At 46.8% G+C, this 72,089-nt stretch overlaps 2 protein-coding genes across 2 annotated transcripts; both read right to left on the reverse strand.

The window, feature by feature from the left end:
* Window positions 1-25,095: 25,095 nt before the first annotated feature.
* Window positions 25,096-41,394, reverse strand: LOC119389831 (EMI domain-containing protein 1). The gene is made up of 11 exons (XM_037657228.2): window positions 41,308-41,394; window positions 38,490-38,649; window positions 37,667-37,783; window positions 35,094-35,194; window positions 34,789-34,853; window positions 32,615-32,697; window positions 31,698-31,798; window positions 30,294-30,398; window positions 28,526-28,569; window positions 27,215-27,308; window positions 25,096-26,839 (listed from the first exon to the last, which is right to left on the reverse strand). Exons 2-11 carry the CDS (start codon window positions 38,591-38,593, stop codon window positions 26,583-26,585), a joined length of 1,071 nt encoding a protein of 356 aa, XP_037513156.1. The 5' UTR covers window positions 38,594-38,649; window positions 41,308-41,394; the 3' UTR covers window positions 25,096-26,582.
* A 14,924-nt stretch (window positions 41,395-56,318) lies between these two features.
* LOC119389832 (transmembrane emp24 domain-containing protein 2) lies at window positions 56,319-67,620 on the reverse strand. The gene is made up of 4 exons (XM_037657229.2): window positions 67,304-67,620; window positions 65,855-66,047; window positions 61,672-61,779; window positions 56,319-56,766 (listed from the first exon to the last, which is right to left on the reverse strand). The coding sequence occupies exons 1-4, from the start codon at window positions 67,487-67,489 to the stop codon at window positions 56,642-56,644; spliced, it is 612 nt and encodes a 203-aa protein (XP_037513157.1). The 5' UTR covers window positions 67,490-67,620; the 3' UTR covers window positions 56,319-56,641.
* Between the last annotated feature and the right edge of the window lie 4,469 nt (window positions 67,621-72,089).

Here is a 72,089-nt window from a genome sequence, read left to right on the forward strand (position 1 = left end):
ATCGGATCTTGTTAACTACTTCCACATCCTGTACAATGCCCGGGTGGCCGCACCTTATGAAGTCTATTTCATTTTTAGTTTCGCCATTAGGACTCCTCCACGTCCACTTACGAGCAGCCCGTTTTCTGTAGAAGGTATTCAAGATCCGTAAATTATTGCGTTCTGCAAACTCTACTAGTAACTCCACTCTGGCGTTTCTAGAGCCGATGCCATATTCCCCAACTGCATGATCTCCAGCCTGCTTCTTGCCTACCTTTGCATTAAAGTCGCCCATCAGTACAGTATACTGTGTCTTTACCTTACTCATTGCTGATTCTACGTCTTCGTAGAAGGGTTCAACCAGTTGATCATCATGACTGGATGTAGGAGCGTAGGCCTGTACCACCTTCAAACAATACTATTCCTTTATGCCCCGGAAGCCAAATTAACTGCAGGATTCGCAAATGATGTGGACCAAGTAGGCGCAATAATCTCAGAGTGCGATTCAGCGGGGGTTGTTGAAGCAGAACACAATGATAATACCCACTGAAGTTACGGAGAAGCGAAGTTTACGCGGGGCCAAAATGACAGCTAAGAGTTCAGCAAAAAATGTTGGTGTATAATAAGGGCGTCTTACAGAAAAGGACCAGTGTAGTTCTTTGGAAAAAATTCCAGCACCGGCCTTTTCCTCACACTGCGAAGCATCAGTTGCTATCCCAACCGTCGTGCTAAGCTGATTTAAGTGATCTTGAAAAAGTCCCTTCAGTACATTCCAAGGAAGCAACTTCGTGTTGTTAGGGAATATATCATCATATGATATCGTCAATGTACGCACCCTATGATTCATTCAATCCCATTACATCATTAAGGTTTATCTTTAATGGGTCCAATAGCCGCTGTGTAAAAACCACCTGTGGGGTGTGGAACCGAGGACACGAGACATTAGAAAACAGTTCTGGTTGGCTTATAAATACATATTGGTATCGTCTTATCGCCGATTCATAGAGCCTTAAGAATCTTTGAATTGTTAATATTTTTTGGAATCTTGTGTTCAAAGATGGGATTCGGAATTCCTTATATAGAACTGCATTTGCTACAAATTTTGATAACCCAACGCACCAGAGAAGTGCTTGGCGTTCAAGCAAAACTTGCGGATTTAACTGCCACGCTGGGCTTTTTGGGTACGTAGCTACATCGGAGTGGCGTCTCTCTTTCAGGAGCATCATACCGATCTGCCTAGAGCGGATACGACAAGTGGCGAGTAGTGAGACTTTCCCAATTTCTGTGACACACATACCCCTTTGTGATGACGACAGTTTTTCGGTTCGTCGGACAAGGAACTATTTGCTAGACAACTTCGCTATTAAAATCCGCCATCTACAGCTGCAACTCGGGTCTTTTAAGTGGCATGCGGGCATTCTACTTCTGCATAGCTTTGGTAGAGCCGCGTGCTGGCCTTAAACGACGACACATTGCAGGCTACCGAACGCAGTGCCATAAGCGGCTTGACCCTGTTTTGGCTTCACTTTTCGAAGATTGTTCCGAGCACTCTCCTGTTCTAGTACACTCTAGTTATGTGCTCAAATTTCGGTGTTGCTTCGCACCACGGACTTTATTCAATTGCTATTTTTTTATTAATTCATGTTTTTTTGCTTTTAAATGCGAAGCATTTCTAAGCAAACACCAGGGACTTTGAGCTTTTCTATCTACGTATCTGTCTATCTAGCCGCCTATGTCTGGGTGCTCTAGTGATCGCCTCCTTAGCTTGGGGTAGACCGAAATTGGCAGGGGGGGGAGGTAAGAGGATCTGACGAATTTGAATGTCTGGTCATGACATGAAGAACGTGTACGTCGTCAAACCCTTTCATCCAGACACGTGTGGCACATACCCGTTTACCATGGGCCACTGTAAGCGTGTATGCGCCGCAGGTAATGATTGACAGTTTGTATCTTCCCAGGAACGGCGCGAACAGACATTGGCAATTTAAATGCGAGATGATGATGATGATGAAATAAACTTTTAATTTGCCAAAACAGTGTCCCCGAGCTCTTAAGCTTGGGGTCACTCTAGGTGGGAGGGCCCCTTAGTCCAGGAATCCTCTGTCCGCGATCGCCTCCCGGGCCCTGGCGACGAGTCTACGTTGGTCGTCTAGGTCCCGTGCGGAGATCTTGGCCTCCCACGTCTCGGCGAGGAGATTGTTGCGTGCGGTCGTTGCGGGCTTCTTATCGGCATCTTGGGGGCGCCAGCGCAAAGAAAAACTGACATCGACAGCGTTGACCCGATGAATGCAAAGAATCCCCCTTTGTGGGTAAGCGCCACTAATAAGAGATCATCATCATCATCATCATCATCATCATCACCAATAAAAAAATCACAGCATATCCGCGGGGTGAATGATGATGAGTGGGGCGAAGCTACGGAGGGAATCATCTGTAAACCATGAAACTCTTCCGTGAAATGCGCCCAGTACATAATATAAAGAGCGTGAAACATCGTGTATATATTAAACATCAAACTTTTATTGTACTGCTGGTTTACGTGGTCCCTTCATTATCACTTGTGATCGGTGAAATGCAAGGAAGAAGTCCGCTCCCGAGCGAAAGAGCGCCAAGAGCGACCGCATTCCCCGCTCGCCCTGTGCGAATTAAAGGCAAGGCTAGAGGGAAGACAGGACGCGCGTTCCACGACGCGAGGTCGGTAGCATGCCCAACGAAAGCCAACGGAACGCGATCGTGCAAGTGCTCCGGCTTCGCATCGCCTCATGGTTCCATTTAGCGTCCCAAAACCAAACATATTGCTCAAGGTGTGCCTTGCGTTTTTCGTAGAAATAATTTCTTTATCATGTACATTAAGACGAAAAGTTGAAAGCTCACTAGAGTGTATCGCCCGCAAAGTATGTCTTTTAGTGTGATTTAACTCTCGTACGGCAGGGTCCTCGCGCCGTTGCCGGTCCACCTCGCCCGTTGACGATCGGGCGAGGTGGCTAAATACAACTACTACTACTACACTTTAAGAAAAACATCTGGCGTTCTTTCGTTCTGCTTTTACAAAACATCTGGCGTCTTTCGTTGGTTTATTTCATCAATCAACGGCGTTTTGAACAAAATTTTTATTGTTTAATCACGCACAGGAGAAATCTCACCAGGCACTACCTTGGAGGTAAACAATGGCTGCTAATGGCAATGAGAGACAGAAGAAGTCGGCTTTTAGCTAACACTTACACTTCTACTTCTTCTAACGTTACCTACTGGAACATGCCAATGGCTGCTAATGGGGAATGAGAGACAGAAGAATTCGGCTTTTAGTTAACGCGCACGCTGCGAATTTTTTATTGTTCAACAACGCACAGGAGAAATCTCCCACCGGCACCACCTTGGAGGTCAAAGCGTAAGACTTGTTACTCACAACTACGACCACGACGACTACGAGGGACGAACGGGTGCCGCCTTAAGGAGCTTCGCCCCTAAAATGAGGATCCCAGGAGGAATCGGATCCAAGCATTCTGCGTGGCAGTCAGAGCAACAGCATACCTTGAAACTGCCTTGGAAGAAGACCTTATGCAAGCGTAATGTCGGTGCAACGTCGGTTGTGGTTATAGTGCTGGCTATCTAATTTTATAACAAAGCAATAAGGATTACATATGTTGTCCTATGATACAGGCGCCATGCCGAGTTAAGGTCAATTATGCTTCCAGTGTTGGCTCCGCTTTTATAGAAGTCTGTAAAAAATTACATTTGTACTTCTATGATTCAGCAAGCTATAAAGTGTTGCCCGACCCCGAAGGACTACGCTAATGAAAGTTACGTATAATATTCGCATCATCGCACCATAAAGTGCACTTCGTTTCGATAATGCTGACGTCTGTGCTCTTAAGTGAATGCTGACGTTACGTCAGACCATCAGTTACCCTTTAAACGCCGTGTAGCCGACGTGCCTGGTAAAGCCACGATGTGCACACTACAACTACGCTTACAAAAACACGTCAATCCAACTCGCAACGCTCGGCTCAAAGCCAAAAAATGCAGCATAGATAACTAACCACTCATTGCTTCGCATGAAAGCGATTCCCACTTAGCGTGGGATCTGCCGAATTTTTTTCGTTTGCTTTTAGCGGACCATTGGCGAGCAGTGGGGTCTGCCCCATTTCAGTGGCACGTACGGTTTCCTGTCGAGTACATAAATGCTAACTACGTAACTGTTGGCTCACTTACGATATGTTCAAATTTCTTGTTATTCTCAAGGTCGCAGTCACGTCAACCAAATTGCCAAGTTCGCCAGCTTCCGTTTGAGTTCAGTCTGGGTTTCCACGGTCACCTTTTTTTAATTCGAAGGTTCTTTGTTGAGTAGGTAATTGTTTCCTATTTACGAATGGCCTATTTATGTAGAGCCTCGCTGTGAAGAACAACCTCGGCTTAAACTGCAAAAGCCCACAGCAAAAGCTTAGTCTCAGGCACGAGGAGCGAAACACTCGCACACTTTATTCTCTTCGGTGTACCGCTTCTTGGTGCAGCCGCCTCATTTCCCGTAAGCAACGAGCTTGCTGTATATGTATTTCAGCACCTTCTTCAAGAATCCAGCGACGGCCGAAGCCGCTTTGAGGAACATCTTGAAGGCCTTGGTCTTCCCGTCCTCAGCCACACCGTCTTCCTCCAGTTCAACCTCGAACGTGGTTGTCTCTTGTTTCCTCTGAAACATGAAGGAAACATTCCTGCTCAAATACTCGCGCATATTTTCAGAAAGGAACAAAAAAATTCGGCAGATCCCACGCATTGTGAAAATCGGTTTCATGCGAAGCAGTGAGCCAGTACTTCTATGCTGTATTTTATGGCTTTGAGCCAAGCGTTACGAGGCAGATCGACGTGTTTTTGTAGTTTAGTAGCTGTGTGCAGATTTCGGGCTTACCAGGCGCTTATGGTGCGACGTAACGTCAGCCCTCACGTTATAGAGTACATACGTCAGTATTATCGAAACTAAGTGCACTTTATGGTGTCATCATGTGAATATCATACGTAAGTTTCGTTTAATGTATTCCTCCGGGGTCGAGCGATGCTGCAATATAGTTTGCTGAATCATAGGAATACAAATGTAACGTCTATTAGACTGCTACAAAAACGGAGCCAACACTGGAACAACAGACGTTAATGTGATATGACGCCTGTATCGTAGGAGTACATATGTAGTGTTTATTGCTTTCTTGTAAAATTAGATGGCCAGCACCACAACCACAATTCACGTTGCACCGACATTACGCCTGCACAGGCTGTTTTTCCAAACGAGTTTACAGACCTGACATGCCTCTGCGGTATAGAATACCTGATTGCCACGCAGAATGCTTGGGTTCGATTCCTGCTGGGATCCTAATTTTTTTATTTCCATTCGTCGGGTAAACGCTGCCGATGTCGGTTTTTCTTAGCGCTCTCGCATTTAAATTACCAATGTCTGTTCTCGCCGTTCCTGGGTAGACATAAACTTCATGTCATGACCCGACGGTCATATTCATCAGATCCTCTTACCCTCCCATGCCAATTTTGGTCTACTTACCAAATTTAGGAGGCGATTATGAGAGCTCCCAGACGTAGGCGGCTAGATAGATAGGTAGAAACGCTCAATGTGCCAAAGGTTCTCTAAGAAATGCTTCGCAATTAAAATAAATTGAGCTCTTATGCAGACTTTCTCTCTTTCGATTTAAAAAAAAATGTCATTCCACAGTTACTATTAGTTCGACAAGGATTAGTTCCATTAGTTCTTGAAGAAAAGAAAAGTCCACAATTCCCTTCAGTATATGTTTAAGGAAATAATTGGGATATGCAGGCAAATTCTGAAGTCTTTTGGCAATGTGCCAGTGAAATTAATGTTGCTAAACTACCATATTCCGGCCGTTTGGTGGTGCGAAACCCTTACAAGATTTCCCGACTTCATCGTGGATAAGAAAACTGGCAGGTATCGCCACGAATAGAAGCCCTATGATGGGCGATGTGTTCGGAAAACTCAAAATCTTGCCGATCAACAGAGCAATTCGAATTTCGTTAGGTCATTGCTGGCGCGAAGAATGACACAGAGATAGTCGGAGATGGAGAAGTTCTTTCTATAGCTTAATGCTGGCAACCATACTTCCTGTTTGAAGCGGCGACAAATTTCTCTGCGCAGACGCGAAGAAATTTAGGCGCACGTGCCACACCTCTGCTACGCTGCTGCCACAAGACGACGGCACGAAACCAAATGTGGCCTTGGAGCAGCTTACACCATCCTTTGTGCGATGTAATGCACAGATGTGTGCAGTACATATACCTGAGGGCAATACTGAGCTCGCTAGCTCGTTCTTTACAGTGAGCCTTTCTAGTCTACTGTACTTCCACATGACCTGCTGGTGCATCTCAAGGCATCGTACGGCCACCTGAATTAGCTGCTTCGAAAAAAAAAAAAGAATAGGCGAGCACGGCTGCTCAGCGAAAGCAGGGGAGTTTTTTCGAGTTGCTCGTTTCTTCTTGAGACACAAGTAAACGAGTCCAACAGAAAGTTAGGTAAAGGAAAGCATAGGAGATATCAATTGTGAAACGCCAACAAAATTAAAGACGGCAATTATTGTATCATATGCTTTCCTTGGCCTAACTGCCTGTTGGACACAAGTGCACATAATTCAACTATTTGGCTACGCAGGTGTATACAGAGGACAAGAGGTGCACTGTCGTGAGCAACATAAACGAGAGCACATGCGCCCGTGGCAGTAAACCTCGCCCTCGAGGAGAAGCGATTCCTGCTGATTCCTCCTTGGCCGCTGTCTTAAAGAAAGTGGGAAGGGTGTCGTGGTTATGCAAGTGTTGGCACTTTCGCCTCGTTTTGGCAGCTCACTTGTGTGTCACCGGCTACTCGGGACGATGATGTGGGTGTGCCACGCAAAGCGCGGCTGTGTTCTGTATCGCGAAATAAGGATATAAAACAATGGATTAAAGAAAAAACACTAGTGCTCTTAGCTGCACGTGAGCGCCAGAATAGGCGTTACAATATCAAGTCGTTACCTGTGTCATACTGTCCGCCTCTCCACGCGTGGTGGGAGCGGCAACATTTCGCGTAAAAGCTTTTTCCTTTACCGCGATTTCTGTCCGCGCCTGACGAGTTTTAATGTGACTTGAGTTTGAAGCCATTTGCCCCGTTCTCGGCTCCTACTGCTCACTACAGTGCTGGAAACCCTGTTAATACGCACATGCCATGAGAGTGGCGCAGTAACGCACTTAACGGTGGCACCCAGTAACAGACAAATATTAATGTTCAGCTCCTGATGCGCGCTATAGTGCTGCCAACAAAGAAATAAATGCAATTCCACAGTAAATGCTGCCTGAACTGCGCGCTATACATGGCCTTTTCAAATACAGAAAGTAATCCGACTCTTTCACTGGGATTGTGTGATGGTACACTGTGTAATACAAGGAAGCCTTCCGAAACTATGGCAAAGACCCCACACACATCAGCCGATATGGCAGTAGGTCAGCCGGACGGCTCCGCCGGCCTTCCCTCCACATGTGTACAGTTAAATGTTAGAGGGGCCGAAGTCTTACAGCATTACCTACCCCTTCCCCCCCCCCCTCTCCTCCCACCACGTTGGTGGAGTTCTACAGTGACCAAGCTTCGCAGTGGATGCAAAAATGCAAATGAAACGACGACGTGCTTCTCACAACGGCCTGCCTTCGGTCCCGGCTTTCGAGGGGAGAGGTGTAAATATTCAGCTTTTGAAATGCAACATCAGTGGTTCCCGGCCGCCATTATCGTCAAAAACCTGCATGGCCTCATCCTGACACAATTAACGATGACGGGACAGCTCCGCCCGAGTATAAGCTTGGGACGAACTTGGCATAGCCCCCCACCTTTTCAGGTGACAGCGCCCCCCCTCCCTCCTGCCTCCCTCGTGTCCCTTTTTGTAGCCCTTCATGCACACATGCACACTGTCATAACAATGAGGGAGATATATTACCTTCGCCGTCGCTCTCTTCGTCGCCACTGGCGTCAGCGTCCTTCTCGACATATTTTGTTGCCTTCTTTGTATCCATCTCGACTTTGACCTTTCCCTCGGCTTCAAATTGAAATTTCAGCTGTAAAATGAGTGCCCGTTTAAGCAATCACGCTCTTTTATAATGCACTGCACTCGGGTAATGTCCAGTCTTGGTATACGTTTAATACAAGTGGCCATATTACGTAACATAATAATAACGAAGCGAGAAAGAACTTGGGACTGTTTCGCTTCCTGCACTAAACTCAACCCCTGAAGCGGCGAATGGCAGGAGTAATGAAAGTAACAAACAGCTCACGGTAAAAGGGGCCCCGAAGCACTTTTTTTCAAAGTAGTTGTCGGATAACCTCGATATCAGAGTCTATTGCCTCGAGAATCGATTGCCGCAGAAACCTTTCTAATCGTTCACGTATGAGCGGAACTACAGGGATTTCTCACACGCTTTGTGCGATTTCTTTCTCCTCATTTCGTCTCGACCAGCGTTCTCCTGTAAGCGTCGCAGGGAGCCACGATACGGGCAGAGAAGCTACGACACCGCGCGTTATGAAGCGCGTTCGCCCACTTCCGGTGCGATTCCAGGACATGCTAAGGTAGCTACCACTGGCGTAGTCAGGGTGAACGCACGCGCGGGCGTACACAAAGTACTATAGAAAACCCCTCACCCCCCCACCCCCCTCACGCAAAAAATTTCTGGCTACGCTACTGCTAACTATATTGCGAAGCGCCTGCCCGTTGCATGGTGCCTATCACGTAGACATAGAAAAAAACCGCTACGTCTGCGCGGAACACGCGGCACAGTCACGGCGAAAGCTGGAAGAGCAGCCTTTCCATAAAACCCGCTGAAACTCCCTTGGGACAACTACTACAAGCGCACTTGCAAGGAACCCACTACGCCATAAATCATCTTAGTTTTTGAGAAGTAGGGAAGCACCCACCGTGCCATTATTCCTCATCCTGCGGAGAAGCGAGGTAGCCGTTACACATTTCTATAAGGCATTATGTGCGCTTTGTTGATGCGGTGGCTGATGACGATGAAGAATAATGGCTGAGCCCTTTTGTGATGTGTAGGAAGCCTTAAACGACCCACTCAATACGCAGTTCGCATTGTGCGACGCCTGGTGGTTATTTTACTCTACAGAGAGGAAGAAAAACTACGTCTGGCGCACCACGCCAAGCTTCGCTTTCCTTTTTTTACTTATCTCTTTTTTTTTTCTATTGCGCCCCCATAAAAATGTTGCGGCTGTCGCGGGACCATTGTCCTCGACCTTAGTAGTGCAGCACAGTCGCCGCTGCTATCATCGAAGGGAAGCCGGCCAACATGACCTGCTCTTCTCGCATTTATTAAACACGTGGACGCGGCGAACCGACCACCGGCTGCAGCAACTAATCGCCACGGTGTATATTGTGGACGGCTGCGATATAGAAATAGCATTTTCGCAGCCGACCTTCTCAGTTAAGTTACCGTGGAATCCCGAGGATACTATTCTCCACAATCCGTTTTTCAAGATAATGCATTGCCTTTTTTTTTTTATTTCCCGGACAGCAACTTATAGATGGAATGTGTTTTTGCACAGTCAATGGGATTACCTTTTCGCCTGAAATTGGAGAATATAGGCATTGCCTTTTTTTTTTTTATTTCCCGGACAGCAACTTATAGATGGAATGTGTTTTTGCACAGTCAATGGGATTACCTTTTCGCCTGAAATTGGAGAATATAGCTGACAAAGATGGCTTTTAGCGGTATTTATAAAGGCTACATCTTTATATTCGAGTTTACTAAAGTAAACAACGATCCGACAGCCCATGCATAACACGTTAAACGTCCGCAGCCTTTCTGCGGAGGTGTCCAACATGTCCTCAAACACTATATGCATATGCCTGCTGTCTGGGTTCTGGGAAAAGAATAAGGGTAAGGTGAGATTGAGCACAAAGGATCGAATGTACTTACCCCGGTGGTGCCAGTTTCCTCATTGAGGCTGTCCGTAAACCCCTTCGAGAAGTTCAGCTTTTTCTGAATGCGCCTCGAGACGCGGACTTTGCGAACCATCTGGAAAAGACACCAAGCGTTTCCATCTCACGAAAGCGACATCACGCGAGCAGGTGAGCAAAGAGTGCTTACAACTTGTCCATTCACACTGCATACCACTGACCATTATCCCTAAAGCCGCTTAGCGCAAATTTAACATCGAGTGCTCAGCTTGTCCATTCCGCATTTCTTAAACCAATGGTCGAACTAACTCGCCATACTGTTCATGGTCCATACCAGAGAACCTACGTACAGTAGCCCGTTTATCTTGACAAAACCGTCATAGCAGACTACGAAGGACATGGTGCTCAAAAACAGTGATGGCATTGACCGAAGCTGATTCGGCGCTGTTTCTGAAAGAGCATAGGCAGGCTTCCGACTGGTGTTGCGAAAGTCTGCTGCCAGGCAAGGGGGTCAATGTTGTCAGACTAGTGAAAAATCTGGTGGCTAAACCTACCCCCGCAGTTTCGCTTTCCCTCACGGTTGCTGTGCAATCCGCGCGCTTTCGCAAGTGCCTGTACGGTCCGTTGACATCGGCCGCTTTCATTACCGGCACTAACGGGTGTTGAAGAATTCGGGGGCCCTTTTCCGCTGTATTCACCGTTCTACAGTTAACAGATCGGACACGATCGTGTTTTAGAGGCAAGGAGTCTCACCGTGCAGGTGGGCGCGCCCTGTCGACTACGCGCACCGAATGGGAAAACTGAATGGCTTCGCAGAAGTCGGGGCGCTTCACTTTGCTGTATGCGCCGTTCTACAGTAGCAGTGTAGCACCCGTGTCACATGGGTAACTGAAAGTCTTTTGAGCAAGACTTCCGAAAGAGTTGTGCCCGCAAACACACGACCCAGAGTGCCTCTTCAGAAGCGGTCTCTTGTGGAAACGGAGTTTAGTCGATCACTTTCACGGCCGTCAGAGAGTAGCCTGGAAACCAGCGAGCGCCAGCAATTATGTATTGATGAAAAAGAAATGAGCAAATGTTTATTCTTCTCTCACATAGGCTCATCATAAAAACAAGTTTCATATCTCGTAGAAGGTGTAACAAACCCTTTAAAGCTTATTTCATTGTCTACTTCCGTGATCAGGTCGAACAGGTCGGCAATATCACATGGGCACGCTCAGCGCGTCGCACGCGCGGATGCAAGAAGCGCGCGCTGCGTCGTAACATCTATGGCCAATTCCGGTGGCCAAACATCCCTAGGTGCACGCAAAAAGCAATGGCTATAATGGTAGAAGAGGGACACTTACTTTATATATCGAGATACATCGTTTCATTTTGACCGGTTCTACTTTGAAAGCTAGCGCCACGCTTTCGGGGTGTTCGGAATAGAACACTAAAGACAGATCCTCAGTGCCGTGTGTGTGCGAGGCAACGCCTCTTCATGAAAAAATATTTCACCTTTGTGAAGGACCCTTTACGTAAGACTTTTCTGCGTGCTCGTGTGACAGGGGTATTACGTATCTGCTATGGAGGCTTCGTTGAATTTCATGGGAGTGCAATGAACGCCCTCTGCAGGACAAGGTGCAAAGCCGACAGCTAGGGTGGACTATGTCCATCAGGAAAATTCAAGATTTTTCACAACTTCGATGCCAAACACGCGTTTCGGCGGTCGTGCGACGCGCGTGCCGCGGCGCCGCAACCGTTCTAGGCACTCACGAACGCTACGAAGAACGCGAACAACGCCATATCGATGCCGGCTGAAAAGAGCGTTCTATGGAAGGCTGACACCACAGTGAGAACGCTCAACCTAGAATAAAGCTACGCTAACTCCTAGAAGAGATTCAGCGTGGAATTCTTTGGGAAAACACTCTCATTGAGTAAAATATAGTAGAATAACCTAAACTTGCAATGCGGGATTGTTGGTAAGGTATTTCTGATTAATATTGTAGTCCAAATAGGGGGGACACAAACAAGGCACACGCGCAGTACGAATGTGTGCTCGTGCGCCTTTCCTGCGTCTCCGTTTACTGACGCTACATTATTCATTACAACGTAGAATCGATCCCACTCGCTCGAATAGAATGCGTTGAGCGGGCTTTGGAAGGTATCGGTACTGTGACACCATGCGTTGATACTCGACGGTGTCAGAGAACGTAAGTGCAAGCGCTACTTATCAGCCGTACCTTGTCAGTCTTGGTGGTAAGGACACCACGCACCCGGGACCTAGAAGCAGACACTGGCGACCTAGGGCCAGGCACCGGTGAGCTCGAACGTTCTATCGAAGGCTTCCAGCGGCTTGATCAATCAGCGCGTTCGGGTGTAGTGCTCGTGCCGCCTCGCACTGCGCGCGAACCGAGAACGAGCGGCGTACGCTACTTGATGACGATGATGATGACCGCTTCCTGGTGGCGCTCACTCACAAAAGGGGATGGACCAAGAAGCGGGCGAGGCTTAAAAATTAACTTTTGAACCACTCCACCAATCTTGAAGAAATATTCAGGGATGGGCTATCTTGTTATTATCCGAACATATTCTGAATTTCAGCACCCTAGCACGAACAGAAACTTGTAGCTGTTACAGCGATTAATTAGGTATGTCAACTTAGGAAAACTATCATTTCAAATACAATAAAAATATATCAATTGTTTATAATTAGATCGCTTCTAGATGTATAACTTAGAAGGGTAGCGGCTTGGGCTAGTTGGTATGTCATGACGAATTGTATAGCGCGAACGGGGTACTTGGACAGACAGAAAAATGATGGTTTGTCGTGGAGTATAAGCCAGTCACGTATTTTTATGACGTTTCTGTAAATATGGCGTCACTCTAAAAGCGAAGATAATTTTAACACGAAAGTGTTTTATGCCGGGGTCCACCAAGTACATCCGTCACGGATATGACGTTGATAAAATGGACACCAACGGGTGAGAAAGAAAAAGCCAAGAAAAAGATACCCCGCTGGGAATCGAACCCACGACGTTGCGGCCGCGACGGCAAGCGCCCGACGCGCTACCCACTAAGCCATCTCGGGAGATGCTAGGCACGGCGCGAACGCGCCTTATATCTTTCACACATTCTCTTTCGCGGCGGGCGGAGCGGGGCGGTGCCGCCATCTGTGAGAGGTGAAAAGAAGTAATACTTCACGATCGACACTCACTACCGCTTACTCCGAGATTGCACGCGATATCTGAGGTCATGGTTAAAGCGTCTCGATACCAGAGAGGTAGAGTGGCTGCGCTGGCGTCGCCGAGGCACCCTTGACGGAGTTACGTTCTTTGCCTTTGGCTTCGTGTTAACGTGCGTCGGCTCATCGGAGTAGTGCATCTTCCACGTGCACCAACGGGATTTCTCCGCCGCCGACTGCTTCAATTGCGAGAGCACCGACTAACAAAACTGCTGCAATATGCGTTGCAGAAAGGACGCGATTTCGACGGGCGAATGTCGTGCTTTGGTGGAGCGAGAGCAGTGCCTGCGAGACAGAGGCCAGCGGGACGCACGCGTTTGCGGCTCAGGCTACGAACCTCTACCTCCCGTGTTGCTGAAGCGCAGTGCGTGTTATGTATGCATGAGCACAGGCGTCGGCTACCCATTACTAGAAAGCGCACACCGTGCCGTTTCGCTCCTTAATTGACGACGCTTTGAAGAAGTGCATACTGGGTAACAGTGTTGATTATGAGCTTGTTGATATCATCCTTACGCGGGATTCACGATTCGCTGTGTCCAAATATATGTTCACACCGTCAGCTACCACAACAGTTTAATCATGATCATGGGCGTTAGTCGTCGCGATAGAGACATGCTGTCAACATGGGTGCATACACGTCAAACGGTGCTATAGCTGCCAAACACGAATAGACATTGTACAAGCTCTCATATATCACTACACAATAAGCACTACTTCTGTGAAGACACGTTTCACTTTCGTGTTATACCGATTCCTATGACGGAGGGATCAACCATGTTTTTTTTTCTTTGTCACTGCATGTCAGACATGTGAAATTTTTTTTGTGTGTTAGAAAAGACTTAGGGATCAGAATAGTACCTTATCTTGTGCCTGACAAAATTTCAGTCTAAAAACAACCTTGTAAGCAGCTATTGGCGAAGCAGTTTGGAAGTTATAGTTTTCCTAACGCTCTCGTTCTCGCCTAAAGTGCAAACTGAGAAAAAAACATGGTTGTTCCCTCCGTCTAAGGAATCGGTATAACACGAAAGTAAAACGTTTCCTTACAGAAGTAGTTGAATTTTTGCTGTACATTGATATAAGAGAACTTGCACAATCTATTTTAGTGCTTGGCAGCTATCCGCCTCGTGCGCTGCTGCTTTGAGTTGTACTGGTGGCGCCACCAACGGCGAACGGTGGCGAAAGGTGGATACGCGCGGCTCATAGAAGCCGTGGGCAAAGCGCCCGTTACTCGCCGTTTTTCTATTCATTTTTCATTCTGGTTTGATATTTGTACTGCCGACGCTGCTCCACTAGACAACCATGCCGTCTGTTACGTCGATTGTTCTATATTATTTGTTTTAAAATGACAGGCCCGTTTTTTTATGCGTGCGCGCGATGCACTGCGTACGTTTCTTACGTGCATGTGTCCAGGTTGTTTGCGTGATCTGTTAACACAGATGAAATAAAAGCTGTTGCAGTACGAAACAGCATTCTTGTTTTATTGAACACCCCAAACAGTACAACAACAATGACTATTACGGCTGTATGCCTGCTTAAGAAACGCACAAAAGACACGCGATTTTATCTTCGCCCAACACTCGTAGCACTCAACTAGGCCGAAAAACCGAAATCTAACTCGCTGAACGTTTTAACAGCCGTCACACAGCTGCATAATAATGCGTAAAAGTACTTTAGCAGATGACCAACAAACATTCACGCAGCGTTTTTTTTTTTTGTTCACAGACCGTGTTGGCATATGAGAAAGTTCAAACTGCATTGCAATCACATATTTCGGAATATCTAATCACTTTCACCATTGAAGCCACAATCCTCTAACACATGCGCTTTTAATTGAGCATGGCATTACTCAGACTTGTATAGGAAATGCGCACGCGTGGCATTACTCAGATTTATATAGGAAATGCGCACGCGTGTAATGTATCTCGTATGCTAGATTCTCCTTTGGTACGCGCAGCTCAACCTAAAATGCGATTCTAGAAGTAATGTTCGTGGAGTAGCGAGCATATAGAAGGGCAACTACTCACAGCTTCACTTACCTTTGCAAAAACGGTATTCCAATTGCAATTCAATATTAACCGACGCAACAACGATAACAACACACTTGTTGCACACAGGCGTACCAGGTTGACGCGCGAGGCCAAGTGCGGTATTTTAAGTGGAGCACAATCGTGCGCGTACAGTACGCCAGAATATTCTGGCACAATGTCGTCAAGCTTGCAGTCACTTCAGCGGTTCCCACGATGTAGCACCAGTTGACGTCCTCGCGTCATGAAACTGCTACGACGCCGAGAACTACACACACAGCTGACTTGGAAAAACGCGGTCTTGCAGGAGGCCATCTTGTCCCGCAACCAACGGACAAAAGTACACAACTGAGGCGTCTGAAACATTGCCGTTGATGAGATGGCAGCTGAACGAAATCAGGACTCATCGTCCGACGTGTGGCCACCGCCTTAACACAATATTAACGTTCAAGGAAGACGCGACGAAAGCGACGAGCCCAGCCGGTCTTGTCGGGTGCGCTACTGCACAGTGCAGACAGAGGTGCAGAGCGCGCGCTCTCACGGCCACCGAAAGAAATAGAAGAAAGTGGAAAGGAGGTTACCTTGGAGCATGGCATATCCGTGGAAGCAAGATGAAGTGTTGCGTCGTCGGTGTGGCGTATTGTCGAGAGATGGCGCTAGTTTGTTTTTGAGCAACGAAATCGCAAACTTCATTCAAAATGCATGGGATGCTATGGGGGGTTGGGAGAGGGTGCAACCGCCTGAGCCGAGTGGTGGCGCCACCATACCGATGCACGAGGCGGATAGCATCGTTTAACGTGTATGCAACCACGTTGACGCTTGGTGGCACATCTCCATCCCGACGACTACCGTCCATGATCAATGATTAAACAAACCTTTGTGGTAGCTGTAGTAGTTGACGGTGAGAGCGTAATCAGAGAAAGCAGTGCGACAGCCAGAAGAGCGTCGCTGATTGGATGCAGAACTTTAGGGTGCCTTGATGCGCGTTTTGTGCGCACACATCGAGGCACACTACAGAACTTGGGCTAAGGTCGCCATCCCGCGGCATGTTAAAGAGTAAACAGAACACCACGGCTGGACTATTGACGGAAACGCAACGCGCGTCGTGTCTTTCCTCTAGCCCGGCCGCGATTTTTCTCGGGGCAAGCGTAAGCGGGGAACGCGGTGTTACGGCCGGGCGAGGCAGGCGAGCGTCGCAGAGCTATTTTTAATATGGATGGATGCTACGAGTGAGGCCGAGGGTTGGGCTAAGGTCGCCACTTCGCGGTGTGTTAAGGCTTTGAAAAAATGGCACTTCGCTTATTGGAAACGCGCGGAATGGGACGGGCGCGTAGCAATGAGGCGTTGCAGGAGCTGATCACGGAGGCCACGGTCCTGGTGCATTACTTCACTTTACCGCTCCCACACGGCGACACCACCCGCCGATCAAGAGCACTGTGAGAGGAAAGTCTGAGATATAAAAGGCGCGTTTGTAAAGCCCTCACAGTATGTGACGGTGGCGCAGTCGATAACGTGCCTGGCATCTGTTATCGCGGACCGAGAGGTCATGGGCTGGACTCCGGTTGACGAAAATTTTGTTATTCAAGTTTGTTTGTTTGTTTTTGCCATCTGACCGTGTGCATTTTTGGACGTCATTTCCGTGACGGAAATACGTCAAAGAAGTCTTGGTGGACCCCGGTATAAAACATCTTCGTGTAGTGGAGCAGATGCTCGACCGAGTATGCGCCTGTGAAGGAGGACGAAAAACGACCCGCGTTCTGATTGCGCGAGAGCCTGTGCCGCCGTTTGCCACTATACGGGAGGGGGCCGTAGAGGTCGATACCCACGCGGTCAAATGGGCGAGCCGGGCACGGGAGCGGCTGCAACGTGCCAGTAAGGTGTCGCGGAGGTGTCTTGCTTTGTTGGCATGTAGGGCAAGACTGAACGTATTTCTGCACAAAGCGATACATTCCTCGCCAGTAATATCGCTGACGCAGCCTTTCGTAGGTTTTCAGGGCGCCGTTGTGAGCACTTTGGGGATCCGCGTGGAAATCCAAGCAGATGTCAGAGCGCATATGGCTAGGGACAGCAAGCAGCCACTTCCGACCATCAGGCATGTAGTTGCGGCGGTACAGAATGTTGTCTCGCACGGAAAAGTGGACTGCTTGACGGCGTAGCGCTCTCGTCGAAGGGTAAGGTAGTCGAGCAACAAGGCAAGGTGTGGGTCTTTACACTGCTCCGAAAGCATGTCATTGGTGCTGAGTGCTGACAAGGTGGTAACGTGGGGTGACAGAGAAGCCACATCTGGTGTTATTGGCGAGCGGGAGAGTGCATCAGCATCCGCATGCTTGCGGCCGGAACGACCCTTACGAAAATGCCAGATATGGCCCATATATGTTTTATATACGGACGTATATGATCAAATAAGGGGACATATAAAGTCATATATGGCCATATATGAATTTATATAATTATATAAAAGTGTTCATATAAGTCCATATACTGCCATAACCTGCCATATACGGCTTCACATAAGGTCATGTACTGCCATATATGGCTGTACTGATATGCATATAAGGGCACTTATAAGGCTATATAATCCCATATATGAGTGTATTTATATGCATATAAAGGCTCATATATTGCTGTATACTCCCATATATGGATGCAAATATGAATGTAAATGTGTCCAAAAATCGCCAAAAATAAGGGAACTGAAGCATTTGCTCGCTGCCTTCATAATTACTTTTTCTGTGGTGGTAGACATCTTGAAATGACTAGACACACCAGTTACAACATAATTAAACAAAATAAATTAATTAGCTTTTTAATTAGCGGAGAGACGCGGTCGAGTCAAAAGGGAGAATTGTGGTCCTTCTGGCGAAAAGACCATTGCCGCTTTGACATCTTGAGAAATCGGCCTCTGGTAATTATTGCGGAGCAATGAAATTGAACCAAATTCACTGGCGAAACCAAAACCGTAGCTCCAATGAGCGCAACTGGCAGACGACCAGAATGACGCCACTATTCACGACGGCGATTGCAGTGGTGTTAGTTCTGCATTTGTTAACGTAAGTGCACCATACGTGCTCTAATTGCACACGAAATCCGCACAACCCCGAAGCGAAGTCAATTAATCGGTGGCTGGTAAAACACGCTCGCTCATTCTGGACATCTCGGAAAGGTAGTTGTGCTGTTCCGAGTTTCGGTTTCGCCTGTGAAATTTGTCAGATTTCATTATTCGCTATAATTGACAGCGGCTGCTTTCGCAAAATCAAAAAGTGGCAACAGGCTCTTCGCAGAATTAAGGGCTGCGATTTTCCCATTTGACTGGACCACTTGTCTCCACTAATTAAAAAGTTAAATAATCCAATTTCTTTGATTCCTGTCGTAATTTATTCCTCTGCTCAGCTTAATTTGCCACCACAAAAAAAAAGTAATTATGAAGGCAGCGTGAATATATCTCATATTTTTATTTCTGAGGATTTTCGGACACATTTCTTGAAACACCCTGAATTAGGGTGCTTATAAAGTCATATACTATGCACTGAACCTACTTTCATTTATTCTAGCTCAATCATGCAGATATGACTTTCCAAAGAATCCATATTGCCTATTTTTGGTCTCTTGACATTGTGCCCCTCATTTTTCATCTGGTTCTTCCACTTGTAGCATTCCTTATTTTGTAATATCTTGAACCATATTGCAGTGAAAAACGAAACGTTTTCAAGCAAACAGCAGTGCCACAACAGAACAACATAATGGGTAATAGTTGGTGTATATTTGTACTTTTTTTAGTGTGCAGACAGTACATTACTGGGAGACAGCAGTGTAATAAAATATTAAAAAAAAAGAAGACGGAAGGAAGAAGCTTAAATTAACCATCACTCTAAGAAAATATCGAGTAAAAAGGGCGTCTTTTTGTCCCACAACAATAATCGTCATTTATTTTGCCTTCCTTTCCTTGCACTATCGCCGCGCGCCCGGCACTTTCTGGTCACGAACGACATGCGCGCTATCAGCGTGACATAGCCATAGCCATGGGACATAGCATTCTTGGTAGGAAAGTGGCCAGCGCCGAGTTTTCAAGAAAGGAAACGCACGCAAGCCAGATGACGATTATTGTTGTGGGACAAAAAGACGCCCTTTTTACTCGATCTTTTCTCTTTTGAGTCGAACCCACAGACAACAGCACTACCAAGCTGTCCCGCGCGCTTTTCTTTCTTTCTTTTTCTTTATTGGATACCGCCCGTGCGCTTGGCAGTGCGAAGGCTTAATTTTTTTTAGTAAAAGCTGCGACCTATAATATCTGTGTTCTACTTAATTGACTAGGTGGCAGTGTAAGGTGTCTAATAGAAATAGTGATAGGAACCACCACACTTCTCGAAGTGGCTGACACCAACAAACTTTCCATAAGTACCAGTGAAACATGGCTTATTATTTGATGGCAACACTGTTCCTCAGATGTGCACCATAGAGTAGCTCTAGGTCCCTGTCTTTATATGTTTAATATGCTACACAGCCCAGGTGCAGCAATATATGACACCCAAAATATCACAACGACGGTAAATCGTGCTGTCTCTGTGTGTTCGTCCATCGTCTTTTCCGCTGTTATTTTATGATTACGACCCAAAATATAAAAAGCTGATATATGGGCATATAAAAATTTGCCAGATATGGCCATATATGACATTATATAGGGATCCCATATATGGGTATATTAAAAATTGGGCAGATATGGACTTATATGGCCATATAAGGCCATATATGGCCTTATATGGCCATATAAGTCCATATCTGCCCAATTTTTAATATACCCATATATGGCTTTTTTTATATAAGTCCATATATGGGATTTTTGTAAGGGGATATACGACACGAATATCGTATTCCTGCAACCGAAGTGCCCAACGGCCCAGGCGTCCCGACGGGTCTTTCAAGGTGGAAAGCCAACATAGGGCGTGGTGGTCTGTAACCACGTCGAAAGGACGACCGTAATGATACGGGCGAAACTTCGTCAATGCCCAGATGATCGCCAAGCACTCCTTCTCTGTCACGGAATAGTTTAATTCAGCCTTCTTTAGAGCACGACTTGCATAAGCGACAACGTATTCACCTTGGGTGCCTTTGCGTTGCGCCAAAACAGCGCCAAGACCGACGCCACTTGCATCGGTGTGAATTTCTGTGGGAGCAGTGGGGTCGTAGTGACGAAGGATAGGTGGGGAGGAAAACAGGCGGCGCAACTGGCGAAATGCGTCATCGCATGCAGGTGACCATGCAGATATACCTTTGCTGGTGGCAAGCAGACTCGTCAAAGGTGCGATGATGGACGCGAAGTTACGCACGAAGCGGCGAAAATAGGAGCAGAGGCCGACAAAACTTCTGAGGGCTTTCATCGATGTGGGCTTTGGGGATTCGGCGACAGCTCGAAGCTTATCGGGATCCGGAAGAACGCCGTCTTTGGAGATGACATGTCCCAAGATGGTTAGCTTCCGTGCTGCGAAGTGGCACTTCTTGGTGTTAAGTTGTAGGCCCGCAGAAGTTAGGCACGTGAGAATTTCGTGCAGACGAGCAAGGTGTGTCGGGAAATCTGCTGAGAAGACTACTATGTCATCCAGGTAACACAAGCAAGTCTTCCACTTGTGGCCGCGAAGGATGGTATCGATCATGCGCTCAAATGTTGCAGGCGCGCTGCAGAGCCCAAATGGCATGACGTTGAACTCATATAGGCCATCGGGCGTTACAAAGGCTGTTTTAGGGCGATCACACTCGGCCATTGGCACCTGCCAATACCCAGAACGCAGATCCAAGGATGTAAAGTACTCGGCGCCTTGCAAACAGTCAAGAGCATCGTCTATTCGCGGTAGCGGGTAGACGTCCTTTTTTGTAATCTTGTTTAAGCGGCGATAGTCGCCGCAAAATCGAATGGTGCCATCTTTTTTCTTGACCAATACCACAGGTGATGACCAAGGACTTTGAGAAGGCTGTATGACTCCACGTTGAAGCATGTCATCCACTTGCTCCGTAGTGACGCGGCGCACCTGCACCAAATGTGATGAGGTTTATTGGTGTAATGAAGTCGCGACGAAAAGGGATCGTACGCTGACACAGTGCAAGGCTGGCAAACGGCGGCACAGGCTCTCGCGCAATCAGAACGCGGGTCGTTTTTCGTCCTCCTTCACAGGCGCATACTCGGTCGAGCATCTGCTCCACTACATTCGTGTTAAAATGAGCTCAAAGATTTCACAATATGATATTTATGTTGATGGTCAAACAAAATTAATCAGTATGGCCTTCCTCTTCAACACGACGCTGTTCTGTGACAATTATATCCAATCGTATTCAATTTTTCGCAGCTTCCGAGATGTGAATGTTGCTCACAACAGGTGTTGGTCGCAAACCAGACCACCCGCTGATCGCAACGAACTCGCAGGAGGAAGAGTACACCAGCCGAGTACCACATGAGCACAGCAGGAGTAACTGAGAAAAGCCGCGAAACCAGCGGTGGATGACCATGCGGTATGATTCCGTCAATTCGAGCTTTGGTTGTAATTTGCCAGCGACTTTGCTGTCACAGAGGCTAAAAAAATCACAGCATATCCACGGAGTGAATGATGATGAGTCGGCGAAGCTGCGGAGGTTCATCGGTAAACCGTGAATCTTCCGTGAATTCTGCCCAGTACATCATCACCGACGTGAGATCGGGCGCGTTTATACTAAAGGTTCGATGAGTTATGACGACTTGCAGCTCACTTTAATTTTACATGTACGCTGTGAATTTTCATTGTTTAGAAAACCATTGCTTTAGAAAACATCTGGCGTCTTTCGTTAAGCAGCTGGCGTCTTTTCGTTTTGCTTTAGAAACATCTGGCGTTCTTTCGTTTTGCTTTTACAAAACATCTGGCGTCTTTCGTTGGTTTATTTCATCAATCAACGGCGTTTTGAACAAAATTTTTATTGTTTAATCACGCACAGGAGAAATCTCACCAGGCACTACCTTGGAGGTAAAGAATGGCTGCTAATGGGAATGAGAGACAGAAGAAGTCGGCTTTTAGCTAACGCTGCGAATTTTTTATTGTTCAACAACGCACAGGAAAAATCTCCCACCGGCACCACCTTGGAGGTCAAAGCGTAAGACTGGTTACGCACTACGACTACTACTACTACGACTACGACTACGAGGGACGAACGGGTGCCGCCTTAAGGAGCTTCGCCCCTAAAAAATGTACGAGTTTAATTTATTTGTTCATCCTCTGGTTTACTCTCGGCAGAACGTCTTCCGTGACTAAAAGGCGCAAAAAACAAGCGTTCTAACACGGCCATTTACTTCGCGTTCGGCTTCGTGCCCGCTTTGCAGCCGTGTCTGGAAAAGGGCGTTTCAGAGACGCTTTCCGCAGCAAACGCGCGCCACGTTCTCGTGGAAAGAATTAATGTAATTCTCTTCTGCTGCACAGATAACAACTAAACTTGGTGAGCAGCTCCTAAACCAGCATTCGAAAGCAACTCACATTTGAAAAGTCATATTTTCTTCGAAAGTCTCTATTTTATCCCCGCATCCCCCCTTAAGGAAAAGACCTATGAAGCGAAAGGAAACTGGTCATTTAGATTAGAAATAAAACATCTAATAAATGAAAATACTTAACGAGCGAGCGGTCAGATTATCATCTGGGCTTTCTGACGGAAATAATGACGGATTTCAAACCAAGAATATGGATAGATAAAAATAGACTAACACAGTAATCTTTTTGTTTCATTTATGTAATCTAGCACAGCAGCGCAGACAACCCTGTGATTGGAGCCTAATGAAGTACCGATAAATGATCAAATTACTGGAACATTTATTGCTAATCCTATCTTATGAAGTGGAGCTACAGGACATTCGGTGGAGTGGAAACAATATTGAGGACGATGATCCTGATCTTCCTTCACCACACAGCACGGGCCAACACTTGGGATAGGCCATGAATCGACGCAGACCTTTTATACTAGCTCTGAAATCACAGTAATAATAATAATAATAATAATAATAATAATAGTAATAATAATAATAATAATAATAATAATAATAATAATAATAATAATAATAATATATATTAAAGGAAGTCAAAACTTTACGAGCGTTGCAGAATTTGGTGGTGAGACCACGCAGAGATGAATGGTCAATCTTTATAAAAAAAAGTCACAGTTTCGCAGCAAGGGCGAAACAATGAATGCGATAGCAAGAATCTAATGCTATACGAAGTGAGGCTCGCCAATGGATACTCTCAGTTTGAACAGCGCTTCTGTTGCAAAGGCGGCCGAAGCAGCGCAGGAAACTAGCGTGCTTCAAGTGTCGAGCTGTGACACTTTATAGTTCGCGCTCATCTTCTGTTTGTTCGTTTAGCGGCGTCCCTTGAGCTCGAGTGACTTTTGTATGCTCCGTAACATGAGCGCGGACATCGCGGTGAAAGCTCGAAACATCCCTTTTCTCCTCACCACGAGAAAACCGCGCGAGCAGACAGCGGAAGGGCAAGGTTCTCCCTGCGCGAATATAAGAAGAAGCGAGCGAGCTCGCCGACGCGCTCCTCGCGCCATCTCACTGGTAATGAAGAAACGCTTATAAGTGCCTGCCGTCTCTGAGTCCTGCCATTGGTAAAGGGTGTGCGTATAACACTCGCCGTTAGCTACCTGAAGGATATGCGCTTTCTGGAGTAGTGGTTAGCGCCACGCGCTGCGGAACGATAGGTCGCTGGTTCGATTCCGCGCTTCGGAAGCATTTTTCTGAATTCTTTTTCTTTGGGACTTTGATATATATATATATACATACTTATACATATACGGTGCATGACGGCGGCGACGGCGACGGTAAAATCCAGCCGAGACTGTCCATATAATTGCTATCGCAATAATAACTTGCAAAAGTTATTGATTTAAAACGAGAAAAAGTTTTACAACTGCAACATCGTTTACACTTTAAAAACCGAGTTGCAGCCCTGGAGAAGACGAGTCCGCTTGTCGAAACGTTTGCTCCAGCCTCCAGCGACACCCCAAGTTCAAAAATTCTTCATGACGTCATTCGTGATGTTTCTGTCCAGGTCACGTGAAGCTGTTGAAGGGCAAGTAGACTCTCCCAAGTAGAGCAATTATTTGAGAACGGCCTCGAATGCGCCGTTGACGCGTACACACACACACAAAAAGAAAAGAAACATGCACGTTTGCACCGCACACGTACAAAGTTTCCTTGAAAGGGACGAAATGTCGTGCACCCTGCTGTAGCACGGTGGAACTCCATACGAATTTCTCGGAGCAAGCGGCTTCCCCAGTTAACGAAAATCGGTGCCCGGGGTACGAACCAGCGGTCCATCCGGGGCGGTTGCTCTGCCATCCATGCCAACCAGACGGCTAACAGGTTGCAGGGCAAGGGTTAACTGACAACTCAAAGAAAAAAAAAATGCAGCCAGCTCCACTTCGCGAACACTGTCGAAACAGCGAAGTTGATGCCCCGCACCATCAGACTCACCTTCACCCATCTTTGCACGCCTCTCATTGGTTAACCCTTTCCACCAAGCCTAGACACTTTCCTCTTGGCTTGCCTCTCATTGGTTCGCCATTTCCACCGTGTCTCACCCTCGCCCATCTTTGCCCGCGTCTCACTGCATCGTCTTTGCGCCGAGCCTCGCCCTTGCCCATCTTGTCGCGGCGCAGCCTTTCCGCTTCCAACCGAGCCCCACTTTCCCCACACCGCAAGGCCACGTGACCAGCGCTACGCCATCAGCGGACGGGGAAGACCCGACCAAGAACAGCTTTGCTGTTAAAAAGAAATGTTACTTTACCTTGAGGCCTCCCGCTAAAGTGATCTGACTCGCACGTGACCTCGTACAAAGTTCTTACGCGTCTGCGTTAAGGACCACGCGTTGCGGAAAATTCGGCGCTGGCTGATGGATACAAACCATATAGATACACGTTTGTAATGCTTGTTTAGGTGGAAAACCTGAACGTCCTGGCACCTTTCATCAGAGATTTTTCTTTTTAGATCTGCGAGTCCCGCCAAATAATTTATCTTAGTGCGCCTTATTTTACCTGCCCTTTCGACGCCGACGGCGAGAGCGAGAGAGACAGCGGACACAAGTGTTTTGTCTTTTTGCATTCCAGTTTATTAGTTTATTACAGTTGTTTTTAGTTACTCACGGTTTAGTACTGTACATGTGTGCGTTGTCGTTAGCGCGTCTGTTTTGTGCCCCAAACACACGCGTCACACAAATCGTTTTTAATTGCTCGCGCTCTTTGCGAGCAAGATCCGAAAGTGATTAGCATCCAGCGTTAGTATGATCGCAGGTCTTCTTTTCTGCGTTTGTTTACATATACTTTTACCTCGCGCCAGTTGAACTGACAGTTCAGTAATATTTGACCGTCTATATGACGTAATCTATTAGGAAGATATGGCTATGCACGCTATGCAGTAGGAAGATATGGCTATCAAATGAAGCCTCTCTCACGTGTCGATATCGCGCGTCGTTTTATGAACGTTCACGTCGCTTCTACTGCTCGTGGCTCACGCTTTGGACCACGTGCTACCGGGTACTTTTCTTTAGGTTATATAAGTATAGTTTCCGATCACCGCAAGTTGGCGCGGCTATGCGACAGGTTATGAAAAAAGAAGATTAGCTGAAATCGTTACGTTAAATCGGCAAGCTTAAGTAGATGACGCGCGGACGAATTCTGAATTTCATCATTTAGCGAAGCACCTTTCTGACACAGTGCCTAATTTATCACTTTGTCGTAGAAAGCGTTGCAAAACAGATTCAGATAAGACTAACGTGCAACATCAACGTTTCTGCTACCTGTGGCCACGTGATATCTATCGCTAGTCGGGTTCATAAATATTTCTATGAAACTCATGGCGTCCTCTTAGTACTCCTTAGCGCCTGTATAGAGATGTGAAGAGGTACTTTACTTGTTTGAATGACATTGCCTCTCTTTCTTTCACAGATTTTTCTCTACTACAACCGAGTTAGCTGGCATCACCAGCTGCTTTTGACAGTTAGTCATAGTCAGTACTTGTGAGCTGTCATAATGTACAGCTGATTTACATGCGTGAAAAGTTCACTCACTCGCCGAGCACATAAGCAGCCTGTAATGTGTTTCAAGTACTACTAGCGCAGTGTTCAAAGTGAACGTAAACGCAAGCCTACACACGCAAAAAAAAGCATATCGCACCTCGAGTCCGTACATGTCTTTGAACTCAAATACTATTCCTACAGCCGGTGTCTGTTACAGTTACGCCATGATGTTGCAGATGCGATTCGTTATTTCGTTTCGACGACGTCTATTAAAGCCTACGCCAGATTGGTGACGTCGGTCTACTACCCTAAACATTCTTTTTTGTTGTTTTTGTTCGTCTGTTTCTATCCTCGTCAATTGTGTCGTCTGCTATAGCTGGTGCTTGTGTCCGTCTGTCAGTGCCAGACGTCAATCTCTCGCCGCATCTGTCGTTCGAGTCATCGAAGTGTTGTCACTGGCAACGTCGGGCCTAGAAGGCGCACCACCAGGAGGCGTCGATGGTCGTAAGTCGGGGAGGACGTCCGTATCGAATCCCACGTCCTCGTAGGCCACCGGCGGTCTTGGCGGACCGGGCTGACTCCCAAACGAGTGGTGGCCGTCGTAAGACTCCGTAAACACCGGTCCCAAATCCACGTTCCCAACGCCCAGAGGTCCTGCGTCCAGATCTGAGTACACGGGAACAAGGAGGCTGGTATGAGCTCGCAAAAATCACATTCTTGAACTTTACGTGCCAAAACTATAATAGATTTATAATGAACCCCATAGTCCGTGCCACGGTGTTAGAATAGCCGTGGTCCGTGCACTCCGCGTTAATTTCTACCCCCTGGAGTTCTTTAGCGTGCGCCTATATAGTCTAAGCACGCATATTTCTTCCTTCTTTTTGCATTTCGCCCTTATAGGAACGCCATTAATATAGCGAATACAATCAAACGTTCGGGCGCTGTGATGTAAAGTGGCGACATAACGGAAGTTGAATGTCTGGGACAAATTATGGACGCAGTTACACCCCTTGGCATTGCAGTCGCGCTGGCGCGTATTACCTGTCAGTCTTCTCAAGGCTCGTTCGAGCCTGTCCACACGTTCGTCAAGGTCAGAGAGATCGTTCGCCAACTTCGACACTGTTTCCAGGACACCCTGAAAATTGTTTACGCGAAGTTCACGTCGTGCCATAGTAAAAAAAAGAATAATAATAAAATAAAAATAATACACAACAACAAAAAAATCGGAAAAACAGCATCCACAAAACAGACAGTTGATAGTTCTACAATTTGCGTAATACTGGCTTACCGGATAGGCGTGCAGTGGTGATGATGATTATGGTAGTGATTATTTGGTGATTCTTATGAGCATTTTCTTCGAGAACGGGACGCCGACAAATTATCACCTAGTCTTCTCGCGTTCCAATGGGCTTTCGTTTCATTTATCGTAGTATTCTAGCTTATCTCTTAAATTTTTTTCTTCAATCATTGGAACTACGAAGCAGGTTTTATGAATCTCCTATCTATCTTTGTTTTCGCCACCAACACACCAAGGGCCATTCCCTTATCTCCCCCCCCCCCCCCAGCAGCGCTCGTGACGTCATCATGTGACGCCGACTCCAACCTGTAGCGCATAGTGAACTATATACCTTTAACGAGCGCATTCTATAGACATCTGCTGATGTAAAGACGTCGGCAGCGACGACCTTTAGCATACGGCGAATTCTCTTCCGCAAAATAACAAAAAAAAATGTCACGCAAGGCGATAACATCAGTAACGCGCTCCGTCTCATGAAAATGCCACGGTACGGCGCCATCGGCATCACCTAGCTGCCAACGACGTCAACGCGATTCCGTAAACAGTACCAGCTTTACGTATTGCCAGGGTACTTTAGTAGTTTTGATCTCATCGCTCGGACAGCATCACAGATGACGTGCCGTGGCGAGAAAAAAACGCAGCACTGATGTGGGCATTCGGACTTCCAGACATGCACGTCTCCGCCACAGTGCTTTCCTCTTGCGAAATATGTCTTCCCGCGAAAGGTGGCGTCACGGCGCGGCGATCTTGAGCGGCGTATGTAGCGTTCCCATAGCACGACGGGGGAGCTTCGTCAGCGTTGAAACTACTATATGGAGTGACTCTGGTACTTGATTTGCGAACGGACTAGAGCTACGTACAAGGTCGTGTCGACTTGCATCTCCGGCATTGCGGACTGTATCATAACGGAATGTCTTTTTTTTTTCACATTTTCAAACAAGGAATTAGTTTCTTTTTTCTTTTTTTTGCAGACGTAGAGACGAAATAATGGCGTAACTGTTAAAATATGTTCATGCATTCCACGAGAAAAAAGGAAAGTGAAGGTGGAGGCTTACCATGGCACTGCGGTGACTAATGAAGTCCCTGGAATCTGCTTCACCTGCGTTGGAGAAAAACGAAAATGGAGAAAACGAAACGAAAACCGCGCAGCTCAAATCAGGGTCATTCCATGCCAAACGTCCCAGTCATTTTGGCAACTATCTCAAATGTATTGAAAAAAAAATCGTGCCGATTTATTACGTTGAAGACAGTGAATTGCTAGAATATTTAGGAGAGAAAAAATTTTTTGGTCTTGTGGGTGCCTTCCAAATTTACCAGAATGTCGTCTGGGTGTTGTTTGTAAGAAAATTTATTCTGAGAGTATTGTTTCTTGTTTTAATACCAAATTTGGTTTACATATTAAGCAAAGGTGTTTGTGTAAGCTGTTTAAAGCACGATAATATTAGTACAATTTTTCTGCCATATACGCCTCCAGGAATTTCGCCAAGATGTTCTATGTTTGCATTTTTTCCATTGCGATATTGCGCCTTGCATGAATATACGAGTAATGAATACTTACTCTACAGAAGGTATATTTTGCGATAAAAATATTTTCAGCCCCCTCAAGTTTCTAAACATTACGTGAAAAAATCACGAATTTCAGAAAATCGTGGTTTTGGTCCACATTGAGACGCGATTTACACCACGTGGTGCTCCAACTAAAAATCGGCTTTATACCTCAATCGAAAGCAACTAAAGAGTTCTTCTTATATGGCAAGTTTTATCATTACAATTTTCGTTTTAAGGAAGAAAATAATTTTTGATGTTCCCCATTGACGGCAATTGCGAATATCAATGAGGAAGCTGCCATGTGACCAAATGGGGAGATAGCCATCAATGGCGAACATCAAAAATTATTTTCTTCCTTAAAACGAAAATTGTAATGATAAAACTTGCCATATAAGAAGAACTCTTTAGTTGCTTTCGATTGAGGTATAAAGCCGATTTTTAGTTGGAGCACCACGTGGTGTAAATCGCGTCTCAACGTGGACCAAAACCACGATTTTCTGAAATTCGTGATTTTTTCACGTAATGTTTAGAAACTTGAGGGGGCTGAAAATATTTTTATCGCAAAATATACCTTCTGTAGAGTAAGTATTCATTACTCGTATATTCATGCAACGCGCAATATCGCAATGGAATAAATGCAAACATAGATCATCTTGGCGAAATTCCTGGAGGCGTATATGGCAGAAAAATTGTACTAATATTATCGTGCTTTAAACAGCTTACACAAACACCTTTGCTTAATATGTAAACCAAGTTTGGTATTAAAACAAGAAACAATACTCTCAGAATAAATTTTCTTACAAACAACACCCAGACGACATTCTGGTAAATTTGGAAGGCACCCACAAGACCAAAAAATTTTTTCTCTCCTAAATATTCTAGCAATTCACTGTTTTCAACGTAATAAATCGGCACGATTTTTTTTCAATACATTTGAGATAGTTGCCAAAATGACTGGGACGTTTGGCATGGAATGACCCAGCACCAACTGAAGCATTTCGAGGTAAGAGTGGCTGGTTAACTATTTAATTAAATTCTGGGCGTTTACGTGCCAAAGCTATACGGTAATATTATGAGGCAAGCCGTAGTGGGGCACGCCCTATTAATTTTAATCACATGAGGTTCTATAACGTGCATCTGAATCTAAGTCCACGGGTGGTCTCACATTTCGCCCTCGTCGAAATGCGGCCGCAGTGACTGGGGATTGTACACACGCCCAGGAGCTTAGCGGTGCAGCATAATTTTTCATTCATAAGTTAATCATCGTATTGTTACCATGGCCCACTGTCGAGGCTTCACCGGGAGGCCCTGGAGGTCCAGGAGGTCCGACAGGCCCGGGAGCGCCCGCTGGACCAGGAGTACCGTCTTTTCCAGGGGCACCTGCACGAACCGCAGAACAGGGCTTCTCAGCGTTATAGAAAGGTGTAGGACTACGTTCGTTACTGTACTGAGTTGTTGTTGTTGTAGTTGTTCCCTGTCATACGACTCATACTCACACTAGGTGATTGGTCAATAATTGATTATATGAATTTTCTAAGTATCTCGGGTATTAATTAATGATGAACAGAGAAGAAAAGCAAACGTTGCTGTACTGAGAGTACCGCAACGCTTTCTTCTTTTACCCTCTAATAAATGGCGCTGCGTCGCGCTCGCTTACGGGTTACAGGAATAGGCGTGTTTCACAACCTCAAGCCACTAACTCTCGGAACAGGAATCGACGCAAAGCTGCTGGTCAACTCTGGCTTCTCTGCACTAGAGTAGTTTGTGTGGAGAAGCCAACTTTAGAGCCGCCTTTCGTTTTAGAAGCGATGGCCAGGTCGGGAGGAGATGAGAAGACGCGATTTTACGACGAAGATACCTCACCAAACGCGGAAAGTCACCGTCGGCGTCGGCGGCGTCGGTGTCAACACGAGTGATGCAAGAAATCATCATTGTGCGAGGGCGTCACCAGGGGCGTAGCCAGAAATTTTTTTCGGGGGGGGGGGGGGGGGGGGGTTCAACCATACTTTATGTATGTTCGTGCGTGTGTATGTATGTGTGCGTGCCTATATACGCAAGCAAAATTGAAAAATTTCGGGGGGGGGGTTGAACCCCCCCCCTTGGCTACGCCCCTGGGCGTCACCATATGACGTCATGATGACGTCACATGATGACATCGTCGCTTGGACAAATGTGAGCTGAAATTTATCTATCAATACAACTGAGTGAGAAGAATTTCTTTAAGACGACTTCTAGTCGTCTAAAGCAAATGCAAAACGCACAGGGGCCCTGTGACTTTTTTGTTCAGTCATCGCTGACGATGTGTCGATGTGACATGCCCTGGGCAGAACGGAGATGTTCTGCGCGGTATTAGAGACAATTCGCTGCCAAATGCCATTTTTTAAAGAAATGAGCCTTCGAATGAAACGGCGCTTTGTCAGCAAGAGCCATTTGTACCTGGCACCCGTATTTACACAGCGTTCACAACAATGTGCAACACTCTAGACATTCATCGAACCCGTGAAGCATAGTAAAGTGAGGTTGAATAATAGTCGCAAGTGCCTCACGCAGATCGCAAAGAACGCTCCAAGTCATCGATGATAAGGCAGAGCGCGAGGACGTTGAGCCGGAGCTTATCGAAGGCCCATTCGGCGTCACAATAATCGCACCGCCCTTTTCATTGCACGATAGGCCTCTTACCTGGTGGTCCTGGAGGTCCCGTTGGACCTGCCGTACCAGGCGGACCAGGTGGACCGGGCGTGGATGCGCCGGATGTGCGCCCGGGAGCTCCGGAAGTCGTCCTGAACGAAAATACGCAGATTGGGAATTTTTCGCCGCTAGAATACCACCAAGAAATGCTACCCAGACCGTATACGCAAACGCCCCATGCTTAAACACTGCCCGGCAACCGCATGAAGCAACCAAAGTAAACATCGAAGAGTCATTCCCCCCCCCCCCCATCAACATTTGCTCACCTGGAACGGCAATCTCGAGAATGACTAGTAGCAGCTCCCCGCGCACGTAATTTATTCTTCAGACGACATGAGTTTACCAGTAATTGTAAAATTTTTGCCAGACAGAGCCTCCAATAACAGCAAGAAATGCCTACCTATAACGCAACTGTTAGGTTGTTCGAAGCAGAGCTCTGCACTCTATTGCCGACTCACTCTACGGCATAAAATCCCAATTTTGTACAAATATCACTAACCATACGTAGTAATCAGTACTCTGCATGCTTAGTTTATACTACACCATGCGAGCGAGCGTACACACACACACACACACACACACACACACACACACACACACACACACACACACGCGCGCGCGCGCGCACGCACAAAGACAGACAGACAGACAGACAGACAGACAGACAGACAGACAGACAGACAGACAGACAGACAGACAGACAGACAGATAGATAGATAGATAGATAGATAGATAGATAGATAGATAGATAGATAGATAGATAGATAGATAGATAGATAGATAGATAGATAGATAGATAGATAGATAGATAGATAGATAGATAGATAGATAGACAGACAGACAGACAGACAGACAGACAGACAGACAGACAGACAGACAGACAGACAGACAGACAGACAGATGTTCACCTAGTGCCACCACCGCAGTTGCAAGGTACCGTCGAAGGCGGTTGGTCTCGCGGTGGAGGCCACGTCCATGGAATTCCAGGAACCTGCATCGCCATTCCATATAGCGGCAACTTGATACACGGAATGTCTACGTCCAAACCAAGACACAATGACGCGGAATTAAAATAAAAGAACTACTGTGAATGGTACAAACGTAACGAAGGGTGAGAGAGGGAAAACTTAAACCATTACCAATCTATTAACTCCGGCGGGTCCTCCAAGCCGGAGCTATCGTTGGCTTCATAGCCGTGCATAAGGTTCTCTATTAGGTAGGGGGGTCGGTGTGTGTGTGAGGGGGGGGGGGTGTCATTTTTAAATGCGAATGCATTTCTTAGTCAGGGGTTGTCCTGCGTCCCTGGCCGGCGTGCGCACAGGTGTTATCTCTCCGCGCGCGCTCCTCCTCGCCCCTAGCAACAGCTGCGCCGCGCCTAGCAACCGGAGCAGGTGGTGAGCGGCGGAGGGTAAGGGAGAGGAGGAGCGCGCGGGCGTGTGATGGCGCTCGCATCGCCGAGCAGTGGAGGGTAAGGGAGAGGAGGAGTGTACCTAAGTGTACCCGGTGAGGGCGCTCGCATCGCGGAGCTCGCTCGGCGGAGAGAGAGCTCGGGCGCTCCTCCTCTCCGCGCTCGGACCTATATATATCATGCAGGGAGCGCGCGCTTTGGTGTCTTGATAGCGATGGAAGTCGGTGATGTCGAATCTCTCGCGGCAACTATACCACTAGGACGAAGTGTAACACAATGCAACTCGAGCATTACGCATCTACGTGCACACTCTCGTCTCTCTTCATTAATTAATCGCACACTCATCGGGTGCACCCAAATGCATTCGCATTTCCTCACGATCCCCTTCGGGGAGGTGCGGCTTTTTTTACCACAGCCCCCTCCCCTTCCCTGCCCAATTGGAAGAGCCCGAAAGACGAAAGTTTCTCAATGGATGCAAAAATGGAAATGAAGCAATGATGTGCTGCTCACAACGGCCTTCCTCCTTTGGCACTAGCACTAGAACTTTGGCTTGTGTGAGCTGGTTCATGGTCAAGCTATTTGGGTGCAGCGCTAAGAAACACACAGACAGAGACACATAGTAGACACGACGGCGCTAACCTACAAATCATCTTTATTGTCCTCACAAGTGCAAATATACGTGCCATAATTGCTAAAAATTCGTTGTGACAAATCACGTTTTACCAGAACTGACAAACAGCGTTAAAAACAATCTTTGAAGAAGTTGTTTAGCTAGCAGGGGAATTCACATGGAGCATGCGTGCAGGAATGAAAGAGCACTAGGGGTCTACTACATGTCTACTATGTGTCTCTGTCCGTGTGTTTCTTAGCGCTGCACCCAAAAAGTTTCTCCCTTTGGCCCCGTCTCTCCGGGGGTAAAGGTGGGAACTAAACCATTCTTCGAATGCAACATCAGGGGTCCGCGGCTTCCCATAACCCTGTACATTAGACAATGAGGGGACTGGTTAGACTGAGTAAAGATATGGGGTTGACTTGGCGCCCTCCGTATAGAAGACGGCCGCTCCGCATGACCCCATGAGTTTACGCTAAACAGCGAGGCTTCCCGCTTGGCTGGTTGGCGCTCATGAGCTCACACGCCCAAGTGACGTGATATAGCGTATCCGGGGCATTACAATCTGGGCACTGCTGCTGGTATTGCGCGGGGTATATGCAGTGATATAGTTTGCGGTACGGAGAGGTTTTGGTTTCCAGCTGCTTCCATGAAACTGCTTCGGCGCGAGTTGGAGACCGTACGTGTGTCCGTACTCAAAACCGCTTCGGAGCGGTCAGTGGGAAAACGAAAGCAAACTATGAGACACGAGACGTTTTTGGGAGTTGCATCAACTCTACGCTTCTCTCGCTTATTCCTGAGCGCCGATGCTCCTTCGTCGACCACACGCAATGCAGCTTAACAGAACAGAACGAGTCGAAGCAAGTGTCAAAACGTCATAATGTTCTTCAGTCACGTTACTGCCTTTCACTATGAAGACTGAACTTTAACATGTAAAGCGTGAAAGATAGAGAGAGTCTTCTTTCACGTGACCCCCTCCTTCACTGTGAAGACTAGCACGTAAAGCATCGGAGGGAGAGAGAGAGAGAGAGAGAGATAGTTCTTGTTATGGACGTCATTCTCACGTGAAGGCTGCGCTTTAGGTCTCCTCCTCCTCCTCTCTTCGGAGCCTGGGCAGGTATCTGTGTCGCTGCAGTGAAAACGTAGGTTGAACGCCATTTGACAACTGTATCACCCACACAGTTCACACTCTTTATTAATATATCAGAGAGAGAGAGAGAGACAGTCATTTATTGTGAAGAGAAAATTTGAGAGCTCAGAATGCGGAAAGCCCACCTTGTCTAGAAGGTTATTAGAAACGTACCAAAAAAAAAAATACTTTACGGCAGGTCATGACTGGCGAACGAATCGAAAGCTGAAAATGAAATACCTGGTGTGCAGGCCGGACCGGAGTACTCGGGACAGCAGCCCCAGATCACCTTCTGCTGCATCCGAACTCGCGTCACGTAGACTGGTCGCCTGACAGGAACACTACGTGCGTCCGCAGAGCAGCACAAAGATGGAATCAAGACAAGTCAAGCTTGCGTCAAAAAAAATAAAAAAATTGCGGGCGGTTTGCACTAAGTGGCGCAAAGCTTGGCACAGCGAAGCACGGACCCGTCGCCGCTCGTACTCCCCGTCGACCGACACTTCTAGATGCGCGGCTTCCTTCTCGGGAGTACGCAGCAAGGGTATGGAGGTTGCGTACGATGTCTCCGTCGGTGGGCGTGGCTTAGCTACTGCGCATGCGAGGCTTGGCCAGGTGGTGCGGTATGTGGTCGCTAAACGACGCTATGCTTGCTTCCTCTTTCTTTCTACGTCCTTCTCTCTCTCTTTCGTTGACGTTCTCTCTGTCTCTCTTTCCTTTTCTTTCTGCATTTCTTTCCCTCTATTTCTCTCTTTCTCATTCTTTCTGTGCTACGCTTCACTCACTCCCCTCCTCCTCACTATTACATCTCTCCTTACGCTCACTTCCCTTTCCCACCCCCTTGTTACACTATACTATACAAGGATATGATGCTATGCTCTGCTAGCGTGCCTGGATAGCCGAGCCGTCAGGACGCTCACCTTCGGATCGGGGGTACGCGGGTTCAAATCCCGCATCGTAAAGAATTTTTTTCGGCAAGACTTTTTCTCTTTCTTTATATCTTTCTTTCCGTTTCTCTCTTTGTTTGTTTCTCTCTTTCTTTCTCTCTCTGTACTCGTTCTCAGGTGGCCGCACAGTGGCACATGCCCGTTAAAGGGACACTAAAGAGCGAAACGATTTTTATCATATGAGTAAAGTACTCTTTCACGATACCAAAAACACCACCCTTGCTGCGAGAAGACGCTTAGTAAGCGAGAAAACGCGCAAAAACAAAATGTGGGTGGCGACGCCACCTTGAAGTTTCCGCACCATTCGCCGTGACGTCACATGTTTTGACGGCGCCTACTAGGGACTACGTAGTTCCTAATCGGTAAAAATGAAGTACATTGTCCTCTCAGGGGGCCGTAGACTTAACATACCAAGTTCGGGGTAATTTTGTAGAGCTAATGGCTCCAAAATACAATAAATATACTTTGAAATCCGTGACGTCACGCGGGGAGATTTCTGCGCGAAATTTAAAAATGAAACTTTGAACTTGATTTTCTCCGCTATTAAAAAACCTATGGTGGCGAAATTAACGACATTAGAGTTCTCGAAGCACAATTTATTGATCTCAACAGATTCATTGTTTCTCTTTAGTGTCCCTTCAAGATGATGATAGTTCTGTGCGATCGACTCCCAAGGAACGATTTGCTAAACAGCTTCGCAGTAGAGAAAAAAATCTTGTTGGTGTTACACGGAAAAATAATGCTCTAGAGACAAGCATCTAACCCTCACTCACTTAAAAACTTACACGGGGGACATGGTCAACATGGGTCCATGCACCCAAAAGTTTATCCTTGCCAGTTTACAACACTCGTTGCGACCCAGGCAAAACAGCAGAGGCGAGGGAAAAAAATTGTACTGCACATGCGCACTTTCTTTACTCTTAGAATGGTCGTCACCTATGGTCACCACCGAATCTTCTGATGAAATACCTTTGCTGCAACTTGTCAGAAGTGACAACTGACAACACAGATCGCGTATTCTTTTGACACCTGGCAAGACTTGCATGTGCGCTAAAGTGGTCGTTCACGCGCCTAAGAGAACACAAGCATCTATTAAAAGTGGCAGCGCGTTCCCATTTGACAGCACAATGAGGTGCACTCGTACGCTAATCCGATTTTTCATAATGCCACCATCGCGTCTACGCATGCGTAATAAGAAATTGGGTCGCATCAATGCATTTTGTGACACAGTATGCTTCCCTGACTACCACTTGTCACTTTCCCTTTATAATTTCCTATATTTGGGATCCTACCATATTAGATTTCTTTTCCTTTGCTTCACGATTGTATGTGTTCAGTCGGTTTGTTTTTATTTCGGGGGACAGACCTAGTAAACAAACCTAGTAAGAGTAAGAGCTGGCGTCTTATGCTTCGCGTTCTTGCCCCGTCCACGCTCTTCCTTTATTTTTATTTCTTTACTTTTGCGCCTGCAGCATTCAGTCATCGGCTGATAAGATTGGCCCTCATTACGGTGAGGGTAAACCTATGACTTTAACGACCGCACTATAGTGACGAGGCTGCAGTTAACATACGCATATTACTGTATACCTGTGGCAGCCGAACCGTGAGGTGACGCAACATTTTTTTAGGTTTGAGGGGTCTGCCCGTGTAACTTGGGCCCTCGTAACATACTGTTCGGCCGACGCACGTGTATGATGCCTCTAGCCCCGTTACCACAATGCAGTTGTTAAAATGACGGGCCCCGTCATTGTAGTAAGCTCTTATAAAATTATCTGGCGTCGCGTGCGATAACACTGGGTTATGCACGAACATTCGATGTTAAAGGAGTGTGACAAAAATGACGTCACAGCAGCAGCGCCGCCAACTTACGTGTAGACGCTGCAGTCGCCGGTCAGGCATTCTGGTCTGGTCCTCACCTGCACCACCTCGGTGCCGTTCCGCTCACGGCAAGTCACGTTCTGGATCACGCGGTAGGCGCACAGGTTCCTGCGTGAACAGGCAACGAACAGTTAAAAGAAAGCCGGTTCGAGATCCGCAACCGCTCTACATATGGCGGTGTCCAAACGCTCATCGTAGCTATGGTTTCCTCTGAGCAACGGCCGCAAATCTCAAGGGCTACGCTTTTGTGAACTGCGAGCGCCAGCATCGAGATTCGGGGTGCTATTCTGGACATAGTCAAATTCCGCCATGTTGTCGAATTCCGCCATTGGTCGACCCTGATTGGCTCGAAGGGCTGCTACATCCTTTCCGATTGGCTTAAGATGCCACCATTACGAAATTTGACAAGATGGCGAAATTTGATAGCATCCAGGATAGCACACTCGGAAAATATGTCATGGTCGCCATGCTTTAAACACCATCTCTCGATTCGGTCGAGCTCGTGTGAGATAAGTATATTATTTCTTAATCTTTCCTCGTTAGATAGCTGCGCGTCTCTTGTACATCGCGTACGAAAATTAGCCTTCCGTAACAGTCTTGCATTACAACCACGTATTATTACGCGCGTAATACTTCGGGGACACCAGGCACTGCACTTTTTTTTTTTTTTTGCCGGTCATCCGCTTCAAGTGTGATCGTCTATAGCAGACGATTCATTCAGCCGCGACTACTTGTGATTCCAACGACTCACGCAGTTCGCATAATCCGGCTAATGTGAAACACTACTACCGTCTAGGCATGGCATACGACTAACCCTTTTCGTTGCAGAAGCACCTTCTCGGAGGCGGCTACTAGCCGTGGCGTCGCGGTCGCAATCCAAGTCAGCAGGAGTAGCCACGTCGTCTGGTTGAAGGTCATGGCGTCTTCAGCAGCGGGTCCTCTGTTATACCCTTCTCGTCGTTCGAGGACTTCCTCTGGGCGTTCACATAAAGAACCTGTACTTTCTCGCAATAAACGCACTCTTTTTTTCGTGCTAAGGAAAAAACAAGGGTTTCGACCTAGAACTTCCAATATTTTTGCGTTTCTTTCGTTGTGATCGCGTGATGTCACGTTCTTGATGGCGTGACAACGCCTGAGGCGAGCTACGCATTTGACTGGCGCGATTGTTCCATATCAAAATGGAGATAAAGAACACCGCGTGTGGTCCGTAGAACAAATATGCCGCTTGCGCAGATGAAAAAAAATATATATATACTTTAGGTCTGTCAGACATTTGGCGAAGAGCGGGCAACGGATTTGTGAAATGGTCGTGCGTGAACGTTAATTGCAAAACCGCTAGACGGTTTCATGTTCGCGTAGGATGTAGAGTTGGTATATATGTGTTTCACGTACGGTAACTCTTAGTAGGGTGTGTTTAGTAGCGCCGCCTTGGAGAGGACGCTCGCACAGTTGATTACGCTTGCGAAAACAAGGCACAAGTGTTTAACCAGTGCCCCCTTTAGAAAGATGCCTACGGCGTGAGCCGAAAAGCTGGTTCCCAGCCCTCTCCTATTGCGTCCTCCTCCGCTCGACAAAAGGGGTGTCGGCTGCGAGCGCTCGTTGCGGTGGACGCTCCAAACATTTCAGCCTCCGAGATCAAAGCAATGTCTATTGCAGTCCCGGAGGTAGCGTTCGCCGTAGACGCCGTGTTTATAACTGGGATTGAGTCACTTCCGACGCTACCGGAAGTAGTTTAGGCTTCGAGCACTCCTTGCGGAGACTACACTGAACTACGGTGGACATCCCAACTCAATGGCAAGGAGAGCGACGTCGCAGGCATCTATAGTCGGGTACAATCGCAGGCATCTATAGTCGGGTACAAGACAGGAGAAGCCCCGCCCAGATGACCGAAGCGCAGCAGCCAATTGCCTCCGCGACTAAAGAAATAGTTCTCCGTTAGCGGGGTCACTGGCCGTCTGGCTCATGACGTCATCTGAAGTGCGCGCCTATTGGTGGAGGCTCATGTGCATCCGCCTTTGAGGGGGAAATGCCGCTGCCTTCTAAAATTGTACCCGACTGTAGTAAGGGAGGCACTGGTTTAACGGTGCGATACCGGCAGGCGTGACTGTGAAAGGCGAATTGTGAAAAGCATTTAGATGTTATTGTCATGAACTGCTCAGTTCCCTTGAAGCAGCTTGCCCCTGAGAACTCCATGCAGGAAGCTCACGAATTAGCCGACGGCAGCAATTTCGCATAATAATTCATGTGTCCATCTTTGTGACGAAGAGATGGACACCGGAACAAAAAGAACAGCCGTGCACAACTGGTCGAGAGCTCACTGCCAACTGAAACTTTCTTCGAATAAGTACCAGCCATTCACAATCCTTCGAAATGAGCATAAGAACCACTTGAACTGAGCAGTGATAGGCATGCGCACAATCACAACTACAAGTACACGAGTTAATTCGGAAAAGATATCTCACTAGCTTATAGGTAGGCTAAGTAACGCCGCACTAAAATGCATTCCGTACCTTCTCCTTTAGCTTACGTCGTATTCTTCTGAAGTTTTGTTTTCTTTTGATGAATCTGCATGTTTCATAAACGTGGTGCTACAAAAGAGTGGAGCGCATGCGCAATCTACTGCTTGGGGAAAGCTGAATACAGCGACGCTGATCCACACGCGACCAGTATTGCTTTTCCTCCACTGCATCGACGTTCGTTGCACCCGTGGCGGGAAGCATGGCGTGGCGGATATGGACATATTTAAACGCTGTCGGGTTTCGGACACCCTGGGCGAAGGTGATATCAATAAAACACCTCCTGTTCTTGCCGTAAGCAATTCAATTCGCGTGGTGAGCATGATATCCGCGGTTAATAGGAGAACGATAATGACGTCACTATAACGCGAACCAGCGCGACCATCCCAACTTTGACGCTGGCATCCGGTCCTAGGATACCGCACATCCGCTTCTACATCTCACCCGACCTACGACACTGTCGTGGGGATGATAAGGCAACCCATTCGGCCTGAGACACTGTTATGGGGTTGCAAAAAAGGCAGATGTTCCGAGAAAAATGGAAGCTGGAAGGGGTGAAAAATTCGTCAAAACGGGGTGTCGCTGGAGCCGAGGAGTTGCAACCTTGAAGAAGACAAGTTCGATTGTCGAAACGTCGGCTCCAGGACACCCCGTGTTGACGAATTTTTCATCCCTGTTATGAGGGGTGATACGGCACGGCATCCGGAAGTACAAAACCGCATCCGGGCTACTACGCTGCTGTGGGAGTAAGACACTGCATCCGACCTGAAACACCGCTATTAGGGCGATACGGCACCGCTTCCGGAAGTACAACGTCTATTCCGGCCTACTCCACTGCTGTGGAGGTGATAAGACACTGCATCCTATCTACTACACTGCTGTGCGGGCGATAAGACACCGCATCCAGCCTACGACAGGTTACGTGGTTGATAAGGCACCTCCTTAGATCCTGTAGGTGTAAAGAGCCTCGGTCGGTCGGTTGGTCCATATGGTGGAGAGGCAACTAAACAAATGCTATACGCATTCAAAAGAATAGAAAACGCCGTTTATCACTAATTTCTACATAAAGACACAGGTAGAGAAGGTCGCAGAATCGCTTCATAAGAGTGCACTTACGTATTGAACCCTTTTGCAAGGCCCCCCAGGGGATGTCGCTCTCGAAACGGTGCTTTCGAAGACCCTCTGGCGGCTTAACGTAAGAAAAAAGGGAGCGGAAGAGGTGACGCCGTGAACGTCAGCTGCAGCCACACAGCCTTCACGCCGAAGATGCACGGAAGGCCAGCCAGAGGGCGAAGATGGAGGGTGTCGCGTCGTCGGGCGACCCAGTTTTAATTGCAGCCGTTGAACGCTTTGACGTTGTGCAGAGACGGCGTCGACTCATCGCGCCCGACGGAACCTTGAAACGTCGTCGCGAATGCGTCTCTCGGAAGCATGAGAAGCCCTCTAACGTGCACGAGACGAAAGCGTCTCGGTAGGCTTCCCACCCTCTCTTTCTCGCCGTCTGATCCGTTCACGCGACGGCTCGGGCTCAAGAGGGACAGCCCATCGCCTGTCCCCGTCCTTTTCTCCAACAACGGAGATGCCTGTCTGCTCGTCCGTCTGTCTCACTCCACTAAATCCCCGCCGTTTCCGTGGATACATAGTTACACATCTCTGAAACCAGAGCTTAAAGTATGCCTTTGTTCAAGGTGAATCAGAGTGGGGAGGGGAGGGCAAGTGGCGCTGTGAACGTCATGCATACAGCAGCCTACTTAGGATAGTTTGTGTGTTGCAAAGAAGAGAAATGCACGCCGCACCCATTCTCTGGGCCTACCGTTCTTCTCTGTCCTTCGTCTGTATCCGCGCTCGGGCGTCCGAGCCCCAGTGGAGCTCTTCCTTAATAGTATATGTATATGTACGTGTGTATCGTGGTACGTATTATCGCTATGGAAAGACACGCGAACAGTGCGGCATCCGCGCGCTGCGCTGTGTGCATTTCTTTTCAAGTGGCTCTAGCCTGGCTGGTAAAAAAGACACACTAGTGTCATCCATGACACATTCAAGAACGAATAGCGTATTTTTATTGTCACCAAAGTAAGATGAAAGCAAATGCGAACGCCGGAGCACTAACTCACCGCACTTTCCGCATTTCCTTCCGTCGCTCCTGTATAGGTGTTCGTGAATTACTTACTGATCCCTCGGCAAGAAAACCAGGTCTCCCCCTCCACTCCCACCTATATATTCTGGTGGAGTTTCTCTTCTCCTCCTGCCTCACGTTGCTCCTAAAGAGACCCTAAACCACCCGGAGGTCAAAATTTAGTTGTGGTGTAGCAGTTATGCGCGAGTCTACAACGAATCCACGAGAATTTCTCAAAAGGATGCCGTAACAGTGGAGTGACACGCGTTTTATGGTCGGAACGCGACCCTCTCTCGCTTCGCTCTTTCCTTCGCTACGCTTCGTTCGTCAACTGGTCTCTCCTCCCAACACCTTCTACTTCTAGTCTAGAGGGTGTTGCTTCTCCTCGCCGTGCTCCGAGTAACACAACTAGGTGAAGCAGAGAGCGCGCTTGCCTGCTAGCAGACATACAGGTTCTCTTTCGACCAATCGACAGCGCCTGCTCTTGGTGACATCACCAGATTCACCCTGGTGACGTCACGACGAACGCTTCGGATACCGTGAAGGCCCTGAGAGGAGCACGGGATTGTCTTGATTTTGCGGCGCGCACGCGGAGCGCTGCCGCGTTTGGAATTACTGACCGTGACTGCATTCTACGCTCGATGCTCTTGTTTACTTGAAATTTACAAAAAAATGGGGCAGCTACGCACTAGTGGTGCGAAGACTGAGGAAGCAATGGGGCTGGTGACGTCCCCATCCTCCTCTCCCTCCTCCTCACCCTAACTTTCCTTTCCCACTCCCTTGCTATACTATACTATACAAGACTATGTTATGCTTTACCCTCTCACCTCCTCCTTTTCGTCCTTCTCATCAGGCCCGTAGCCAGGAATTCTTTTCGGGTGGGAGGCGCCACTTGCTGAAGGCCTTGACAATTTGAGAAAAACACCCATTTTCATTATTCATTTTTGTCAAATCAACCACCTCCATCAAAATGTCGGGGGGGGGGGGGGTGTCTCCTAGACACACCCCCCTGGCTACCGGCCTGCTCCTCACCATCACTTCCCTTTCCCACCCCATGCTACACTGTACTATCCATGGCTAGCGTAATCACGGCCAGGCATATTCTAAAATTTACGAGTCATTGATGAATTATTCATTGCCTAACGACTGCTTATCACAACGTAACGGTCATGGATTTTTCGGGCCAGGCTAAGCTCCTCCAAGAGTTTTCTATAATGTATTGGTTATTGATCGACTATCGCTTGGTCATAACAAGGTCAGTCAGGTATTTGGGTCAGGCTAAGGTCATTCAAACTTCTTCTAGAATTTATTGGTTATTGATTGATTAATGATTAGCTATTGATTGGTTATCGATTGGCTGTTACTAGGCTTCGGCTATGTATTTCGGCCGTGCTAAGCACATCCAAGCATTTTCTAGAATTTATTGGTTATGCAACGGTTACCGATTAGCTATTGATTGGTTATCTACTATCACTATGCATCGATGCTATGTTAGGAGATGCTTGTCAGATATCAGCTTTCAGTGGCACATATCCGCCAAAGCTAGGCCTAGCTTTTGCGAACGATGGATGGAATAACGGCCAGTATAAACAGCTCCGCTCTTAATATGTAGGCGGTGGTCTAAGGGCACTTAAAGGAGTACTGACACGATTTTGTGACATCGCGAGAGAGACGTTCTTCATTTCCTTGGTATACAGTATCAACGCTCTCCACACACCAGAGTCAGACAGCACGTATAAAATATTTTACATGGATTTTAAAGTTTTCGACGCTGAGCAGCTGCAAGCCAGCCCCACTACAATGGACATTATCCCGACTAGTCAACAAAGTTCCCCTGAGTTGGCGAGCTGTGCGTCCTGCATGCAGCCTGCATCGCAGAAATCCCTGTCGGGGTCACTGGACGACAATTCACTCATCGTTGTTTACGTGCACCACGAGCAGATGACAGATTTGCCGCTAGTACGTCGCGAGTTGATGTGTCCCCGTGACGTCACACTGCTATGACACGTCATTGAGAAGCCGGCCCCTCGATATCGAAACCGAAAGTGTCTTTTTAAGGAGCGGTAATAACAATTATTCGATGCATTCCCCGGCACCACAATACTCGTTTCAGGTTTCTCAACTCCAGTATTTTTATTTAGAGCAACAATCCGAAAATTTTTAAAGGTCGTGTCAGTACTCCTTTAATCCCAAACTCGCGCGAGCAGGGTGACTTGGATTGACGCACGTTTGCATTCAGTGCCGTACTTCCTTGGCGAACGAGGATGCTTAATAGGATTGTAATCGCGATCCTTCTTTGAAGGAAATGAAGTCGTTGTTGTTGTTGTTGTTCCTCAGACACTTGGCGCAACCCACTTAGGGGGATAGGCCATGAATCGGACGGTGCCTTTCTCAAAGATTGGATTCGCTTCTTGAAATGAAGTCGTACAAATGCTTTTGAGAAATAACAATTTTCGCCTTCACTCAGCACTGGGCTAGCGTAGATTTCAAGTCCTGCCTGTAAGTCGTGTTGGTGGACACCTTCATTAGCCCGGAGGATCCAAAGTAAACGCCGCATATGTGACGAATTACCGGCGCATGCATGCAACATACGTTTCCACCGCTGAAAATCTGTTATTTCCAATAGCAAGCTGAACAAAGCTCAAATATCTCGACTGCACGCGCAGCAGACAGAATCGCTCTCGAGCGCGCCAGAGTCACCCGACTGCCAGGCCACTCTCGTGTTTATAAAAATATTCAATTATAAATTAAGTGCGCGACCCAATGCGCTAAAGTTTCGCCAGCTTGTTTGTGAACGCACATGAACTAACCCACACAGCACGGATTTTATAATGTAGAATTACGTGTTGTATTACTGCTACTTTTCAATGAAAGTCAAGTTGCAGGAAGGAGATCAGGGGGGCTATTTTGTAAGAGTTCTTGAATGGAACGGAGGCGGTCCGTTCTATCGAGCCGCACGCGATTGGTCAATGTGAGCCGTGACGAAAGTCACGGCCCTGCCTTAACCAATCGCGTGCAGCTCGATAAAACTGACCCGCCTCCGTTTCATTTAAAAGCGCTAACAAAATTTCTTTGGACCACGTGTTCCAGTCAGCATCAGACAGCTTAATAGCAGTGTTGAGTAGGGCGTCAATGCTATGATCACATCATACCTTTAAGACTAGATATGGGCTATAGAACATTGAATGTGTAGGAGTATTAAAGGTGCACACTTAGTGTTTTGCAGTAGATCATAGGAGAGCTGTGATGATTATGATGTCATCCCCACCACGGTAGCATTAGTATTCGCGATGACGACGGTAAACTTTGCCTTAGTTGTTGCGACACACGTGACCACCAGACGCCAAATCCGGTGAATAGGCAGCTTCTTTGCAGCAAGAGACGCGAACTGAATCGAGATATCGAAGCACGATAAAGCTCGAGATGTTGATTTATTTTGGTTTCCCAAAAATCAGCACGAGAGGGTTAGTTTCACGCGGGTGATACACATATAGAGCCCTCGAAAATGGTATACAGGGCACAGTATTAGCCGCATAGACAGCAGTAATATTTCAGGATCGGTGAGCTGTAGTTGACACGTATATAATGTGATTCGGTGGGAAAAAAAAACGGTAGAGAAAGGATAATCGAAAATAGATGTTAAAAAATGAAACGGGGAGGGTACTGGGCAACAGCTCCAAACGTACTAATCATGTTCGCGCCTACGCTAATCGCTATAGTCAGTGCTGTTCCATGGTTCCGCTTCTGTCGGCGAGACGGACGCATCCGAGAGGTTAGCAGACGCGTCCGTCGCGTTCGTCGCATTCGCAGAGCCAAGGAGGAATGTCTCCTTGTCTGCCGGAGGAGCTGCAAGCTCGGTAGGAGCGCGCGGACGTCCCGGTAGAATCCGTTCTTCCAGGTCAAAGTCGGAAGAATTCGAGTCGGGACTCGAGCCTTCGCCGGGTCCGACCATCATAATCCGAGCTGCTCGCGCGGCGGACACCGCGTCCAGCCACTCGTGAGTGTAGTTGAGCACGCCGGGCTTGTCCTCGGGCGACACGAAGAACTCGCTCGGCGCGGTCGTTTCCAAGAGAGCTGCAGTGCACGTATATCAGAAGATTTGATAGATAGATAGATAGATAGATAGATAGATAGATAGATAGATAGATAGATAGATAGATAGATAGATAGATAGATAGATAGATAGATAGATAGATAGATAGATAGATAGACAGACAGGCAGACAGACAGACAGACAGACAGACAGACAGACAGACAGACAGACAGACAGATAGATAGATAGATAGATAGATAGATAGATAGATAGATAGATAGATAGATAGATAGATAGATAGATAGATAGATAGATAAATAGATAAATAGATAGATAGATAGATAGATAGATAGATAGATAGATAGATAGATAGATAGATAGATAGATAGATAGATAGATAGATAGATAGATAGATAGATAGATAGATAGATAGATAGATAGTAATAAGCGCAAACACAGACGACGAGTGACAAGAGATACAATTGTCCCTCGTCTGTATTTGCGCTGAGTGCCATTAGTAATGATTTGCTTCAACTAGCCCATATCGCAACTCTCCCTTATATAACTACGCCTATATATGGTACGATATTGTGAACACGCGGGTATGACATTATTAAACTCTCGCGTACTTTTCGTACTAACACTTTGGTGCAACACGAAATTGTGTTAGGTGAAAGCGATTTGCGTAGAGAGAGCTTGCAGAAATCACGCAGCGCAACTTATCTATAGTAACGACCAAACTATCCCACATGGAAGGCGTAAGGGCGTAAACAAAATGCGTTTAAGAGCACGTACAACGTGCTCCTATACTTACACAAATCTCGGAAACGCGCTGCAAGAGACAAAACGAGCTGTCTGTAATCGAGAAACGTGTACAAAGATGTGCGTATTTCCCCTATGCCTCTTTTTCTTTTACTTCGTTATCGGTTCGCTTCATATGATTGTGCCTAGCAAAAAAAAAAAAAAAGAAAAGAAAAGCTACCCTCGATTCATTTCCTTTCTTTTAAGGGTGTGCGAATATTCGAGTCTCGAATTCGAATCGAATAGTTCCTAATCGAATAATTCGATTCGATTTTCGAATACCTAGTATTCGAAGTTTCGAATAATTCGACAGGACGAATATCTAAAACGCGACAAAGGCCAATGGTGCAACTTGGTTAGGATGGGGTGGCTAAAGCTAACGCTAACGTCGCCATTTGTTAAACTTTCGCCGACACCCTGAATGAAAAGCGAGCGAATGTTGATCTTAAAGGAGATTATGTCATTTCCGCACGTGGAAAAACACATGAGAAAACTGTCAAGTTCTTCACAACATCGCTCCCGAAACGAAGGCACGGACTTCTTGCGTAGTTCGGTCGCATATGCCACAAGCGCCGTAAAACGACCTGACTTTGGCCTGCGAAACCCTCGGTGATTGGCTTTGCATGTAAAAATTTGTTCACTCTGGGCAGTCGCCACTGCCGCACCGCACCACTAGCTCAGAAACTCCCATTGTTCCAGCGCGCAGCTAAACCCTGCTGTGAACGGGCGCCCGAAGACATTTGAGCCCGGAACACCCATTGCGTGAAGTTGTCAGATGAGCCGTATTGTGCGGCCATAGGGAAAGAAAGCTAGGTACCGTACCCCCCTCTGTTGGGAGGTTAGGAGTGGCGCTGCTGACTAGGATGGCGGCTCTTCTATCAACATGCTTGCGCGCCCATAAAAGCTGAAACAAAAGCCACTCCCGAACAAGTGCGTAATGAAGCTGTCAGCACACCGTAGCGTCCGCGATTTTTCCTTTGTCTTATCGTAACTGGCGGTACACATTTCGTGTAAATATACTATTCGATATTTTGGCCACTATTCGGCACTATTCGATTCGAATTCGATTCGAGATGAAATTTCACTATTCGCACACCACTTTCTTTTGTTCATGGAAACTCCCCTCGATTTATTTTCTTTGTTTTGTTCATGGAGATAAGCTAAAATTACATTTAGATGGATTGATGAGATCAACAGATTATGTTGTCAGTATAAAGATACAGGCCGACGTATTAGATTATATTAGACAGACAGACAGACAGACAGACAGACAGACAGATAGATAGATAGATAGATAGATAGATAGATAGATAGATAGATAGATAGATAGATAGATAGATAGATAGATAGATAGATAGATAGATAGATAGATAGATAGATAGATAGATAGATAGATAGATAGATAGATAGATAGATAGATAGATAGATAGATAGATAGATAGATAGATAGATAGATAGATAGATAGATAGATAGATAGATAGATTACTCACAGTACAACCTGACTATGAGAAAGCAGCCGAGTCCGATGAAACCGAGGACGAGCATGCATACGGCGGCATTCTCGCGACGCTCGCGGGCCTGCTCAGCATCCTCGATATCTTTCCAGGAGAGGCCCTTGGCACGCATGTACAGAAGCTCCTCCTGCAGCGCACATGCGCACATTCCGCTTCGCATTTCTTCTTGCGCTTCGTGTGTTGTAACTTGCGAGGTTGTACATCCACCCACAAAAGTTTACGAAACGTGGGTTCCACTGCAAATGCGAATTTCTGCTCTGTTAGTGCACGGCGCTTCTAACCTAGCAGGTAGACGTAGGTCGCAACAACTACTACAGGCTGGAACGTCTATTTGGAGGCTATGTTCTCAAGCAAAGAGGGAATATAGCTTTCTCGGAAATTTCGCGTTCTGTAAGCTCTGGAGGGGGGGGGGGGGGTACATACGTACGAGAGAGAGACTGCAAGGCCAACCCGCGCATCGCAGCACGGCGGGATTTCGACTCTGGGCCTCTAGGGCCCTAGCCCAGTGCTCTGAACATTACGACGTGTGCTCACAAAGGGGAGTCCCCCCCCCTCCCCCCGTATAGTTTAAGGGCCAAGTCAGCCACATATCATTACTCATTCGGACCTGTCCCGTCACTTTTTATAAAGTCTAGTGTTATGGCCACGAAAGTTTTTGACGGTAATGGCATGACGAAGGACCGCTGATGTTGCATTCCAACAACGGTTCACTTCCCACCTTCACCCCAGTAAAGCCGGGAAACAAACGCGTCAGGGGCGTAGGCAGAATATTTTTCGGGTGGGTGGGGGATTGTACTTTCTGTGTTCGTGCGTGCGTTTGTATGCGTGCGTGTATTATACACGTGCGATATTGAAAGTCTTCGGGAGGTTTGATTCCCCCCCCCCCCCCCCCGCAGCCCCACCCCTGGCTACGCCAATGGCCACTATATTGTTCAGTATCGTTCTCGCATCCATTGCGAGGCTCGTTTTCTTTTGGACTAGTCCCATAGCGAAACTATGCTAGGACAGGAGGGTCTATTTGCAACTTAATATATTATTGCAGTAGCGCAATGTTCGAAAAAGGAAGGAAGCAGAAGAAGGAGTGGAAAGACAGGCGCTACTGTCTTTTTTTCCTCACCTTCTTCTGTTTCCTTTATTTTTCGAACTTTGCGCTACTACAATATGTTAAGTAAACACCAACTCGCCCAAGAAGTTACAACTTAACAGCTGGGGGTCACGTGACCTGAGCAGAAACGTCACGCATGACGTCGCCGGTAGAGTGGCACGTCGCCCTCGACCACGGAGAGCCCTCGACCCTGGCCAACACCCTCTAGAGGGTGTTGCCCTGGTTCCGACAACAGTGATGCTGGCAAAACAGTGAAAATTAACCACGGAATAGAATACTGCCTCCCCCCCCCCTTCCCCATTGGTGAGACGGTCCAACCGCTGCCACTGGCAAAGAGCGATACTTATGTAACGCTAGGCAGAACCTTGCGTACGCGACGCGTCTGCTCACTGATTGATGGCCGACTCCTTTTTCTGCACAACTACACAGTAAAACAACAAACGCTGCCTGAATGAATAGGCTACAAGAAACGAGTGTCACCAAGAACACAATTCCTTTAATATGAAGCAGGCCTGCGCATACATAAGGTAAGCTTCTTGGCTAGTTGGTTGAACATCTTGAATCAGGAAACAGCGCGGTAAAAACTTAGACGAAGCAGAGGAACGGCCAACACACCACACGAAGTGTTCGTTCCTCTGCTTCGTCTTCGTTTTTAGCGCGCTATTCCCCGATTCAAGCTGCGTATACATGTTTTCTTTCCAGCAATTCCTAGTTAAGTGTCACGAGCGGCGGGGCGTGTGGTAAGCACGGCCAGGCTGTGATCAGTCCGTACGCATTAACCCGAGCATATTGGATACCTGTAAGTATATACAAGACAATATATTGATGCTCTCGAAGAACCCTCCAGACGAGACCGGTGCATTCCTCCAGCGAGTCCTCGCCCGTAAGAACTATATAGTATATGCGAGACAATGCCTACATAGTCTACCAGCGTGAGCACAACCTCAGCGCGCGATGTGACGCTACGGCTAGCTTCTACGCACTCACGGTGCTCTTTCTCTCGTATACATACCTGGGGCACATTATGCAAAAAGGACGGGTCGTCGCGGCGCACCTGCATTAGGATAAGAGAAACAACGAGAAGAATCTCAAGCTGAGGGGAGCCATGTTGCTTCCCTCCATCTCGCGCACAACCCTTACGTACTTTCTTTCATTTGTCGTGCAAGCATAGGCGAGTGCATAGGAGGTACCCCCCCCCCCCCCCAATACCTCGACCTTGCACCGTAGTTGCCAAAAATCTGCATTGCGTTGATAGTAAGGGCGGCAGTGGGAGGGGGTCGGGAACAGCCCCCCTCAGCCCCCCACCGATTGTAATGGAGAACACTTCGCACGCCTATGCGTACAAGCCTGCTGTTTCAGTGACACCTCTGCTTGGTACAGGCACCATAAGAAGTCAACATGATGTACATGCACAAAAATATAAAACGGAGCTAACCATGCAGCTGTTGGCATAAAAATAAATGCCGTCCACTTGGGGCGTAAAGCCCAAGCAATTATTATTAATAGATGTCGTTCACGGCCAGGAGCCAGCTCTCCTTCTCAGGTTAAGACCTCCAGTCTTTCGTAACAGACACTGACGTAATTTTCGCTGCTTCGAAGGCGCAGAATTTACGCTCATGATGCAAACACGTAACCATGCACTGATGTTCATTTTTCAAAATGATCGGTATAACTGGAGGGATCAATTACTTCGCATTCTTTTGGGCAGGGTCAGCAGTAGCTGTAATTATTAGCTGCGTTTTGTTCTGGAATGAACCATGCGTAAATAAATGAACTTGCGAATTTTGACCACTATGGTAGACACTCCCTGTGGCTCACTCAGTGCCCATGCAGTTCTGCTTCCAAGCCCCCGCCCCCTCCCCCCCTCCAATACCGGCGTACAGGGGCAAATAAATTTATTGCAGCTGATTGGTGAAAAAATTGTTTGAACATTGAATGTCGGATCGACATAACTGGCACAACTTCTTGAGGTGTTAACAGCTTAACATCGTGGCTCTGTGGCAATACTGCTTATGAACGAGGAGTGCCCAAGATGAAAACGGTGCTGTTAGCGGACCGAAGAAAACGCTCACGATGCCATCAAAATGATAAACGTGCCTACCTCTGGCGTAATGGCCTGGTCCGACATATCTTCTTTCTCGCGCACAGCGTGGCACGCCTGCGCAGCTGCCGGAAGCAGTGCGATATTGGCCGTAGGAATGCGCCCACTATAAGACTACCCAAGAGATCGCCCAATTCTTCCACTTATACAAGAAATAGAGAACAAGAATCCCGGCTCTGCATTGTAACGTTACACAATACGTTAAGTTCCGTGCTAAATCGTAGTCAGTTCAGCGCAGGTAGCGCAGCCTGGATTATAAATCAGGGGTAGTGGGGAATCCGCCATTTTCATTTTCCTGTGCTGCCCTCTGCCGTTTTCGTAGAGGCCGGGCCAACCGGTATTGCCAGAAGGAAAGCCTCCGAGATGAATGGAAGTTTCGTGACTTTCCCGCTAGGGGAAGGGCGCATGCGCTGTGGTATCGTGAAAGAGGCGGATTCCGATGGGTAGAGCTAAACTATCACCCCCCCCCCCCCCTCCCGTCCGCCGCCAAGCGCCCTCTCTGGCTGTGCCTATGGTTTATCGTTCTCTAATTTTCAGTGCATACAGTGAGTGAAAATGATTAAGAAGCGAATACTTCCCCTCGCTGCTATGCGTCTGAACGTGCTGCATGCAAATTTTGTGGAGTGGCAATGAGCGTTCTTTTTTCTATTTTCTTCCACGAGTGTCTCTGTAAAAAGAAAAAGAAACAAGAAAAGCAATTCCATCAAAGTACTGAGGTGAAATGAACACGAGGTTGCAATTTTAAACTTATCTTAAAATGATTTCAACTGTGCTAGAACAGACAACTGAAGAGAAGACGAGAAGAGAACACATTGTCTGTGTTTCAAGTGCAGTTAAAACCATTTCAAGATTAACTTACGCCAACTAGGCCAACTTGGTGCTCTACTGAAATTTTAGAGGTCTACTTGACATCTTGGCTGCCGTGCCATATTTTTCGTGTTTTTACTGTTTGTTATCTTCTTCTTTGATTATTTCTACTGGTCTTTTACCTTGATCAGATATTATCAGATGCAGTACGCCCTCACAAAATGTGATTGGAAGAGTGCTTAGGAAGAAATTTTCTTTAAAAATGTCCACAAGACACACACTTGCAAAATAAAGCCACACATGCTTGCTGTAAAGGAACCTTTGCTCCCAAAGTTAATCCCGGTCCAGCAGGGGCGTAGCCAGAAATTTTTTTCGGGGGGGGGGGGGGGGGTTCAGCCATACTTTATGTATGTTTGTGCGTGCGTTTGTATGTGTGCGTGCCTATATACGCAAGCAAAACTGAAAAATTTCGGGGGGGGGGGGGGTTGAACCCCACCAACTACGCCCCTGCGGTCCAGTAACCAAACCAAACGGACCAGTAAAAAAAAGGCAGGTTGCAGCAACTGCTACTTTATTCCAAAGCGTCAGGATGTATTCAGATGTCACATTGCTCAAAGTGACACTCAACAGCAACAGTGAACTTTTTAAGGCTGCGATTTTGCTCAAAAACTCTTATTTTCGTTTGATGGTTGCAAAGTTAGGCTCAGCAATGCTGAGAAAAATGAATGCCAAACGTCTCTTCTTTGAATAAGGCAAGTAACGTCAACTGCCATTGTACGTCAGCTTGACGCCACAAATTTCAATGTACTGACAATGTAATACAGAAATTGACAGGATCATAGGTGAGGCAGACAGGAGCACCTGTCCCATCTGCATCGTTTCTACCAATTTTTGTGCTGCTTTTAATATGCCCTACCAAGTGGCCAAGATGCGTGCTACCCCTCTAATGTTAAACGTATTCCATTTTGGCCATTCTGGAATTGGCTGAGCTGTCAAATCTGATGAACAACAAGGTACTAAGTGGTATTAGAAATTATAACACATTAATAATGAGTAATTGGCAGACACAGTGACTTGATGTAAAAGTTGCACGGGTAACTGCCAATAAGGTTACAAGGGCATTGGAAGGGCTGCAGTAAAGTAGAATTGAATTTCGAAAGGCTCATGCAAGGCTTGGAAAATGAAGCCAAACTCTTTCATTCTTAGCCACGAGAGAACTTGTGTAGCGGGAACGACTTGTACAAATACTTCGTGTGCAGATCATGGTATCCAGAAGCAAGCAAAGTTGGGCCAGGTCCATCTTGAAGGCACGCAGCTTTATTATACCAATATGCACGACCGTCTATGTTGAGAGATGCTTTCCAGCAAAACTACAAACCTCAAATTTGTAAGAATTCCAACAGCAATTGTAAACACAATGTCACACAGGCAATAGCGTTTCACAGGAGGGAAAACTGCTCAGCTGGCCACTACAACGTGGCTACTATGACCTTTTGATGAAGCCTCTTGATGTAACTAAAGGGCCGTGAAACCTGCATTGAAGAGCTGGTTAAAAACTCAAGAGGAACGACTGCTCCCTTAGCTTGCAAGTTTGCACAACAGTTTGTATTACTCTGAGATCTGTTTCGAGCCCTGTAATCCACATCATTCAAGTATGACAAATTCAGTTTTCTGTTGGCAGCACTTCTTCACACAATACAGCAACCAGTAAAGCCAGCCGAGGGCACCGGATGTTTTGAGCATATGCTAGCCTCCTGAGAGTAGCAGCAGTAGTAACACAAAAGACTTGGTAAGCCATTCCATAGACATCACAGTTTGGTTTCCCTCCTGTCATATGCACTCACGAAAGCGACTGATCGTGGAGAGGTGCAAGACTTTGCTCAGCTTTCAGCTAGGAGCACACAGGAAAGCACGCTGTGAAACCTGAAGCAGAATGCAACACCTTGGAGACACACAAGTTACGATTGGTATGACTTGTCAACTTTTTCACTGGCTTGCGACTTGTGAACCAACGGTGCTCAATGCTCACGAACACAACAAATCACTGCGTCAACTGGTGGAGGCATGAAGTTAACGCTATCCGATATACCATTTAAAGGGGCCCTGCAACACTTTTCCAAGTAATCACCGACTTTGCTATCGGAGTTGACTGCCTCACAAATCAACTTCCGCAAAAATTTGTAGAATCTGTTAAGTATGAGCAGGGTTACGGGGATTTTTTGCACGCTTTAAGCGCATTCTCTCTTTGTTCCAGCGAGCACACTGAAAGCTACACAGGGAGTGATGACTAGGCAGTAAGAAGATACGTCAGTACTACGTGTGTCATGACCTTGAGTATCTTTTTCTTTTTTTTCTTTGCATGCGCGCCTAACTTTCAGTGTGACCATGAGCACGCAGGTGTAACTGCATATTGTATGTAATTCTAGTACTGCAGAGAGCGGCGTGAGCACGTCGTGGCTCCCTGCAGTAACTATGCAGCTCAATATGCTCAAATCAGCCGATAACAGTGTTCATGCGTATGACGCTGTAAAAATTTAGCTTTTGTCGAGAGAGGAGCCAGTGATCTATAGCTGACTTTGAAACTTAACTGTAAATTCTATGTCGTGTGTTGCGCTACAATGTTTGGCTCACATGTTCGCTGGAGCCTCAACAACCAATCGGCAGCAATTTTCTGACCATGTTCAAAAAATGTTGCATGGCCCCTCAGAGTGCTGCATGGCCCCTCAAACCAAGAAATCAGCGTTTCGGGACCACCACAAAACACAACTTTCGTGCCCAGATACGTCGTCTTCACACTGCAAGTGTTTTTTTTTTTTTTTGCTGCTCATTTGTGCTGTAGGTAGTGTTTTTCCTGTATACAACATCCATGTCATCACTGGGCCATAGGCATGCGCAGCCTGTACATGTTAAATATAAACCCCGCTGAGCACAAAAATGTAATCCATAACAGTTATGGACATCATTGTCCCACAGAACCCACTTTTGACTTTTCAAACATTACATGCATTCACGGAACACTTCACCTGAGTGCAGCTATGGGAGCATCGCACACTTTGTCATCATTACAATCAACACAAATTCTTCCAAATTTAGCATGAACTATGAACGTCATCTGTAGAAGCTGGGAAACCTTAAAAATTGTTAATCTGATCACAACATTCCTGCTTATATACACTGATGTAGCCTGCACCAAATTAAGGTAGGAGCACTTGACGTTTGAAGCACAAGTGCTAATAGAAAAGGTCAGAAAATTTATGAACACATGCATTATTGCTGCTAAAACAAGCATTTCAGCTCTACTCGAGCTGACTGAACATGCAAAGCTGTCTATAACAATGGTACCAACTTTACCAGTGTTCTTACTTCAGGCAATGATCTGGCAGCTGTTGCAAAGATGAATTTTTTGCGGAGCAGCTGTGTAGAATCCTGCAACAATGCTACAGAGGACTGAAAGAATGATGGTCCTTAATTAAATAACCTTATCTCAGTGTCACTTAAGGTTCAGTGACCTGTTAACACCTTTACGCTTCAAGAAGGCGGCGACTTTTTTTTTAAACAACTGAAAAAATGCAAATATAAAGCTACGATGCAGTAAGAGAAATATTCAAAGCATGGTGCTCTAACCATGCTTCAATGAAGTGCACACATCTCCAAAAGAGAAACAACCTGTTTTAATCAAACCGCTGAGTGTCCAGATCACTGTATGACTTATGTGTTGGAAAAAAAAAATACTTGCTTTATTCTAACAGGAGCCGGAAGTTAGAAATGTGATGGAGACCAAAGTGGCAAGAAACTTTAAAAAAAAGAGAACAAACAAACTGGGTCACTATAATGAGGAAAGAAAAAAACATCACACTGAACTCATTTTCACAGGCAATGCAGAAGTCACGTGATTTAAGTCTTGCGCGCCCCTTTCCCCCAACTCCTGCCAGCGAACACCACATGCGCCACTCCTTTTTGCAGATTCCCCGATCACACAACTCTTCGAACTTCAAAGAACCTCTTCAGGTAGTAGACCTGGCCCAAGGTCATGGCAATGAGAACGATGGCTTCAAAGAAGGCCCACATCACAACCCTCGAATTGGTGCTGTCGTTGACTGGAAAGGAGAAAAGAAAGAACAAGGAGATAAGTGGCTCAATATGCTCATTGAATGTACTGCACAAAGGAAAAAAAAAAACTCACAGTGTCTCTTATGGATTCGCCTAAGACAACTCGAAGGTGAAAGCCATCATCATCATCATCGTTTGAGCGGTCATGCGAGTTTAGTACCACACCGCATTTTTAAGGCCAGCATCTGATGATGAGGCATTTAAGGCTATTGCCTTAAAGGGGCCGACAACCAATTTTTATGGAACCTGTTTTCTTTAGTGCAACGGATTGCTTACTGGTCAGAGTCCCTAATCACGGCACAACAACGTGGAAAACGCCGTGAAACTTTTATAATCAGAATTTTTCAATCTGCGGCGACCATGAAGTTGTATACACACAACACATGCTGCAAACTGTGAGAGGTGAGTGCGACAGCGGCTCGTTTTTATGTGCTGCGGTTTGCTGTTAAGTGCACGCATGTGCCACGGCTCAACTTGTGCCACTTCTCAGCGTGAACTCCTTTTACCTCGTAAGCAGAACAGAATAGAGTGGGGATGAATAATAATAAACATACTCTAATTTTGCACACTAAGATGGTGCACAAAAAAGCACCAGACTATGTACAGCAAATGACCCCACAGTGATAGCGCAGCATTAAGGATCTTACACTAGGCTGCGTGACATACCAGTTTTCTGTGACTTTTAAACACAATTTAAAGATATAATCCTACTCAAATCGCAAAAAGCATGCTTCAATTTGTCATTATAATTCACAGTCTTTACATTCCCACCAGTTGTCAGTCCCTTTAAAAACTTACAATAATATTTGGCATTTAACGTCCCAAAACCACAATATGATTATGAGGGACGCTGTAGTGGAGGGCTCCGGGAATTTCGACCACCTGCGCTTCTTTAACGTGCACCTAAATCTAAGTACACGGGCCTCAAACATTTTTGCCTCCCTCAAAAATGCAGCCGCGGTGGCCAGGATTCGATCCTGTGACCTTCAGTTCAACAGACGAGCGCCATAACCACTAGACCACCGTAGCGGGGCCCTTTAAAAACTTGGGATGGCTACACGACCTTCACCATCATCTGAGCCAGCTACTGTAAGAGGTACACGAACAAGTATTTCAGATCTGGGGATTCTTTAATAACAAAACTGACATGAAAAACAAGTGCTACGGCTTCAGGGTGACAGCACGCCACGTTTCATGACATAGCACTGTTAGGCATTGTCTTGCAGCCAGTCCACCTTAGATTTTATTTTTTTTTACTTTTCCACGAAAGTTTAATATTGGTACAGCATTGAAAGACAAGAAATCAATGTTGCAGTGCCAGAACGTTCGAGCTTCCAACCAGAAAGCGACGAAGGCGCTGCGGAAGTTTGTGCAGTCAATCAGCCTCGCTGAACGACTGTGACCCTACCGTGCTTGTGTGTTCGTGTGTTTTTTCTTTGTACTTTTTATTGCGATAGCAATTATATGGACAGTCTCGGCTGGTTTTTACCGTCGCAGCCGTCATGCACTCTATATGTATAAGTATGTATATTTATATAAAAGTCCCAAAGAAAAATAATTCAGAAAAATGCTTCCGAAGCGCAGAATCGAACCAGCGACCTCTCGTTCCGCAGTACGTGGCGCTAACCGCTACGCCACAAAGCGCAGATCCTTCAGGTAGCTAACGGCGAGCCTTATATACACACCCTTTACCGCTGGCAGTACACAGAGATGGCAGGCGCTTATAAGCGTTTCCTTGTTACCAGCGAGATAGCGCGAGGAGCGCAACGGGCGCATTAAAAAGTCGTCGGCCAGCTCGCTTCTAATATTTGCGCAGGGGAACCTTGCCTTTCCGCTGTCTGCTCGAGCGGTAGTTGCTGACGGGAGGAAATATTTCTGCAGCATAGCAGCGCGTCCATCACAGGCCACTATTCTTGCTATCGCATTCATTGCTTTGCCCTTGCGGCGAAACTGTGACTTTTTCCTTTCTTACCTTTCTATCCCCCCTTACCTCTTCCCCAGTGCAGGGTAGCAAACCGGATACTTTTCTTCTGGTTAACCTCCCTGCCTTTCACTCAACCTTTCCCTCTCTCTCTCTGCCACCAAGAACTTGCTGTGCCACAGAAGAGACACAGAGCAGAATGATAGTGCGCATGTAGCGTTTCTCCACCACCCAAATACATTCTCGAAAACTACAGAAACTGGTACAAAACATCACAACCGATGAAGGCATACCAATACCAATGCCACTGAAGGAGATGAACATGAGGCGAACTGCAACACACCTCCTCAATAGACCATGCAAGTGGTGATCACACCATCACGGTTAAACACACGGCACTGAGAGTGACATTATAGCCACATTTTCTGCATCCTTCTCACTTTCAAAGAGCCTCCAAATGTGAAATATCCGTTCACGCAGCTCTTGAAAAGCACCGTACTTAACAAAAACTTCCTTGCTCAGATCGTTTCAAGGACAAGCTCCAAACTTCTTGTTTCCTTTAGCCACCTAAGATCTGTAATAATAATATCTGGGGTTTTACGTGCCAAAACCATGATATGATTACGAGAGATGCCGTAGTGGAGGGCTCCAGAAATTTCAACCACCTAGGGTTCTTTAACGTGCACCTAAATCTAAGTAAGTACACAGGCCTCAAACATTTTCAAATAATTCAAAAGTTAAAGTAACATTGTTAACTCCACACAAAACTGTGCAAATCGCTTTTCACCTATAGGTGGCCAGCCTGGACACTCAAACAGCAACAATAATGTCACCGTGACTCACACAAGTCGCAAACTAAAAAGTTTGTGCAGTTAAAAAGGAAAAACCCGGTACAATACTGTTTCATAAGTATCTGCTATGCCCAGTGGCTTCTTATTAAAACAGCTGCTGCCAGTAAACCCCTTGTTTGATTTGGGCTGAACGAATGTTCTGGCGTATGCACTGAATTTAGACTGAAAATGTAGTGCCACAGAGTGGTTATGAACACCCTTGCAACTTTTTAATATCATGCGCGTGTCGACCCCCAGATATGGCCGTTTCTAATGTTGGCAAGAAGCAACGAGACCAGCACTACGACGAGTGGCACACCAGCTTTCAGAAAACATATTATCACAGATATAACGCTGATATTGTGTATGCATCTTTACGCAAACAACGTAGCAGATGGCAATCGCACACGGGTGTGCTTTCTGTGCTTGCGCATCATTTTGGAAATTTCATTACTTCTTGCTTTAGGCGCTATTCTGTCCAGGAGTCAACACTCATGCAATATTATTACAAAATTTCAAGGGTGTAGTACTCTTTGTAACCTTGTCCTAAACCCCAGTGAAACCTGCACATATAATGACAGCTTATAACTGATATCTTTAGCTAAAGCACACAGACCTCTGGGAATTGTGCACAATATTGAACAGATTTTTATTGGTTTCCTTAACCTTTTCTTTACTAGGGTTGCTCTACTGTTGTGTGACTGGGCATGTACCATAATATTTTGAGCAAGCGCTCCACCCTTAGCAAATTGAAATTAGTGGCAAAGTGGAGGGGGGGGGGTGCTTTCCCACAAAGGCACCAATATTCAAGGTGGCGGCAGCAAATTTTTCATGCCAGAAAAAAAAGAGTGCATGTGGACTTCCTCACAACTGTTGTCGCTCTCGTTCATAGCACGGCGCATTGCAACGATGGCTTACAAGCGCAAGAAACGCAATGGCAATGCGATCAGACCGCGGGAAGCATGGCATGGAAGCTCCTCCGATGATGAGCCTATGCAACAGTGCTAAGCAGCACACACCGATCTTGGAGGCCCTACTTTTGCCGAATACGTCATCATAGTTACCATTTTTGAATACATATCTCGAAGGCCATGCTTTTGCTCGTGGGACCCGGAAAATCATCAATGAGTTGGCGCCAAGTTTGGGGTGATCATTATGAATGGGGAAAAATATCAAATCATGACAACAAATTTCAGGTGCAGACACTTCGAGGTTGGGCTGCTACGCAGGACTGGATGGGATTCTAGCAGGCCAGATTTGCATGGAAGCAGTGCATGATCCGTGTGTGGAGTGGGATGGAAGGGGGAGCACTCTCCTGGAACGGTGTGAAAATGTGCAATTGGCTGTGAAATTGGAGGGTGCACTTGCTCGCAATTTTACGGCATACCACTGGTAATGTGTATAGAGATGGAAATGCCAAGAAAACAAAAAAAAAGAGATTGAGAAAACTATCCTCTCCTTTTTTTTGCACCATGCACAAGAAAAAAAGGCCTGAAAGTTCCGAAACATATTTATGCACACTTGCTGCCCTCTGCTGGGCCACAAATGGAAGTTACAGGGAAGCGGAGGCAGAGTTAACTACAGATGCTCTGGTAACAATAAGCTGTATAGTCTGCTAGTGACCTCCGAGATACTAGTACCAAAGCGTTGAGACATCAGGCATATCTCAGAGGCTGACAAATATCCTTCAGAGTGGTTAGCAGCTTCGCATGGTTTGTCCCACGGTGTGGTGAGGTCGACAGCAATAGCATCGACTGGGCTATGCTTTCTAGGATATTTGAGAGATATTGCCAACAATGATGCTAATATGCATCGAAACAAAAACATTGCTCCTGCTGTGCTCCTCAACAGATGAATTATCATGCATTCATGAGTGTTGAGCCCAATATGTCAAATGGCACAGTGTAAGGTCATCCCCGTAAATTAGTCAATGGGGCCAGTGATTCTACGGCAAAACTGTAAATAATTTAATAATCCTTGTGAATTAATGGTCAGCAGTTGTTAGTGTCAATGAAATTTAGTTGCTAGTGCCTGTGCCTTATGCCAATCCTTGATGTATAAACCTTTTTAGCACTGGTGTACTACCAGAAAGACTGCCGTCAGGTATCAAGCGCCCAAGCCAGGAAACGATTGTGACTCACTAGATCTGTGGATACGGTCCCTGACCATCATGTACTCTTGCTCGTGCTTCACGGCAGTCATAGATGTAGACAGCTCCTTGATCATCTCTTCCAGCTTGTTTTCGTGCACTGTAGAGGGATAAAAGAGATCGTTATGCAGCCTTGCCTAAGCCAAGCTAAACGGATCACGGCAATGAGTTCGCTAGACACAAATAGCATACATGCACAAAAGAAAATGTTCAACAGTGATAATACCATACTGCACATTTCAAAACCATGACACACTCTTCAAGGTGCAGTGCATTCCCTACCTGAACAAAACTCTCGCTGCTCTGAAATAGCTGATATGGTCTGTGAAAGGCAAAGAATGTAGAGGCAAGTGCCCGTCAAAGTGAACATGTATACATACACCAACCCATTTAACCTTCTGATCTGCACATTCATGCTGCCCAGGCACTCCTACTGGCATGAGACATTACACCTTAAGGTGACACGGAGGTAAGCCACTCATTTGATACACGTGTTGCATATGTGTGTGACCACTACACTGTAGAAAAAAAGTGTATTTCCGCCCAACAATAATCGTCATCTTTTTCCTGCGGTTTTTGTTGCTTTAAGGCTGTGTGTCCGACACTTCTAGGTCACAAGCAATCTGCACACTATCAGCATGGCATAGCATTATTGATAGAAATGCAGCTAGTAGACAGTCTTCAAGGAACAGAGAGCAAACAAGCCATACGACTATTGCTGTGCGACAGAAAGACACTCCAAATACACCTTCCTTTTTTCAAGATTGTACCCTTTAAAAACAGTTTAAACTGGGAGAGTTTTTTGTCCCACAACAATAATCATCAGCCGGCTTGCTTGTGCTCCCTATCTCAAAAAGAAGGTGGCGGTAGCTTTGCCGCGAACAGTGCTGTGTGGCATGCTGACAATGCGTACGCCATCCGTGACCTGCTAGTAGTGGGTGCCAAGCAATGAAGTAACGAAAGGCTTGCAATACAAACAACGATTATTGTTGTGGTACAAAAGTCACAGTTTCACCGCAAGGGCGAAGCAATGAATGCGATAGCAAGAAAAGCGGCCCGTGATGGACGCGCTGCGACTACCGTGCGTCCATCACTACCCGGCAGCTACTAGACAGTTTCAATTTCACGTATGTAGGGACTTCTCATACGCAAACGTGAAAAGTACACGTACGTTACGTGCACGACATCTGAAACGCTTTTAGCTACACGCACGCGACGCGCGGTGAGAGCTACCACGTAGCTCGATCTGCTGAGAATCATGAACACTGCGGTAGTTTGTTCGAGCGCCCACGCGAGCAGACAGCGGAAGGGCAAGGTTCTCGCTGCGCAAATATAAGAAGCGAGAGAGCTGGTCGACGCCTTTAAGTGCGCCCGCGCGCTCCTAGCGCCATCTCGCTGGTAATGAAGAAACACTTATAAGCGCCTCCGTCTCGGAGGACTGCAAACGGTAAAGGGTGTGTATATAACGCTCGCCGTTAGCTGCCAGAGGGATGTACGCTTTGTGGAGTAGTGCTTAGCGCACCATGCTGCGAATTCAGAGGTCGCTGGTTCGATTCCGTGCTTCGGAAGCATTTTTCTGATTTATTTTTCTTTGGGATATTGATGTATATATACATACTTATACATATACGCAGCATGACGGCGGCGACGGCGACGGCAAAAATCAGCCGAGACTGTCCATATAATTGCTATCGCAATAAAAAAGCACACCCCAAAGGGTGCAGCTCTTTCTAGGGTGTATCTTTTCCAAGACACTCTTCTCCAAGCCAAGCCACCTTTCCTGTACCATGTCTTCTCTCGCCGTTTTCTTCATTCATCAAATGCCCAATTACTACCCATCTGTTGTCATGGGTGGAAAGTAGCTAAGCTTTTGGGTGGTGGCCGTGTGGGGAACGGTGGAGAACCAGCATGTTTAGTGAGTTCGTCGAGCCTATGTGGTGTGCTCTGTGAGCATCTCCACATTTGAAACACCTTTCAGCCACTACAACAAACAAGCATGACCCATTCATTCGTCCAATACCTTACAGAACCAACACTAAGAAAACAATAAACAGACCGCCATAAGCCGGTTCTTGTGGCGGAGCTGTAAACAGTCTCGGCCGCCATGGGATTTGGCATGACCGAGACGCACACCAAGGGACAACTCTCTCCCTGGGCAAGGTAAGGTCACGTTTTCCTTCTCGTTTATCGAACTGTTTCAAAATCGTTCGGACTGTGCTTGACTCTGGTGCTTTGGCACCCATGGCAGGCGTGCACCTGGTGCAAGACCCAGTTCTAAACACTCAGCTGAAAAGCGGTGCGTAGTGCTCATGCGTGGTCATACTACACCGAGCCGTGCTTATTAGAGGCCCACACATATGAAAATTTGCCTTAACTCTCGCAAACAGGCCCAGTGATCATAGCGAGAGTACAGAGTGTAGCCGTGAGGGACTTTCCCCATAGTGGCACAGCAACGCAAGCCACTGCCGCCGCAACGTGCTTACTGTGCCCCTTTTGTGTATTTGCCCATGCGCAGAAGCCCTTTGCTTCCCCACAATCCCAGAAGCAGATGTTCAATGTTCCGGGTGCTACCAAAGGCAAATAAAGTGTTTGTGCAATTGTAGAGTGAACTACTTTGTACTTTGCAGTGCTACGCTTAGCGCCTTTGCAATCGAGGGTGCGCAGAGCGGCACCACACATACGAAAGCGACACCGGGCATGGCCCTGTGGCTTGCTAAGCTGGAACTTGAACGGGTCTCAAATCCCATGGGTCATGATGCTACCAGAAATACAACTCTGAAATTCCTTGTCCAGCACTGACCATTCCTTGCCATTAACCAGTTTCTTGTTGCCGTAGAAAATTACTTTTAGAAAATGCAATTTGCTTCACCTGTACTCTTTTTTTCATTCTTGTTCGCTTGATTTTCAAATTACTTGCTTAAGTTTGCCTTGTTTACAATAATTTTACTGCTCCCACCCGTGCTATAATAGCCATTCTATAGGGCTGTAGTTTGTTGGAATAGATATATCCACCCTACATGTTTCAAGGTCTTTCCTGCTTTATTTCTTCTTTTCAATGTCAACTGCAAATATTTATCTAACAATGCTATGGATAATGCTGTAGATATGTCTCACAAACTCAAATTAATGAAAACACTTCATGATGAAATCGCTACAAAATAATACAGCTCACAACTGCTGGGTTTTAATGCCCCAAAATTATGCTATGATTATGGGGACGCCGTAGTGGAGGTCATCGGAAATTTTGACCACCCGAGATTCTTTAATGTGCACCTAAGTCTAAGTACACAGGCCTCAAGCATCTTCGCCTCCATCGAAAATGCGGCCAGGATTTGATCCCGCAACCTCCGGGTCAGCAGTTGAGTACCATAACCACTAGACCACAGTGCTGGGTAAGGATCAAGATCATATTTATTTGGGCGGTATAACAGGCTTCAGTAACGACCATAGATTGCACTAGAACCATGGTTGTCGTGTGCTAATGTGTCTTACAATGAAGTCGTCCTAACAATGTGAGCCCACGTCAAATGAGACCAATGCAATACTGTGTCTTACCGCAATCACTGTAAAAATGTTTAAAAGAATTCTGGGGCTTTACTTGCGAGAACCGCAATATGGTTATGAAGCAATGTGAAATCCTTAGAACCCGGGGTCTCACTGAAGCCAATGTTTCTACAAACAGTCTTGTTTTCTTCAAAGTTGCTACATCGCTTCAAGTATCCATCTTCGCCTAAGTTGCAGCCTTGAAGAAGACAAGACCGCTTGTCAAAACGGTGGCTCCAGCGACAGCCTGTGTTCCAAGGATTTTTCATTGCTTCAGGCTTCCATGTTCCCCTGAACTAATACAGTTATGAGGCACACCGTAATGGGGAACTCCAATCAATCTTAACCTCCTGGGGTTCTTCGTTAGACACCTACATCCAAGTATGTGCTTTTGCATTTTGTTCCCGTTGAAATGCGGCCTCCATGGCCAAGAATGGAACCTTCATTGAGCTCAGCAGTGCGACACCTTACCTACAAGGCTACCACGACGGCTGCGTTTGAATATCTGAGTAAGTGCGAAGTACTAGAATACTACACATGAATAGAAGCATACGAAAAGTATTAAGTGCTATATACCACCTACAACAGGGAATTCAGTGTACTACAACAAACCGACCCAAACTTAAACCCACCTTCCTCTCCCTCCTGTGTTTTGGTCGGGGCATCACCAATGTCCATGGAGAACATGACGATCTTTGGTGTCATCGTGGACATGGCGTTGCTGAAGCAGTAGCGGTAGACTCCGTCAGCATAGGCTGCAAACGTGTATTTCCCACTGGACTCGCGCTCCCCGGAGTAAACCACTTTGCCGTCAGGTCCAGTGATCTGTTAAAAAAGTCAGGAAACCTTAAACAAACACCAAACTATAGTCTAAACGTATGAAGAGTGACACTATGCGCAAAGTGAAACTGATGGCATGATACTTTACAGAGGTGAATGTTCACAAGATACCTGTCTGGCTGCAAATAACATAATGGTAGGTCACCAAGCTTTCAAAACGACAGGCACTTTGGAATCTTTTTAATTGTTTCTGACTTAGTCCTATCACTAACTACTTGGCAAATTATATGGAAATGATAGGTACTTAGCTCATACACAAGGCCTTTTCAATTGATAATATAATAATTGTTGAGGTTTTACGTTTCTAAAACGATATTATTATGGGTGGTGCTTTAGTGGAGGTCTCCGGAAATTTTGACCACCTGTAGTTATTTAACGTGCATTTAAATTTAAACACAGGGGACTTTAACACTTCGCCTCCATCGAAATGAGGCCGCCGCGGCAGGGATTCGAACCCGCCACCTGCTTGTCAGCAGCCACGCACCACACCTTTTAAACTGATCTTTCGTGGTTGAACTACAGGTAAAATATGGAAAAGGATAGAAAACAAGTGGCAGTTGTCACGCAGATTATGTTGGAGGAGCGCTACGTAACAATTGTTTTTGCTTGCTGGGAAATAAGTAAATCGCCGCACCACGAACCACTCGAATTTTCTTGTTTTCGACTAGGTTACGTTCGTTACCGAAATTATTGCGTAAAACTGGTAACTAAACAAACGCGATAGCCACAGCAAACTTGTGAACGCGCCGCAACTCCTTCGTTCATTATCCACCGCGTGGCAGTAGAGATAGTCCGATCGTAGAGTTACTGTATATATACAGGAACTCTATCCGATCGGGTATCAGGGCGTTACTGTGAAGATAAACGAGTCGTTAAGAAGGAGGAGTCCGTAGTAAAACACGTTACTTATACCCGACCTTCACTACGACGTTACGCTGACGTGCCACTTGACGGACATCCACCCACAGCTGTTGCGCTACTGTAACCCGTCGACACGCATAACGGAAAATGATCGCGTACAACGATACGAGTTGGAAACGGTAGGTCTACAACGAGCCGCGAAATTCCACGCTTTACGCACCAGTTACGTCCCGAGGGCTAGCAAGTGGGGCGGAGGGTGAAACCCGCGAGGCGGACACAACGGACATAACAGCCGTGTCGTAAACAACGAGCAATCCGTCGCAACGCTCGGAACTACAAGTGAACCGGAAGCGCAGCGTGTCAAGTCGTTTACGCCATACCTTCACGTCGATGTCCAAGAAGCCGCCTTCGGCGACTTCGAACGTGAGACCCATCTTGGTGCCGGACTTGGCCTCATCGTGGAAGCACTCTTCGGCGTGTGCGTCTACGGTGATGAACAGGGCACGGGTGTAGGCGAAGCACAACACCAAGACGGCCGTCCTTAGCGCTATGTACACTGAATACATGTTTTCGTTTTGTTCTTAGTATACGTGTGCGTGAAAACTTGGAGGGGAGAAAAGTTACGATCACAGTGGTTCAACGCCGCACCGCTCTAGAGACACATAACAACGCCGTCTGCCACGTTTGTTGCTGAAAATGCGCATGCGCAAGCAGCCGGCGACCAGTGTTGCCGGAGCTTCGCGTGAAATTCGCCAGAATGAAGTAGAAATATTTTTATTACCCACAATTTATTCTAGTCAAAACAAGTAACATAAAAGTATTAGCTTTGAAATTGTATGCGAAAGTTAATAAACGTGCAGCAAAAACAAAACGTGTTTGACGACTTATTTAATGTATATTTGTTAATGACATATCGCAACCACCTTAAATCCAGGGGGCGCTGCGAAAGGTAACAGCAGGCAAACATACATGGATGCAAACATAGCAGCCGCGAGACGCGAGAAAATCGATGTGCGGCAGAGTTTGATGATCTGCGGATTGTTGCGTTGCTGTTGGAACTTGGAAGTACTGCATTTTCTAGTTTGCGATGTAAAAACGTGGTGTTGTCGAGGGTGAAATTGTCCTTGCAACCGAGTACGTCATTTTGCTTGTCGCGAAAGGTAAGGTTGACGATGAAATAAATGTTGTTGCACAGTTCGTGTGAACGTCCAGGCGCACAAGAAATCCCAGTGCGGCTGCGGAGTGTTTTTACTAAGCCTGTGATCTCCGATGGCCAATGCTCCTGCACTGCAGGTTTTTCGCAAAGTGCGAACACGTAGCGGCCGTTCATCCGTTGCTAGGTAAATCATGCTGTGCTGTCACCGGCCGTGCATTCAGCAAGGCAGACAAACTGTGCGGCACTGTTTTGTAGGTAGGTGGGCTAACGCAGTCGGCTGTTGCCATTGGGCATCGTTTATCAAGTGCTGATCGCCTAGAGTACAGTGCAACCTAGAGCATCACGGCGACACTTCAGTATTTTGAAGCGACTTAGTCTGCCGATTACTTCGTGAGGCGGTGACGGTACCAACGGTACACTGAGCGACATAAGATTTCGCGTTGCATATTCGGCGTGGCTACAAGAGGCGAAGAGAAACAGTGACTGCTAGTGCTAGCTGCTAAAAAGATGATGGCAGGAAACTTGTCCATCATTATTTGTTATGGTTATCATCTACCAGTCATGTCTTGTACTAGGGAGACACACGCAATGCGATAGCGCCAGCCGGAGCAATATTCTAGCGCTACAGTGACGCCCGCCGAAAGCACAGATTCGCCCAGCGATATTGAAAGCATGCTGAAGTTCGACTGTGCCGAAAGCCACGCTTTACGCAGTTCGCGTTTCTTTCCATCGCGATATAGTACGTCACCACGAGCCGTTCGCGAAATCTCGGCGCCCAGTGACTCAGTTCTGAGACCACGTCCTGTCATCCGAGCCTTGATAAGCCGTGCAAATCAACATTCCTGACGCGGATGCCGGAGAAACCGATGCAGCCAGCTACATCTGATCATCAAACATCCAATATCAAAGGGCCTGTAGACAGGACCACCAGCAGCGCAGCAGCAGCAAGTCCGGCTGACGGCAGGCCGATGGGGAGGCATACTCGCTTGCCGACTCGGCGAATTCACGGCATATTCAAACGGCGCGCCTAACCGGAAAACGCATGACGTCACTTCCGTGCGGTGCAGGAGTCGTTTCTGTGTGGGAGCGGCTCGTGCATCGCGCGGCGCAGCAGTCTCTGCCAAAAAAAAACCGTGACAAACTGTATGACTTCGATTACCACCTACTCAAGCAGTCGTTCCGAGGATCCCTCGGGGCCCGGGGGCCTGAAAGACCACGCTTTTGTCCTGCGGCCACCAAGAGCGTGCCGTGAACGCACATCTCAAGGCGTAGCTAGCGTAGCCTCCAGGATTTTAACGCCTCAAACTACAGTGTACCTCAAACGGACGCTTAAAAGATCTCTAAGGCCACGTTTAAAATACATTAGTTGAACTTTAGTTGACAAGATGGCGCTGCAATAAAAAGTCCGCATTGGAAAGCTGAACACACCCGCGATTGAAATAAATAACAGACGGTTAGAGTATTGGTGCCAGAAGATTGGAGAGAAAGGACAAAAATAAACATAGGCGTGCGCACAGAGGGGGCAGGGGGGGGGGGGGCGCCCGCCCCCTAATCACCTAAGAGGTGGGCGCAAAATCTGCCCCGTACATTGACCCTTCTAGTCACCTTGGAGGGGGGGCAAAATCTGCCCCATACATTGACTTAGTAGGGGGGGGGGGGGCTGCGATGAAACCCCCCCCCCCCGATGGGGAACTCTGCGCACGCCTATGAAAATAAATATTTCGAAAAATAAGGACAATCTGCCGTAATGAGCAGAGAACTGGGCTGAGAATTTACGTTCTTTTTTCCTTAGTAAGGTAGATTTAATCGAAGTAGAGGAATTAAGCCAACATTTTAAAAAAAAAGGAACACGTGTTTCTTTTTTTATTTGTCGAGCCTGGTGGCACACTTGCCACCGCCCCGATATAAAGGGGACGCTCATAGCATCCATCCATCCGCGCATTTTACCGCATTGTTTATCTGAAACGATGTTTTACATTTTACCGTCAGATGTTTGATCAATTTGATCACAGCGGTCGATATTCCTGAAAAGCATAGGTCACAAATCGGCGCAAGAGTTCCTGTCCAAAATGTTCGTCTCTGAGAAGCGCCGGAACGAGGTCTACTTTTTTCAGGGGCGTAGCAAGAAATTTTTTAGGGGCGAAGCTCCTTAAGGCGGCACCCGTTCGTCCCTCGTAGTCGTAGTCGTAGTCCGTAACCAGTCTTACGCTTTGACCTCCAAGGTGGTGCCGGTGGGAGATTTTTCCTGTGCGTTGTTGAACAATAAAAAATTCGCAGCGGTAGCTAAAAGCCGACTTCTTCTGTCTCTCATTCCCATTAGCAGCCATTCTTTACCTCCAAGGTAGTGCCTGGTGAGATTTCTCCTGTGGCGTGATTAATCAATAACAATTTTGTTCAAAACGCTGTTGATTGATGAAATAAACCAACGAAAGACGCCAGATGTTTTGTAAAAGCAAAACGGAAGAACGCCAGATGTTTCTAAAGCAAGAGGAAAAGACGCCAGCTGCTTAACGAAAGACGCCAGATGTTTTCTAAAGCAATGGTTTTCTAAACAATGAAAATTCACAGCGTACATGTAAAATTAAAGTGAGCTGCAAGTCGTCATAACTCATCGAACCTTTAGTATAAACGCGCCCTATCTCACGTCGGTGATGATGTACTGGGCAGAATTCACGGAAGATTCACGGTTTACCGATGAACCTCCGCAGCTTCGCCCACTCATCATCATTCACTCCGTGGATATGATGATGATGAATTAACTTTATTGATTGCCCTGCGAATTGGTGGGATGGGCCTGGATCCCGCCTAGGCTTCGGCCAAGGGTTGCTGGCCCTTGGCGGCTTCCTCGGCTCGCTGGACGGCCCAGAGTTGTTGCTCCAGGTCCGAGCTGAGCAACGCAGACTCCCAGCGCGCGCGGAGGCTGTCGCTGTTTAAGGCTGCATCACAGCTATTGTTTATTATGTCTGGACATCCCCATAGTATGTGCTCTAAGGTGGCTCTAGAGTCGCAATGCCTACACTTGTCTGTCGTGTATAAGTCTGGGTGTATTACATGCATGATAGCTGGACTCGGGTAGGATCGGGTTTGTAACTGCCGCCATTCGACAGACTGTTTCTTGCTTAATTTCGGGTGAGGCGGTGGGAATGTACGCCTCTGCAATCTATGGTGTACTGTAATTTCGTGAAATGTGGTCATTCTATCTTCCCACTCCCACTCATCGGTATTCCCTGAGACGGCACTAATCGATGCTCGGTCTGTAAGCCCTCGAGCCATGCGGTGCGCCGCCTCATTACTACCTTCTGATAGTGTGTGAGCGGGTGTCCATATCAGATGGACACTTTTTCTTGATTATTACCGAGTTGTAGAATTTGAAGTGCCTCTGGGGAGATTCGGCCGTTTGCAAAGTTTCGTATCGCCGTCTGCGAATCACCGACGATCACGTCCGCTTGTGTTTGTGCTATGGCTAATGCGATAGCTATTTCCTCTGCGGTTTCTACGTGTGGCGTACTGACGGTAGCACTCGTCAAACATTTTCCCTCATAATTTATCACCACGGCTGTGTAGGCGCGCTTGTGTCTGTATCTAGCTGCATCTACGAATACGGTGTCTATGCTGTGACCAAATTTCTTTTGTATATCGCGTGCTCTGCTTTCCCGTCTGCCCTGATGGTGGGCGGGATGCATATTCTTGGTATAGGAAGCACGGTTATCACGCCTCTAATATGTCTGGGCATATCTACTTTGACGCCAGGTTGGGTGTGATAAGTAATACCAAGCCGATCTAATATTTGCCTGCCTGTTTAGTTTTGGATAGGCGTTCGTATTGAGCGATGCGTTGTGCCTCGATTAGCTCATCCAGGGTATTGTGAAGACCTAGCTGCAGTAGACTATCGTTGCTAGTGGTGATGGAGAGTCCAATTGCTTGCTTGTATATTTTCCTGATTAAACAATCTAATTTGTATCTTTCTGATGAGTGCCATCGTAAGTATGATGCTACGTAAACTATTCTGC

Source organism: Rhipicephalus sanguineus, chromosome 4 (assembly GCF_013339695.2).
Source record: "Rhipicephalus sanguineus isolate Rsan-2018 chromosome 4, BIME_Rsan_1.4, whole genome shotgun sequence".
Lineage (NCBI taxonomy): Eukaryota > Metazoa > Arthropoda > Arachnida > Ixodida > Ixodidae > Rhipicephalus > Rhipicephalus sanguineus.

Excerpts from the sequence above, each read along its gene's own strand:
- LOC119389831 (XM_037657228.2), bottom strand. The coding sequence starts at position 38,593 with ATGACCTTCAACCAGACGACGTGGCTACTCCTGCTGACTTGGATTGCG. Across the intron at positions 32,698-34,788 it reads ACCTAAAGCGCAGCCTTCAC|GTTCCTGGAATTCCATGGAC; the intron begins GTGAGAATGACG and ends ATGGCGATGCAG. Across the intron at positions 31,799-32,614 it reads AACTGCGGTGGTGGCACTAG|GACGACTTCCGGAGCTCCCG; the intron begins GTGAACATCTGT and ends ATTTTCGTTCAG.
- LOC119389832 (XM_037657229.2), bottom strand. The coding sequence starts at position 67,489 with ATGTATTCAGTGTACATAGCGCTAAGGACGGCCGTCTTGGTGTTGTGC. Across the intron at positions 66,048-67,303 it reads TCTTGGACATCGACGTGAAG|ATCACTGGACCTGACGGCAA; the intron begins GTATGGCGTAAA and ends CTTTTTTAACAG. Across the intron at positions 61,780-65,854 it reads AACACAGGAGGGAGAGGAAG|TGCACGAAAACAAGCTGGAA; the intron begins GTGGGTTTAAGT and ends ATCCCTCTACAG.